This window comes from Mixophyes fleayi, chromosome 6 (assembly GCF_038048845.1).
Source record: "Mixophyes fleayi isolate aMixFle1 chromosome 6, aMixFle1.hap1, whole genome shotgun sequence".
Lineage (NCBI taxonomy): Eukaryota > Metazoa > Chordata > Amphibia > Anura > Limnodynastidae > Mixophyes > Mixophyes fleayi.
In genome coordinates this window covers 141439089-141511177 of record NC_134407.1, presented here as the reverse complement: position 1 = coordinate 141511177, position 72089 = coordinate 141439089, and the positions used below count along the sequence as shown (strand labels likewise).

General features: G+C 42.0%; 1 protein-coding gene across 2 annotated transcripts; it reads left to right on the top strand.

Annotated features, from left to right (window-relative positions):
* Positions 1 to 30387: 30387 nt before the first annotated feature.
* On the top strand, positions 30388 to 58460 carry PDYN (prodynorphin). Of its 2 annotated transcripts, XM_075176599.1 has the most exons (4): positions 30388 to 30605; positions 42395 to 42515; positions 49817 to 49962; positions 56269 to 58460. In XM_075176599.1, the coding sequence occupies exons 2-4, from the start codon at positions 42491 to 42493 to the stop codon at positions 56974 to 56976; spliced, it is 879 nt and encodes a 292-aa protein (XP_075032700.1). In that variant the 5' UTR covers positions 30388 to 30605; positions 42395 to 42490; the 3' UTR covers positions 56977 to 58460. The 2 variants fall into 2 exon arrangements, with proteins under 2 accessions (XP_075032700.1, XP_075032701.1); XM_075176600.1 differs by lacking the exon at positions 42395 to 42515 and having other exon boundaries at positions 30393 to 30605.
* The last annotated feature ends 13629 nt before the right edge of the window (positions 58461 to 72089 follow it).

Below are 72089 nucleotides of genomic sequence, written 5' to 3'. Positions count from 1 at the left end.
ATCACCTGTTAGTTAGCGATTCGCTTCTTCTTCTTCTGCTTGGGCAGTTGTGGGGCCCCCAGACGTGCAGTGACATGAGCGCTGCCTTTGGTTCAAGAAATGGAACTGCGACACTGGTCGCAACAGCAGCCCCTCCTCTCATCAAGCAATGTGTAACGGAGGACTGTAAGTGAAAGCTCTTTCTGAAGGGTCTGTGTGCTGACTCCAGAGGTGAGTCAACTTGCACATAACAAAACAGAGCTGTATATGTGTTTAATGATGTGTGTGTGCGGATAATATGAATATGGGGCCCTACTGTGTGACATAATGGGAACTGGGGCACTAGTTTGGCACAATATAATCTTGGGCCACTATTGTGTGGCATAGTATTAACTTGGGGCACTACTGTGGAGCATACTATGAACTTGGGGCACAATATGAACTTGGAGCACTACTGTGGGGCATAATATGAATTGGGGTACTACTGTGGCATAATATGAATTGGGGGTATTACTGTAGTAGAATATGAACTGGCGGCACTTGTTTGGCATAGTATGAATTGGCAGACATGCCCCTCCAGCGGTGAGCTGTGCTACAGAGCATCTTTCTCTAACGCTGGCTTTTGGAAGCTCCTGAGCGACATGACCCCAGATGAAATCTTACTCGCAGTCAAAAATGGCAGATGCACCATGCAGATGGGCAGCATCTCTTCAACCGGGTTGGTTCAGATGTTGGCAGGCACGAGTACATCCGTCAGAAGCTTAGAGAAATGGGCAGGCTACTACTGCAGGCCAGAAGAGCTACTCCTTTGGAGAGGATGGAAGACTTTACCATCCCATCGAACTTTCTGCATGTAGTAGACACTGTGAAGCTGGTAGCTGGCTATGACGTGGAGACAGGTACATTTAAAACACCCTCACTGGCACTCAAGCGCTGGCATGGCCTGCAAAAGAAAATAATGGAGGGCAGAAAACGCACACAACTTAAGGAATATATATGAGACAAGATCTCATCAGCTGCCTTGAAATCTCTCAAGGAGTCCAAGTGGAACAGCTCAGCTCTTACCTTTCACTGAAGATGTGAAAAAGATGCACTTGCACCATGAATGGAAGCAGCAATCCTACCAAAGTGGTCTATCCACCTAGCCTACACTTAACCACTAGGCACTGCCTTCAAAAGTCATCCTGGCACAGGTGATCTTGTTCAATCGAAGAGTGGAAGGGGAAGTTTCCAAAATGTTGCTGACTACCTTCTCCTCAAGAGATACTTCGGATCTCCACGAAGATGTGGCCGTAGTGCTTTCCGAGGTTGAGAGGAATCTCTGACCGTACTTCACTTGCATTGAAATCCGGGGAAAACAAGGGAGTAAAGTCCCCATCCTGCTGACACCAGCCATTCAAGGTGCAATGGAATTTCTCTCAGAGAAGCATGAAGAATGTGGAGTGGATAACTATAATGTCAGACCAGCAGCTTAGTCACACTTCAGAGGCTCCGATTGCATACGACTGTTTGCCCAAGAGTGTTTGCCGAAGAGGGGCCAAACATCCCCACACGATGTCTTCCACAATGCTTTGAAAGCACGTTTCCCCTCTCTCAAAGGTCCTCAACCTAAACGACACAGAACTGGATCAGTTAGCGGACCTTCTTGGGCACAAGATCAGGGTGCACCGGCAATGTTACCGCCTCCCAGAAGGTATCCTCCAACTCGCCAGGATTAGCAAACTGTTAATGGCTCTCGAGTGTGGCAGACTGGCTGAATTCAAAGGCAAGAATTTGGATGAGATGCACATTGATCCATATGGTAAGTTGGAAATCTTGTGTCTGATGTATGCTTTTGACTTTTACCTTGGTCATTTACATATCTGTTTCTTTTCAGAACTGGTCCAGCTACAGAACAACAGGGCGGATGATGACAGAGGGACAAGTACTCAAGCGTTCGGTCGCCACTTCCATATCAGAAGAGAGACATTGTAGGGACCAGTGTCCAGCCAAGGCTTCCACAGTCGGTGTAGCACACAGTTTCGTTAGGCAAAAGCACTACTCGTAATGGACCACTCTAATTCCTTTCAAATTGTAAAGCAGGGCGGAAAAAAACTTGGGACAGAGAGGAGATCCAAGCTGTGGAGAAGCATGTGATAACCGTTTATCCAAACATGCCGAGTGCCCGGCAAGCGTGACTGTGTTGCATGCCTCATGGTGATGAGCCATCAATACTGAAAAATAGGAACTGGTCGCTTCGTCGGTTCCCGCTATCTTCAAAAATGTTCCCGCAGTGCAGAACGGCTCTGGAGAAAGTCACGCACTCATGCTGACTTTCTCCACTTTGAGTTCATACTTGCCTCTAACAGTTCAGCCCTATCGCTCTCTAAACAATCTTTCTTTAAAGCTCTCATTTCTTCCCAATCCTCCAACCCCCGTCGGCTTTTTGCCACCTTCAACTCTCTCCTCTCCCACTCCCCCCCTCGCTCTCTGCTGTCGACTTTGCTACCCAATTCACCTCCAAGATTGAGTCTATACGTCATGACATCTCCCAGTAGTCCCTTCTTACCCCACCCTCTCCCCCCTCCATGCCCACTCTGTCCCCTTTCTCACCCTCCTCTGCTGCTATCTCCTTTCTCCCCTCCCCTCCTGCTAGCTCACCCTCCTTCTCTTCCTTCACTCTGGTATCTGCAGATGAAGTCCTTACCCTTCTCTCTTCCTCTCCCCCCTCCACTTGCACACAGGACCCAATCCCCTCCTACCTCCACCGCTCCCTCTCTCTTGAAGCCTGCTCCAAACTTTCACACCTCCTCAACCTATCCCTCTCCTCTGGAATCTTCCCCTCCTCTTTTAAACATGCACTTGTCTCCCCGATACTCAAGAAACCGTCCCTTGATCCCGCCTCTCTCTCTAATTACCGCCCTATTTCGCTTCTTCCTTTTGCCTCCAAACTCCTTGAACGGGTTGTCTACAACCGTCTCACCTCCTTTCTCTCCTCTCACTCACTCCTTGACCCGCTCCAATCTGGTTTTTGCCCCCTCCACTCCACTGAAACTGCCCTTACTAAGGACACTAATGACCTTCACCTCGCTAAATCCAATAGACACTACTCCCTTCTTATCCTTCTTGACCTCTCTGCTGCTTTCGATACCGTTGACCATGCACTCCTTTTGCAAACTCTCAAATCTATAGGACTATGTAACACTGTCCTCTCCTGGTTTTCCTCTTACCTCACCAACTGCTCCTTCTCAGTCTCTACTCATGATTCTACATCTCCCCCTCTTCCCCCACCTGTTGGCATTCCTCAAGGCTCCGTTCTTGGCCCCCTGCTTTTCTCCCTCTACAACTCCTCCCTTGGTGTCCTCATCCGCTCCTTTGGTCTCCAGTACCACCTCTATGCTGATGATACCCAAATTTATCTTTCATCCCCTGACCTCTCCCCTTCCCTTCTGTCTCGTGTCTCTTCCTGCCTCTCGGCCACCTCATCTTGTATCTCCCAACGCTTCCTTAAACTCAATATTTCCAAGACCGAGCTTATAGTATTCCCCCCTTCCAGGACTCTCCCACCTCCCGCCCTCTCTATTTCTGTTAATAACACTACCCTCATTTATGTCCCCCAAGTCCGTTGCCTTGGGGTCATCCTTGATTCCTCCCTCTCATTCAAGCATCACATTCTGTCCCTCTCAAAATCCTGCTACCTCCACCTTCGGAATATATCTAAGATATACGTCCCTTTATCACCACGGAAGCTACGAAAACCCTTGTTCACTCGCTTGTTATCTCTCGCCTTGACTACTGTAACCTCCTTCTCTCTGGCCTACCTGATTCTCGCCTTGACCCTCTTAAGTCTATCCTCAATGCTGCCGCCCGCCTCATTTTTCTCTCCTGCCACTCTGTCTATGCAGTCTCTCTCCAGCAGTCTCTACATTAGCTCCCCATACCCTACAGAATTAAATTTAAACTCCTCACCCTCACCTTTTAAAGCTCTTAGTCAATCTTCCCCTCCCTACATCTCCAATCTCATCTCTACCTACACTCCAACTCGCCCCCTCCGCTCTGCCTGTGACCGCCCCCTCACTACTTCACTGATCACCTCCTCTCACTCTATTCTTCAGGATTTTGCCCAGGTTGCTCCCCTGCTGTGGAACAATCGTCCACGTTCCATCAGGTTAGCATCTACTCTCAAAGACTTCAAGCGTGCCCTTAAGACTCATTTCTTTATTCAAGTCTATCAGTCCTCCTCCTAACTTCTTTGTCCTGGCTCTCTCCCCCAGTTAGTACGACCCTATTTGTGTCTCCCCCTTCCCTTTAGGATGTAAGCTCTCATGAGCAGGGCCATCTTTCCTTGTGTGCTCCTTCTACTTTTCCATTACCCTCTATACCTCTTGGCCTGCTTCGCTAGCCCTGTTTTCTTAAGCTTCGGCCTTCTTCTCGCTTATTTCTACCTTCCCTTTCACTATCTCTCCCAGAAATAATCTGATTTGCTTTACCCTGTCACCTGTGTTTGTATATATTTTTGTATCATGTTGTGTCTTGGTTCTCTGTTTTCTGTTTCCGGCGCTGCGGATCCTTTGTGGCGCCTTATAAGTGAAAGATAATATTAATAATAACTGGTTGTGGGTTAAATTCTTCATAAGGAACTGCATAACAGCTTTAAACAGGGATAAAACAGGGCTGTAACTTCCATGGCTAGGTGTCGGTGTATGCAGGCATGCGTGCAGTACTTTATGCAAAGTCAAAGTGTAAATGTCATATGGTAACTCTGGTGATAAACCGCTCCTACACATACTCATATGATTGTTCTGTTGACAGCGTATTAGGAACGGGGTGTACCTATGCACTATGCTCCTGACATGGATCCTCACAATGCAATAAAAACAAGCAAAATTTTTGTACCTGGGCCGACAACTCGCTACTTTCACCTCTGAGTAAACCAGTCTAACATTACCATCATATTAGAATAATGCTTTGGTATAAAATAATGGAGCCAGTTTAAAATAATAGGGGTTAGCTAGCAGCATAATAAAATGATTTGCATGTCACAAACTGCTCATTATCATTATAAACAGTTTCACTGCTGTTCCCGAAGAGTTAATTCTGACTATGTAGCTCCCACACAACTCTAAACTTGTTTCATTAGTGTCGCTTAGAGACTGCAGCATTGCTTTAGTGACCGCGGAGTCAATGAGAGCCAATCCTTTGGGGACCGGGCACCTTTTACTCCTTCTTCAACACTTTCCCAGAGGGCCCCCACCCTCCTGTCATTGGCATGCCAGGTAATACGTGACAAGAAGCGTGTGACTACAATCCTCTGAAATATATATATTTAGCTGCACTGAATGAATGAATCAGAACACTGTTTTAGAAGAACATTTCTAGAACAATAAAAGGACAGATGTAGATGGAATTGGTTTTATATATGTAGCAACAGGTTGCATGCAGACTAGAAGAAGCTGTAAAGCACAACTCTGTAATACAAGTCAGTAGGAGGAAGTTATAATGGCTATGTTTTCTGTATTTATGCACAGAACAGACCATTATATTCAGGGAACATAAGACAAATGTTTATATATTTTTTACATTTATCTGTATTGTAGAAATCACCAAATAAAGATTCCTTACTCCAGGTATTCTCAAGTAGTAGCTGTTTTATGTGCAGCATAAAACAGCACATCTCCAACATAAATAATCCATGGCTTCCTGACACACTATCTTAGACCACAATCCCTGACTATCGTCAGGCCGCTTGTCAGCATGGGAAGCCCCCGTCCGGCCGCTTGTCAGCATGGGAAGCCCCACACACCAGATCCCACAATCCTTTTTTACGCATACACACACCACAGCAATCACACCCATGTTGTACACCTGTGTGTCTGTGTGCTGTGGGAAATTTAACCCTGTCTGCAGGCTGTACCTGCAAACTCTCTGGGATTTTATCTTTCCCTATGCAGGAAAGGTTTGGAAAATAACCCTCTTTGCCACAGTATTTACATTTATATGTATTTTAATTATTCATTTATTGCCCTGTTCTCCATTTAAAATCATGGCTTAAATTGCCTAAGCCAATGCAATATGTAATGCCACTTGGGCATAAAAAAAGGTTAGAAAAGAAAGAGATCCTCTTAAAAATTATTTTTATCAGGAATGTAGGCATTAAGCAAGTGACAGTTAGGTACCAAATTAAATCTAGTTTTGGGATTATGAAACTACTAACATGAGATGAATAAACATATGGTTATGTATTTGTTGAAACCAACTTCCAGCAGATGGAGTAACATATAAAGAGCAACATATAAGTGTAAATATACAGCTATTGGACTTTCTATATTGTCATATCCTAAGCTTCCTATGAGACGATCTGTAAATCTCCAGAGAAGTTAGTAAACTAATCATTTGCTAATTATCAGAGCATAAATTATAAGGGAGTTCTGCAAAAGAGCAACTTTGAGGTTTTGAATGTACTGTGTACTCAATAATGATTTAATAACTGCATAGGGTAGCACAAACTATATCAATAATGGAATTATATATAGAGAAGAGCTATATGGGGTGGGCAGGGGCCACAAAAGGAGAATGTGGACATGTATCAGGGAGTAATATTTTATAAAGAGGTAAGAATTACAAAGCTTTTTGCTCAAAAAAAAAGTCTGCATTGATAGAACATCTTTATATTAACAATACAATGGGGGAAGATGGTTATCCTAATATTAGCTCAGTCCCCCGCACACACGCAAATATCGATTACAAATCAGCCACCCACCATCATCCCCACAGGAGTATCTGTGTGTCCCGTGGGTCTTTTACTGTATGTCATTTCCACCTGACAGCAGAAGTGTTTGAGTTACAAATTGGCCCATCACAGTCCCACACAGACAGCGATGACACAAGCACAGCTTTGATGCCAGACATGTACAAGGGGGAGCTGGGAATGTTACTGCAATCTCAGACTGCAATGTATCTTAGGGTTACTGCATCATAATGGCTTCCTCATCGTCAGACACACTGGAAAGATTGACAATAATCTCATGGAAATGGAATGTCTGGGAAGACAGTTTCTCTCATAATGGACAAACATTCACATCCAAACTGAGAAGGGCACTGGACCTCAAACCATTAAATGTGCCAGTTCTTAATCGATAGTATATCTGGTTTGTATTTGTTACAGTGCTCTGGATTGTAAGGTTATTTACAAAGCGTAAAATGGCAGCGGTGTGGTGCAAAATCCTCATTGCTATCATCACACATCTATATTTGCGCTCATACATTTATATTACGGTCAAAGTGCATAGGTTTGCGGAACAAGATGGCGATGTTTGCAGAAATGAGATAGGTGGGTGGATAAAGTATCAGTTTTAGGGGTATTTGCTACTGTGGGTGTCACGAGCCGCGGCGGTACTCACAGCCGCCGCGGCTCGCTTCCTGTGGGTCCTAACGTCCCGGCCGTCACCATGACGACCGGGACGTCATTTCCTTCCAACTCCCGACCGTTGCGCATGCGCTCTAGGGACAATCAGGCAGATTGAGCCTGTGGCTGAATTAGCAGGCATTAGCCTGCAGGTGTGGATTTCAGGGCTAAGCCCTGATTGGTCTTGCTAGGTGCTGGCAATTAGCCTACAAGTGTGGCCATGTCTAGGGGCAGGTTCTGATTGGTTGTAGGTTGTATTTAAGGCAATGAGGTCTGCTGCCTCATTGCCGGTTATAGCTTCTGTGCTCCAGTCTGCTGACCTGCTTGTTCCAGTTCCTGTTTCCTGTATCTACGTTTTGATTTCCCGTGTATGACCCTTGGCTTCGTATTTGACTTCGCTTGTGTTTCCTGTGACCCTGATCCTTGGCTCGTTTACCCGTTCTGCTACTTTGCCTGTGACCTCTGACCTCAGCTTGTTCATTGTTACTGTTACCTGCTGCCGACCTTTGACCTCTGCGTGGACCTGACTCTTCTTGCCTGGGTTCTCCCCAGCCGGTACACACTTCACGACCCTCTGTCAGTCTGCAGCCCAGTCTGTCCCCACCATCAGGGGCTCCAGTGAACACCTGACTGGCAGAGAAGACTCCGGGTTGTGCTGTGCCGGCTGGAGGGGTTCCTAACATTATAACCGGCCCACTCACGGAGACGAGGTTGGAATGGATGCAAGTGGATCCTCACCGTCTCCGGCACAAGCCCTAGCAGCCCATGTTGAGTCCTTATATCAGATGATCCAGGGATTGGCTGAGCGTCTGTCTGTTCAAGAAGAAGCCGCAAAAGTGTCACAACTCACTCCAAGTTCCGTCTGTGAACCTAAGATGAACTTGCCGGACCGCTTCTCTGGAAATAGGTCCCTGTTTCGGAATTTCAGGAAGAGCTGCAAGCTCTATTTCCGATTGAGACCCCGCTCCTCTGGGTCAGAGCATCAAAGAGTCGGGATTATCATTTCCCTTCTACAGGGTGACCCCCAGTCCTGGGCGTTTTCCTTGCCGCAGACCAGTCCTGCCATGCAGTCAGTAGACGCTTTCTTCGAGGCGTTAGGTCTATTATATGACGACCCGGACCGTATTGCCTCCGCTGAAGCTCATCTACAGGCCTTGAAACAAGTCCGGCGCTCGGCAGAGGAATACTGCGCTGAATTCCGTAGATGGTCACCTGATAGTGGATGGAATGATCCTGCCTTGCGGAGTCAGTTCCGTCTTGGCCTGTCGGAACAGGTCAAAGACTCTTTGGTGCAGTACCCATCTCCTACTTCTCTGGAGGATCTGATGCACCTCTCCATTAAAATCGACAGGAGATTTAAAGAGCGGAAAACCGAAAAGGAGACATCATCACATCTATCCGGCTTCATTCCTGTTCCCACGGATGGTGAGGAACCCATGCAATTGGGAGCATATCGTCTCTCCCCTGAGGAAAGAGACAAGAGAAGATCACAGGGCTTATGTCTCTATTGCGGCACAAAAGGCCACTTCTCCCGTTCCTGCCCGAATAAGCCGGGAAAAGAGCATGCCTAGGGGAAAGTTCACCTAGGTCTACAGATTGTCTCCCCAAAAAACGCCTTATTGATCCCTGCACAACTCACGTTTAGTGCTCGTTCAATGGACCTGTCCGCCTTCGTTGATAGTGGAGCTGCAGGCAACTTCCTGGACATCGGGTTCGCCCGCGCTGCTAAAATTCCAATGGTAGAACTCAAGTCCGCTTAGATGGAGGTCCGTTGCCTGGTGGCAAGATTTCCTGGGAGACCTCGCCACTACAATTAAAAATCGGAGCTCTCCATTCAGAGTCAATAACCTTCCTCCTTATCGATTGTTCATCAGTTCCCTTGATCTTGGGCCACCCATGGCTTTCCCGTCATAACCCTGTCATGGACTGGGTAAAAGGAGAAATTGTCCAGTGGAGCTCTTACTGTACACAGTCCTGCTTGTCACTGCCCCTGCGGGTGATTCAGTCTATTCCGGAGCAGCTTCCCTCACAATATCATGAGTTCTGGGATGTGTTCTCCAAGAAAGCTGCTGACACCTTACCACCTCACCGTGACTTCGGCTGTGCCATCAAGCTTATTCCTGGTTCCAAGTTGCCTAAGGGTCGCCTGTACTCTCTCTCTGTTCCCGAGACCAAATCCATGCAGGAATACATCGATGAAAATCTGGAGAAAGGCTTTATCAGGCCATCTAAATCTCGCGTAGGAGCAGGATGCTTCTTTGTCTCCAAAAAGGATGGAGGGCTAAGACCCTGTATAGATTACCGGGGATTGAATCTTATCACAATTAAGAACACCTATCCTCTCCCGCTCATTTCCGTACTTTTTGATCAATTGAGAGGGGCTACGGTCTTCACAAAAATCGACCTTCGTGGAGCGTATAATCTCATCCGTATCAAGGAAGGAGATGAGTGGAAGACGGCATTCAATTCGCACTCTGGCCACTACGAGTATCTGGTCATGCCGTTTGGTCTTAGCAATGCACCTGCAGTGTTCCAGGACTTGATCAATGAAGTTCTTTGGGAATTCCTTGGTTGTTTCGTGGTCGTCTATTTAGATGATATCCTCATCTATTCCAGATCTTTGCCCGCCCATCAGACTCACGTCAAACAAGTTCTACAGAAATTACGAGAGAACCACCTGTATGCTAAGCTGGAAAAGTGTGAGTTCGAGGTGCAGAGGGTATCCTTTTTAGGCTATGTAATCTCTTCTGAGGGATTCTCCATGGATCCAGCTAAGGTCCAGGCTATTTTGGATTGGGTGCAACCCAACAATCTTAAGGCGGTGCAGAGGTTCCTGGGCTTCTCCAATTATTATAGGAGATTCATTCACAACTTTGCTGACATTGTGGCTCCCATTGTCGCTCTGACCCATAAAGGAATGGATCCAACTAATTGGTCGTCCCAAGCAGTAGCCTCATTCAAAAGCCTGAAAAAGGCCTTTGTCTCCGCTCAGGTCCTTAGACATCCGGATCCAGCTAGGACATTTGTTCTTGAGGTCGACGCCTCTGACATCGGTGCCGGTGCCATCCTATCGCAGAAGGATCCTCATACTAATGGTCTGCACCCATGTGCTTATTTCTCCCGTCAGTTCTCTTCAGCGGAGGCCAACTATGATGTTGGTAATAGAGAACTATTGGCAATCAAATGGGCCTTCGAGGAGTGGCGGCATTGGTTGGAGGGTGCTTCACATCAGATCTCTGTCATTACCGATCACAAGAATTTACAATATATACAGTCAGCCAAACGTTTAAATCCCAGATAGGCCCGGTGGGCGTTATTCTTTACCCGGTTTAACTTCCTGATCACCTACCGACCAGGCTCCAAAAATGTCCGGGCAGATGCCCTTTCCAGAAGTTTCTCGGCACACCACATTCCAGTCACTATCCCAGAGCCGATTATTCCTCCTTCTGTAATCCATGCCGGGTTGACCCAAGATCTGAGTATCACATTTCAGAGATTCCAGAAATTAGCCCCTGATACTACTCCGGAGCGACGTCTCTTTGTTCCAGTCCATCTAAGGAAGGCGGTTATTGCAGAGGCGCATAACAGTAGGGTTGCGGGGCATCCTGGAATTTTCAAGACGTTAGAAATCCTTTCCCGTACAGTCTGGTGGCCATCTATGTCTGCTGACGTCAAGAGTCATGTCCTCTCATGTGAGGTTTGTGCCAGAAACAAAGTTCCTAGGATCCGCCCAGTAGGCCAGTTAGTTCCTTTGGCACCACCTGCAAAACCATGGACCCACTTGTCCATGGATTTTATAGTGGATCTACCACCTTCTGCAGGACACAATACCATTTGGGTCGTGGTAGACCGGTTCAGCAAGATGTCACATTTCGTTCCCTTACACAGACTGCCTACAGCTCGGGATTTGGCCGTCTTATTCATTCAACATATTTTCCGGCTCCATGGACTCCCTACTGACATAGTTTCCAATCGGGGTTCTCAGTTCATAGCGCAATTCTGGAGATCTTTCTGTACCCTTCTCGGAATCAAGGTTAGTTTATCATCCGCATATCACCCTCAGTCAAATGGGCAAACCGAAAGAGTTAACCAGTCCTTAGAAAAGTTTTTACGATGCTACACATCAGAGTTCCATGATAATTGGTCTTCCTTGTTACCCTGGGCGGAATTTGCCTGTAACAATTCCTGTCATTCATCTACTAAAACTTCTCCGTTTTTCTGCAATTATGGTTTTCACCCCAGATCTAACTCCTTGTATTCGCTTAACCCAGTTGGTGTCCAGGAGATCCGTTCCACTGCAAGAGATCTCAGAGTTATCTGGAGGAAAGTACAGGCATCTCTAAAACAAGCTTCATTTGTCGCAAAAAAAAATTCGGATCGCCACCGTACCATCTGCTCCTTCAAGGTGGGCCAGAGAGTGTGGCTATCTACAAAAAACATTAAACTCAGACAGCCTTGCAAAAAGTTGGGTCCCAAGTTCATCGGCCCGTTCCTTATCATCAAGCAGGTGAATTCTGTCGCATTTAGGTTAAGAATTCCGGGCTCGTTGAGAATTCCCAACACATTTCACTGTTCTCTATTGAAGCCGGTATTATATCCTACTCAAATCCAGTCTTCAAATTTGCCTGAGAGAAAATCAAACAGATCACCAAGATACGTTGTTCAGAAGATCTTGGATTACAAAAAGTGCAAGGTCAGGTGCACTTCCTAGTGCAGTGGAGGAATCGTGGGTTAGAAGAACGGTCTTGGATTCCACGGAGACAACTCGATGCTCCTAAACAGTTGAAGGAGTTCTTCAAAAAATTTCCAAGGAAACTGGGATGTCGGGGTTCCTTAACCCCTCCTCAAGGGGGGGTACTGTCACGAGCCGCGGCGGTACTCACAGCCGCCGCGGCTCGCTTCCTGTCGGTCCCAACGTCCCGGCCGTCACCATGACGACCGGGACGTCATTTCCTTCCAACTCCCGACCGTTGCCAAGGCAACGGTCGGACGCTTCCTCAGTGCCGTGTCCTGGCAGCCAGGCGCGCATGCGCTCTAGGGACAATCAGGCAGATTGAGCCTGTGGCTGAATTAGCAGGCATTAGCCTGCAGGTGTGGATTTCAGGGCTAAGCCCTGATTGGTCTTGCTAGGTGCTGGCAATTAGCCTACAAGTGTGGCCATGTCTAGGCGCAGGTTCTGATTGGTTGTGGGTTGTATTTAAGGCAATGAGGTCTGCTGCCTCATTGCCGGTTATAGCTTCTGTGCTCCAGTCTGCTGACCTGCTTGTTCCAGTTCCTGTTTCCTGTATCTACGTTTTGATTTCCCGTGTATGACCCTTGGCTTCGTATTTGACTTCGCTTGTGTTTCCTGTGACCCTGATCCTTGGCTCGTTTACCCGTTCTGCTACTTTGCCTGTGACCTCTGACCTCAGCTTGTTCATTGTTACTGTTACCTGCTGCCGACCTTTGACCTCTGCGTGGACCTGACTCTTCTTGCCTGGGTTCTCCCCAGCCGGTACACACTTCACGACCCTCTGTCAGTCTACAGCCCAGTCTGTCCCCACCATCAGGGGCTCCAGTGAACACCTGACTGGCAGAGTAGACTCCGGGTTGTGTTGTGCCGGCTGGAGGGGTTCCTAACAGTGGGGGGAGTGGTGACAGGTGCGCAGCCATTTCGACTTCACAAAAACACCCAAATTTTGCACAAGCTCAGAGCTGTCAGCTTATACTTCTAATGGGGCACATTTTACGCCTTCCAGTTGCACTTCAGAGAAGAACTGCATTTTTAGGCGCACTTTGTCCAATATAAAAAGACCTTCAAACACATTTCTAAGATGCTCGCTTTGATGATTTAAGTAATTAATTAACAAAAACCTAGTCTAACCGAAACCTATTATTTGAGGAGAAAAATTGATAAGATTTATGTAATGAAAGGGGTGGGTACAAAATATTAGAAGGATGGACTTTGATGTGACATTTACAATTTTTCTCACTGCACCTCTTCTGATTTTTCCACCTGCTCACAAACCGAGGTGTCTCCAAAAAGTAGGTGTGTATACTGAAATGTGTTGGGTGATCCAGATAGTTGCACTAGTAAAAACGTAAACCTATTTACCGTGGATATTCAGGGCCTCCTTCATTACCAAATCAAAAACGAACGTAATGTGCATTTTAAAAAATAAAAAACAAATGCACATGCATTAGATATACGCACGTCTATATTCAACAAGGAGTGGATGCAAAGATACGTCTGGTGATGAATAGGGATTTAGGTCAGCTTTGCTTTAACAGACAAGAGACTGCAGGATATATCCAATACATATGTGGAATATAAAGTCACAGAAGATCGCACATAAAACAAAATGAAAACTATTCAGTTAATGTTGCGTATTAATAATATAGTCATTAATGATAAAAAAAACAAAACATTTATTAGGATGTATTTAATGTCTACTGTACATAAAATACATTTTTACAGTTGCTACTGATTGCAAACACATGTTCTAACATGCATACTCAGCCATCAACACTAGTAACCGGCACTTAGACTAGACATGTAGCTGTTGCAAGTGATACAACTGAAAATCACGTAACCTGGAGATGCTCAAAGCTTGAATTGGACGCTGCTGTGTGCGCTCAAGTTTAGCACGCCCTTAATGTACATGACTATGTGCATACACCCATTCCCCTCTCCCGCTCCTGAAATGGTAGGCTGTAGTAAGTGTCCTATTGTGAGTGTTGCAGTGTGAAATACAGGAGCTAAGCGACATTTGGCTTAATCATGAGGTTGATTTATTACAGAGACAAAGAAGGGAACTTCACACAGTAATCAGACAGTAATTAACGTCATAGGAACCAGACCTACACACACAAGGATGACAGAGCAGACAGATTCCTAACACTCCCCCTTGTTTGAAACTGTCTCTAGCTATAACAAACTTTACTAATCCACATTTAAAGTTTTAACTAGACATAACATTTTAAAAATACGTACTAACTTCATACCTTTTTGTCTAGTAGTAAAATATACGATTACGATATGACATGACAATTGCACTTTAAATATATTCCAGGCCACATTTCTAAAAGAAAATGGTTATATTAGATGATGTAAGTCTTAGTTAGCAAATTAGTTAGCATGTCTGCAATATTTACTCACTTGCAATGTAATTTACATTAATCAGGTTGTTGACAACTAAGTTCATGATAAATTGGTTTTGGATTTCTATATGTTTGGACCGTTCATGGTGCTTTGTGATAAATTGATTGCACTTTTGTTGTCACAAGCAATCTTGACCACATCATTATCGTTGACTAAACCCAGCTCATGCAAGTTAGGGCCATATATTCTGCCTCAGTTACAAACAAGGCTACAGTGGGTTGTTTGCGACTTGCCCAACTGAGATGCCTCTGCCATCATAAACATATAGCCTATATAATGTTATGAGCGTCTTTTTTCTATCCAATAACGATTGTCCACTTCCAGTGATGTGGTTCCAAAGCACAATGTGATTTAATAGCAAAAAGTAGCAGAGTAACAATCCAAATAAAATAAGTACAGCCATTACTTAGCAGGCGTTCTGGATCCAGTATACAGCATTCAATCCAGAAGTCTGTGGTTAAAGTGACTGAATACTGGTCCCAAAGCTCCTGCTTATGTACAGTTAGTGATACAATGAAAACAATACAGATGATGTGGCTTGCTTCCATAGGTTCAGGCTTCAGGAAGGTCCAGTGTAAAGCTGGGTACACACTACACGGTTTTCGTCCAATAATCGGCTCAATCAGCCGACATACGACCGCTCGTTAAAAAGTCGGGTCAGTGTGTGTAGTGACACGATGGTCGAAAGTCTGCCCAAATGGACGATTGTCGCCTCATTTGGTTGGTCGTACCGTTTAATATTTTCGTTCCAATCTCGTTTCCGCTGTGTAGTGTGTATAAACTTCCGACCGATCCACGACAATCCTCCAATACTTCCTCAATAACATTTAATAACAAGCATTTCCACTAATTTACAGTGTATTCTGAACACCTCACAATATAGTTATTAGTCCAAAACGTTGCAACGAGGTATCTTTCTGGACTGCGTAGAGGAGTGGGTCACCACAATATATATAATAAGAAAACCATCAACTTGTATGATTCGCACCAATAAATGTACCTGGACTGCGTAGAGGAGTGGGTCACCACAATATATATTAAAAACCCTGAACTTGTATGATTCGCACCAATAAATGTACCTGGACTGCGTAGAGGAGTGGGTCACCACAATATATATTAAAAACCCTGAACTTGTATGATTCGCACCAATAAATGTACCTGGACTGCGTAGAGGAGTGGGTCACCACAATATATATTAAAAACCCTGAACTTGTATGATTCGCACCAATAAATGTATCTGGACTGCGTAGAGGAGTGGGCACTGGGCACCACAATAAAATATATAAAAAACCTTCAACAGGTCTGCATTACACTGCACATACGGCTGCTCCTCCATCCTCTCCATCATATACATGTTGGAGTTTTAGCGTGTGACAACCTCCTTTTTTTGATAATGTCAGTGCATTTTGAATATTTTTCAATTTGCCCCACACCACTGAATGTACTTTATCTATGATACGCATCTATCTATCTTGACTGCGTAGTGTGGTGGCCCCGGTACACAATTTGGTACCGAGGCCACAATATAATTAAAAAACCCTCCACGGGTCAGAATTCCACCAAAAAAGGGTATGGACTGCGTAGTGTGGTGGCCCCGGTACACAATTTGGTACCGAGGCCACAATATAATTAAAAAATTGGGCATCAACTGTCACCGTTGTTTAATATCTGATACACCTAAATATGGACTGCACAGTGGAGTGGCCCCGGTAGTAAATTTGGTGCCGGGGCCACAATACCTCCTCCAACTTCCAAGTGTAGTGTTTATAAAGACAGACAGCGTCGAAGTGTTATTAGTTGACTTTCTTAACCCTAAAATTGTCCCTGTTGCAAATATTCGTGCAATGGACAGTTACTTTTTTATTGAAAGACTCAAGCTTTCAAGTGTAGTGTTTATAAAATATAAACAACAATACAGTAGTTTTAGAGCACGTCAATACCTCTTGTTTTAAATTATGACAGGGCATTTTACTTTTGGTTTAATTTCTTGAATTTGTTTAAATTTGGTTTTACTTTTTGAACATGGCAAACGACTGTTGATTGGTCATATAATGCAAAAAAAAAAGTTCCAAGATGGAATTGTCCTTGGGCCCTCACACCCACCCTTATGTTGTTGAAATAGGACATGCACACTTTAACAAACCAATCATTTCAGCGACAGGGCCTACCAAACAACTTTGGCTGAAATGATTGGTTTGTTTGGGCCCCCACACCAAAAAAGCTATTCATCTCTCCCTGTACAGACTATACAGGCTCTACTGAGGCAAGATGTCGTCCTCATCCTCAACCTCTGATTCCTCTCCCCCTACAGTGTGTACTTCCTCCTCATCACACATTATCAATTCGTCCCCGCTGGACTCCACAACCACAGGTCCCTCTGTAGTATCTGGAGGGCAGTGCTGTACTTCATTGAGGAATTGATTATTCATTTTTATAAACATCATTTTTTCAACGTTGTGAGGAAGCAACCTCCTTCGCCGCTCACTGACCAGGTTCCCCGCTGCACTAAAAACTCTTTCCGAGTACACACTGGAGGGGGGACAACTCAGATAAAATAGAGCCAGTTTGTACAGGGGCTTCCAAACTGCCTTTTTTTCCTGCCAGTAACAATATGGACTGTCTGACATGTCTACTTGGATGGTGTCAGCAAAGTAATCATCCACAATTTTTTCTATTGTGACAGCATCCAATGCAGCGAGAGTAGACATGTCTGCAATGGTTGGCAGGTTCTTCAGTCCGGACCAGATGTTATCAGCATCCCCGCCAGTGCCTCTTTTGGGAAAACTGAGCTTTTTCCTCGCAGCCATAGATGTGGAAGAAAATGAGGGTGGAGCTGTTGGCATGTCACGGTCCTCTTCAGAGGACAATCTCCTGACCAGCAGGTCTTTGCACCGCTGTAGACTTGTGTCCGCCGGAAACAGAGACACAACATACGCTTTAAACCGAGGATCGAGCACGGTGGCCAGAATGTATTCCTCTGACTTTAAAAGAGTGACCACCCTCGGATCCTGGCAAAGCGTACGAAGGGCTACATCCACAAGAGCTACATGCTTGGTGTAATCGCAATGGCTTACCAGCTCCTCCCTCACTTTCTCCAGCTGCTTCTGCAACAGCCTGATCAGGGGAATGACCTGACTCAAGCTGGCAGTGTCGGAACTGACTTCTCGTGTGGCAAGTTCAAATGGCTGCAGAACCTTGCACAACACGGAAATCAGTCTCCACTGCGCTTGACTGAGGCGCATCCCCACTCCTTTGCCTATGTCGTAGGTGGCTGTGTAGGCCTGAATGGCCTTTTGCTGCTCCTCCATCCTCTGCAGCATATAGAGGGTGGAGTTCCAGCGCGTCACAACCTCTTGTTTGAGGTGATGGCAGGGCAGGTTCATGCTTTTTTGATGTGCCTCTAGTCTGCGGTAGGCACTGGCTGAATGCCGAAAGTGTCCAGCAATTTTGCGCGCCACCGCAAGCATCTCCTGCACACCCCTGTCACTCTTGAGGTAATGCTGCACCACCAAATTAATGGTGTGGGCAAAACATGGGACGTGCTGGAAATTGCCCATATTTAATGCCCGCACAATGTTACTGGCATTGTCTGACACCACAAATCCCCATGAGAGTCTAAGTGGGGTAAGCCACTGGGAGATAATTTCCCTCATTTTCTCTAATATGTTGTCAGCGTTGTGCCTCTTATTAAAGCCTGTAATACACAATGTTGCCTGCCTTTGCACGAGTAGCCATTTTGTAGTTGCTGCTACTGATGCAGCTGTTGCTGTTGCTGCGGAAGGGGATGCATCTACCCAGTGGGCTGTCACAGTCATATAGTCCTTCGTTTGCCCAGAACCACTTGTCCACATGTCCGTGGTTAAGTGGACAGTGGGTACAACCGCATTTTTTAGAGCACTGAGGACACTTGATCGTACTTCTCTGTACATTTTTGGTATCGCCTGCCTAGTGAAGTGGAATCTCGACGGGATTTGGTACCGGGGACACAATACCTCCATCAACCCTCTAAATTCCACTCCACTGATGGCGGACACCGGGCGCACGTCTAACACCAACATTGCAGTTACAGCCGCAGTTATACGCTTTGCAATAGGGTGACTACTATCGTATTTTGTGGTCATGGCAAACGACTGTTGGACGGTCAATTGTTTTGTGAAAGACTTAGCGGTCTTACGACTTCCTCTCTGGGAAGATGACCGACTAACAGCAGCAACAGCAGCAGTGGCAGTAGTAGGCGTACCGCTGCAGGATTCCTCGGATGAATCCCGTATTGAGGAGGACTCAGTCTGGCTGCTGACTTGGGCTGCAGGACTGAATCTGATGGAGATTGTGGAGGAAGTTGACGAGGAGGGTGTTGCTGGTGTGTATCCAACTGGACCACGGGATTTAGGTGTCCCTGTACCGATGAGGGTCCTAGCCCCAGTTCCTGAACTAACCACTGAACTATGAAGGTTATTCAGGTGACGTATAAGGGAGGATGTTCCTAGGTGGGCAAGATCCTTACCCCTGCTTATTTGAGCTTTACATAAGCTACATATGGCCATACATTGGTTGTCTGGATTTGGATAAAAATAACTCCAGACCGAAGAGGTGCATTTTTTGGTCTTCTGACCAGGCATGACGATGGGCTTTTTCATCCCATGGACATCAGCTGTTTCCCCCCCTGGTGCCTCATTTACAATAACCACATCACCATCCTCATCATCAAGTTCCTCCACAGCGCCAGCTACATCATCAATAGCCTCCTCCCGAGCCACCTCTTCCCGTACAGTGATGGGAAGGTCAGGCTTGACAACCACCAACAGCCTTGGACTCGCCTTGTGGATTTGTGATAATTTCTCTTTAGAAGGCAGAGTTGTTTGCTGTTTTGTTGCTGACAGCATAACTCTCTTCAATTTTTTGTAGGGGGGGGAGGAGGAGGAGGGCTAAGATCCGTGGGTAAAGCTGAACCACTAGTCATGAACACGGGCCAGGGCCTAAGCCGTTCCTTGCCACTCCGTGTCGTAAATGGCATATTGGCAACTTTACGTTTCTCCTCAGATGATTTTAAGTTTCTCTTTTTGCTACTTTTTCTTAACTTGGGCTTTTTGGATTTTACATGCCCGGTACTACGAGATTGGGCATCGGGCTTGGAAGACGACGTTGATGGCATTTCATCATCTATGTCATGACTAGTGGCAGCAGCTTCAGCATTAGGAGGAAGTGGGTCTTGATCTTTCCCTACTTTATCCTCCAAATTTTTGGTCTCCATTATATGTAGCACAAGATACTGCAGAATGTGTGAACTTGGTAATATTGCAGTACCAATGGACTTATACTGCTGGATTGGTTTTGCAAATTTGGTTATAATTATATATTTTTTTTTAATTTTTAATTACTTGGGAATAATGGGGAAATAACTATGCCCTTAGAAGCACAGAGCACAGGACACAGCACCACTGGACTGAACAGGACACGGCACAGGACCCAGCAGCACCACGGAACTCAGCAGGACAGAGCACAGGACACAGCACCACTGGACTGATACTGCAGAATGTGTGAACTTTGTAATATTGCAGTACCAATGGACTTATACTGCTGGATTGGTTTTGCAAATTTGGTTATAATTATATATATTTTTTTTAATTTTTAATTTTTAATTTTTTTTTACTTTTTTTTTATTTTTTAAAAACTTGGGAATAATGGGGAAATAACTATGCCCTTAGAAGCACAGAGCACAGGACACAGCACCACTGGACTGAACAGGACACGGCACAGGACCCAGCAGCACTACGGAACTCAGCAGGACAGAGCACAGGACACAGCACCACTGGACTGATACTGCAGAATGTGTGAACTTTGTAATATTGCAGTACCACTGGACTTTTACTGCTGAATGTGTGAACTTGGTAATATTGCAGTACCAATGGGCTTATACTGCAGGATTGGTTGTGCAAATTTTGTGATAATTAAAAAAAATTAAATTAGTTTTTGGTATTTTTTTAAATAACTTTTTTTTATTTTTTTAAACACAGGGGAATATTGGGGAAATAACTATGCCCTTAGAAGCACAGAGCACAGGACACAGCACCACTGGACTGAACAGAACACAGCACAGGACCCAGCAGCACCACTGACCTCAGAAGGACAGAGCACAGCACACAGCACCACTGGACTGATACTGCAGAACACAGCACAGCACAGCACAGCACAGCACAGAACTAAACAGCACAGCACAGAACTAAACAGCACAGCACGAGATCTACCAGGACAGAGGACCACCTAACACACCCTCCCTCTACCCTGATCAATGCCCGAGTGAAGATGGCGGCGACTAGCGGGGAATTTATAGGATCCGAGTATCGCGAGATCTGACAACGGGATTATGAGTCAGAGCCTCAGTTTCAGATTTGAATTTGGCGCCAATACCCGGATCTGTCTCGGATCCGACTCGGATCGGCAACGTTCGGGTGGGCTCGGATTTCAGAAATCCGAGTGCGCTCATCTCTAGTATAAAGGACGTGTGTTATTACCCTTTGGGCTAGATTTACTAAGCTGCGGGTTTAAAAAAGTGGGGATGCTGCCTATAGCAATCAATCAGATTCTAGCTTTCATTTATTTAGTACATTCTGCAAAATGACAGCTAGAATCTGATTGGTTGCTATAGGCAACATCCCCACTTTTTCAAACCCGCAGCTTAGTAAATCTAGCCCTTTGCGTCTATGTTGGCAATCATTTCTCATTTAACCTTTATAAAGTTTAAAAACTATTAAAGTTATAAAGTCATATTAACCTTTGTTAACTAATATTTGTAAAATACTCTGAATAAACCACACAGTGTTAATGCAACAGTTTTATTGCAGGTAAAAAAAAATACAATATAAAATTTATATAGTACAATATGACACGTGAAAAAAAAAATAGTATTACACTGAAAGGGTGCTACTGGTTTGTGGCACAACAGTTGCAAACAGCATATACATGTCATCAAAAGTATTATCAAGGTTTTTAATTTTTTTCTTGAGCTTGGCTTTTTTCTTCTTCCGAACTTTCATCGGATATGACGATGGTATCTATGAAGCAAGAAAATAAATTTTTTTTACCATTACACTTCTATTTCTGTAATAAAGTTAATAAAAGTTTTAATCCATCACCTGACATGTGCTCACCTTGCACACTGCTCGAGATCAGTTTGTGTTGTGGTCCCTCGGGCACATTTATTTTTTCTTGTTTTATAACAGGTGCTATTACATCAGTGGTATCTACAGTGGCCTTGTCACCGTTAATTCTTGCTTCTGACAAAACAATAATCATGCGTTTGCATTGGTTCATGTGACAGTAGAATGAAATACATAAAGTCCTTCAAACAGGTACACTACACGACTACACGGGCTACTCACTTTTTTTAATGTTTCTACGGATTCGCTCCAGTCTTCTTGCCTCTTTATTTTTAAGTTCCGACCACCTCTTCTAGACTTGGAATTTATTTATTTTCTTTCCAAGTTTTTCCTTCAGTAATCGCAGTAGTTTTTGCATTATCAATTCCTTTCTATTATTAACTTTTCTGTACTTTCGCTTTTGACAGTCGTAGTCGTACTGGTCCAGTACTTTTACCATCAGCTCCATCTCTTTTGGGCTCATTGACTTTGCTCTTTTACCTGCAGTACATTCTTCTTGAGCATCTCCATCCCCCACCTTAACTTTTCCAACATTTGTTGGCCCTTCCAGCACCTGCGTCTCCGTCTCCATTGCCTCAACCCCCACTAACACCTTCTCTTCATTCGCCATCTTCTCACGTTCCTCGGCGCCAGACAGGCTCCTCTATAATTTTATATACTCAGACATGGGCGTTTGTTTATGCTGCGTACCAATCAGTGATGATGCCCGCAGAGAATGGAGCATTGTGGGTGATGCGTATTCGTGTATAATAACCTGGTGTATGGATTTTTTTTTCAATAACTTTAACCCGTTCATAACCGTTACATACAAAGGGATTTTACGATTCTTCTGACCTGATCATTCGTTCACATATACGGCAAGTTCTTTCTGATTGGTGCATACATGTGTACTTGCATTGGTTTATTGTACAGCACAGATGGGGAAAAAAAAAAAAAGAAAATACTTACCTTGCGGTCCCGTCAGCTGGCGCTCCGGCTCGCTCCCTGGTCTCCTCCTCTGTGCGGTGCTCGCAGTGAATGTCGGGGGTGACATCATCACACCCGACATCCATTGCGTAGCGCAGCACAGAGGAGTCACCCGCGCAAACTATCAGCAGCAGTGAAAGATTATCCAGTATCTTATTGTTGTTACTCTGAATTTGGACTTTCTGCACCATGCAATTATGAACTAGCTGTGTTCTCTGTATGTATCTAATATAAATATTAAGAGATGATTGTATTTTTAATATTTTAAACCATTTTAAATGTGCAGTGCTGAGTAGGGTGAAATTATCACCCACTGTTACCCTCATCGGAGGTTGCTCCATGAGCCATTTTTCCCGCCACCTTATCTTTAAATCTCTGTAGATTTCTATTAGTCCTACTGATGCTACCTATATCGGTGACCATTTCAAACTGGTCAATAAAAAAAATGATTTATGGGTGCAGAAAGAGAGGAAAAAAAAGTTTTGGGCATTTAATTCCCCGAACCCCACTAAGGGGCAGATGCAGGTAAGTTAAATTGCAGCTGGTAATGGTGTGGGAGCTGGTGGGATCTTCTTTTTGGAGTTTTATGTAGGTTCTGATCAGTTGTGTTTCCAACGCGTTTCATCCATGGACTTCGTCAGGGATATGGCTGGTCTGTCAGTAAGTCAGTCTTCTTATACCTGTTTTCCTGTTTTTTTATCCAATAGGATAATGGGATGGGAGGGGGAATGGGAGTGGGGCGGGGATTGGGGGCGGTGGATGTATTTATGGTATGCTGTTATTATATATATAAAGCAACCTTATTGATTGTGTGCATTTTGGGGATAATATGTGCTAAGGGGGGGGCTGGTTTTAGTTACATATTATTGAATGGTATATACGTTAGTTGGTGTCTTAATTAGAGGTGTGTGTTGCGGGGAATAAAATGTTGGTATATTGATTGTGGGTGGCGGGGGGGTGGTTGGAGAGGGGTTATTATACGGTACTGATGATCCCCTTTTGTGTGCTTGGTGTGTTATTGGCAAATCGGGGGATGATGTGGTTAATTTAATGATTAAATTAGTCTATTCAGTAGTATAATTATGATGGGGAGGGATCCCTTGGGAGGTGAGGATTCAAGATGGGGCAAGAACGGGGATTGAGTGGGATGGAGCGGGTTATTTTGGAATTTAGATTTGGGGGAAGCAAATTAATAGGTGTTCAGTAGTGTGGTCATGTGGATGGTCAGGGTGAGGTTGCTAAGGTTGAATATACCTTCTGGTTTTATCTCTTCTTTTTCTGTGCGTTTCCTAGTTCTTCTTTTTGAGAGTAGTCCTCCTCTTTTTTCTCTTCTGAGTCTGTGGATACTGTTTTTCTTTTCGCGGCTGGTGTGTGGTTCGGTTGATATGGCGGGTCTGGTTGTTTTTGGAGAAACTCTAAAAAATGATCCAGTGATTCTTCTACTTCTTGATTTTGGTTCTGGCTTATGTGGGTAGTGATGTTCAAATCCTGGATTGTGTTCATTATTTTCTCTTGTTCTGAGTGTAGAGAGTTTTCGTGGGTTTTCTTTCCTTCCCTGTATTGCTGTGTCGCTAAGTGTTGGTATTGGGTGCCATACGTCAAACTTCTTGCATTCGGTGGTTGGTATGTTCTTCTCTGGCCGGTGTTTCTTGGTAATGTTGCAATGAGTAGTGGTCTTTGATTCCTTTGTGGTTTTCTGGAGAGGTAGGCGCTGTGTTGTGGTTGGGGGTCGTGTCGTTCTTGCGGTGTTTTGGGCTTGGTAATGTGGGGTTTTTCCATGTATTCCATGTACCTTAACAAGTAATAAGTTAAGATATCTCGCTTTATATATTTAATAACAGCATACCATAAATACATCCACCGCCCCCAATCCCCGCCCCACTCCTATCCCGCTATCCTATTGGATAAAAAACAGGAAAACAGGTATAAGAAGACTGACTTACTGACAGACCAGCCATATCCCTGACGAAGTCCACAGACGAAACGCGTTGGAAACACAGCTGATCACAACCCACATAGAACTCCAAAAAGAAGATCCAACCAGCTCCCACACCGAGAACGATATCGGAACATCTACCGCTCCACAGGAAGGAAAAATACATCCAGGACACAGAAGGGCACATAGGGAGATTACCACTCCGCAGTGGAACGCACAGGCTCCTGTGCATTCCACCTCAATACCGGAGGTTAGGCGTTTGGAACGTTCCAAACGTCACTGGGGAAAGCCGCTCGGCCGCAGCCACACTGACCGCTCGTCCAGCGCTACTGTCATCATCCGGAACTCAGCACCTACCCACCAACCAACGGACGACCTGCCCAGACCCACCACCTAAAGGACAGTATATCCCACAACTGCTCATTTAAGAGCTTTTGAGCAATAAACATCCGCGCTAACATACCACATTAAACATACACACAGCACCCAATCCCACTTAGTCCACTACACACGATTATACATCACCACCAAATAAATAAATAAACATTAAGAAACTGATAAAAATTTAAATAGATAACTCATCTCATTACCTGCACATTTCCAGACCGGGCAGAGCCCTGCTCTAGATAAATAACACACTACACTATCCACATACACCTATACCTAACAACACCCATACTGAAAGGTAAGAGCTTAACATTTGAGCTATAAACTATTAACCTCAGGGCAAAGCAGCCACAACTGTGGGCTATAAACACTGAGCTATATACAGGGCTATAAACCAACCTGCCTGTAATAACCCTCAGTGCTATATCATTATAGCACAATAACCACCACAACAGTATACACTGTATTAGAGCTATAGACAAAGCAAAAGAGCTATAGACCAAAAAACTGCAAAACTAGCTATAATCATCTGCCATATCAGCAACACAAAAAAATATTGGCTGTACCGTGTATACTGTTCTCTCCCACCCCTCCCCCCCTTCTTCTACACCCCTCTTTATTTCTATCCCAGGTTGCGCCACGGCAGAAACAACGAAACAACCAACAAGCACGGGAACTGGAACACCCGGATCATCCGTAACGGCAGCAACAACCCTCAAGACACACAAATCAAGCGCAGACGTCCTAGGTAAGCTCCCTAGAAAGAGTCTCTGCCACCTACTCCAAATAAATACTATTGCTTTTCACCAACCTTCATATACTGCTCACTGAGAACTTCGATGATAGCATCACAGTTGTCAGGTATTATCATGCCAAGAGCTTGAGGTGAAATAGCCGTGCTGTATTTAAGATCTGAAAGTGTTCTCCCTGTTGCCAAAAATCTTAGTGTTGCCACCAGTCTTTCCTCTGGCGGTATGGGTCTCCCTCCTTAATTGGGTGTTCTCCCTCTGGATGAGAGGGGTTACTAGTTGGAGCAGTTCCTGAAAAGTTGAATCATTCATACGAAGAAAATTCTTAAAGTCATCTGGGTTGTTGTTGTAGCAGGGGCATATGAGAGACCGTGTCTCTCCTCTTGAACCAATCTTTGCTCCAACAAGATCTACTCTTTCTCCTTCTTTCTCTTTGGTTCCGTACCTGCAGTCTTCTTGTCACAGCAAGCAGGAAAAGTGCAGTTGCTTGTTCTTGTACTACTGTAGCCATTGTAGGTTTACAAATAGGAATGAATGAAGAGACAGTTTAGCCTTCTGTTTTTATCCTGTTTTGGGAGTTAACTATAGCGAAAGCTCTGCCCCTTTATGCTAATGTCTTTGGTATTTCTTTACATTTCCCGCAAATGTCACTGCAGTGTGTACAAAATTAAAATCATTGCTCACGACAACATGGCTGTAAAAAGTCGCTAAAGGGACGTCCGCTCTTCCCTTTATCGTCCTAAACAAGGCTAGTGTGTATGCAGTCCATGGACCGAGCGATCAGACCATCGATCACATGTAAAATCGCTCGTCATAAAAAGTTGGTTGAAATTTCTGTAGTGTGTACCCAGCTTTATGCAGATCTTTAATTGGTGGATCAGGTACCTCTCCCTATTTAAGGCACCTGTGCTCTTTACATCGTTGCCTGATCTTGAGTCTCATTCCCTGTGAGTCTCTGAAGGTGTCTCCTGTGTCCTGCTCGTGTCTTCAGTTTCCTGCTGATTACCTGCTCTACTCATTGGTGGTTCCCATACCCGCTACTGACTCTGGTATCCTGCTCGTGTCCTCAGCTGTCTGTTGGATTTCCTGCTCTGCTCACCTGCGGTTCCCATACCCGCTTCAGCCGTTCAGCGCTCCTGCTGTGCCTGCATATCCTCATGGACAGGCTTCTCTACTCATCAGCGGTATGCTTACTTGTTATTGACTTTCAACTGTTACCTTGCATATCCGCTTAGGACAAGCTTCTCTACTCAGCAGCGGTATCCATACCCGCTATAGACTATTAGCTGATACGCTGCATATCCGCTTTGTACAACGGTATACATACCGCCATAGACTATTAGCTATAACGCTACATATCTGTTTGGAGCAAGTTCCTCTGTGCTCTCATTGTATTCATAAAATTATTGACTCTATTCATTCCTCCACTTATCCTCACCTGGACAAGTCCTCTCCTCCTCGCAGTGGTACAACTTGCTGTCCGCAGACCACTGACGCCTCCTCTACCTACCTGCACCTGGACAAGTCTTCTCATCACAGCAGTGGTACAACTTGCTGAACGCAGACCACTGACGCCTCCTCTACCTACCTGCACCTGGACAAGTCTTCCCTACACAGCGGTGGTACAACTTGCTGAACGCAGACCACTGACTTCCCCGCTACCTACCTGCACCTGGACAAGTATTCCCATCACAGCAGTGGTACAACTTGCTATCTGCAGACCACTGACTTTCCCATTACCTTCCTTCACCTGCTCACGTCCACCCTGCTCTCCGTGGTTGAAACCTACCTTCCACTATAGTTGCAAGTCGCTGACTCATCTACCAGTATAGCTGCAAGTCGCTGACTCATCTACCAGTATAGCTGCAAGTCACTGACTATCATCAATTCCATTGGTATCCTCTCTCCATCTGCTGTTATATACGTTCCACTATTCACCCTGCTGCCAGAGGACCGCTGTGCAAACTCCGCCCCTCTGGTAAGCATAGTCAACTGGTGAATCCTGGGCAGAACTCCTAGTGCCCGTGACAGTTTGTTCCCAATTGTAAAGCGCTACGGAATTTGCTCCCGCTATATAAATAAATGATGATGATGATGATGATGATGGATGTGTTCTGACAGAATGGTTCAATTTCAGCTACCTTATCTTCAGCAAATACAGCCTGGGCCTATAACTTGTAAGCAGAGGATTTATGGTAGGGATGCTGATGATAACACTGTGACCTTTGGTGAGTGGTGCAGTGTTAAATACAGGAGCTCAGTGACATGTGGCTTAAACATGAGGTTGATTTATTACACAGAGGAAGTATTAGTAGTCAGACAGTAATAAACATCACAGGAACCAGACCTACACACAGAGATAACAAAACACACAGTTTCTAACAATGTACACAGACTATTAGTCAAGTCGTTACTTTACTATCAGAAAATACATAAATTTGAAAATATTCTAGTGTATTATCAAATGAGATGATACTATTTATTAGATTAAAGCAAGGGTGGAAGTAGATGTTTTCTTCTGAGAACTAAACATATAGGGCCTTATTTAGAACTTAAGTCCAACTGGATATGGTAAATATCCACTCTTCCGTACTGTGCAGCAACGGGCAAATGCAGACAAATGTCAAGTTTTATGTAATTTGCACTTCCAGACTATTATGCCTAGGAAGGCAGATCAGGGGTGGGCATGTGCAAACAGAGTACAGTAGTGCATTAACGGCATGCACATGTAAGCAGTGGCGCACGCAGGGGGGGTTTCTGGGTCTATACTATACAGCAGTCGCGGCGCTGTCAAAGAAGCGTCCGCGGCGATGCTGTATTGTATGTGCGGGCGCATGCGCAGCAGCTCTCTCGCAGGTTTTGGTTTTTTTTCCCCCCTAACAATCCTGCGTGCGCCCCTGGTAAGTCCGACACGCCCCCTGAATATTAAGACTAATTAGACTGAGCCGCATCTCCAGATATGCATTTTAGAAGATGTATCTATTGTGGGTTCCTAAAGGCTAGTGTAAAGATAAGAGCTGTTGCAAATGACAGCACTAAAATAAGCTTTTTAATAAATCAGTAATGAGCACCAGTGCAATTGCCTGTGCTGGTGCCTCTACAAAAGAGGCAATCAGAACAAGGCTTTGCCAGGCTGGGCTGGTAATATTATGACAGGAAGACCCACAGCACAGGGGCCATAATGTGAAACCAACCCCAACCTGGGCAGTACAACATAATTCTCTGGGAAATCAGGTCCTCAAAAAGCACGGCAACCACACTGTTCTGAATAGCACAGCTCCACTTATGCTCTCACTACAATGCTTCTTACCTGTTCTGCAGAACCCCCCCCCCCCCACCTTGAGATGGCATGTCCAAATAATACCCACCCTTTGTATTGTTTCCCAGCTTTTGGGGCATCAATGTCACTACATTTTTCTTTTTCTCCTTACCATCTGTCTCCATCCATTTTTTCCCCTCCCTTGCTCTTATCCTTTTTACTCTATCACCTCCACCCACTCCCTGTGACCCTTCTCACTCCCTCTCCTCCTCTCACTTTCTCAGCTATTACCTTGTAAATCAGGAGTCTTTACATCCTCGCCTCTTTGTTATTTCCAAGGCAGTGTTCCTCAATAGCTCTCACTAAGAGAGAGAATTTATGAAAGATGCAGGTTTAAACAAAGACATGGGAAGAGATAGTTCCAAGGACCTGGGGATGATGGTCTGAAAAAAAAAAACATAAAGTGAAAGAGGTAAAAGTCTTGATGATAGAAACAGAATTTGGCAACAAAAAAGAAGCCATGTGGCTCTCCAGCTGTTTTGGAAATCCCATGATGAACTTTCTAGCAGAGGCAGCCATAGCACGCTGGGACTTATTGTTCCACAACAGCTGGGGAGTCACAGATTGACTGGCATGTTTCCTAAATCATACAGAAATATACATTTATTAGCCTTTTATGTAAGCCACATGTTTTTATGGTTGTTTTCAGTATTAGTTGTCACCCCTGAAGCTGGAAATCTATTCTATGTAATTATTACACGTAACAACGCCTTGCTGTCTTATTTAATTTGTCACTCACTTGAGATCAACACTTTTCCCAGACCTGAGGCAGGTGAATGAGGGTCCAACAGGAAGCCACACACAGTAACTGTAGTAATCATTATAATATTACAACGAGAGGGAGGATAAAAAATAAGCTGTGCACTGGATGCTATGGATCAATGTAGTGTTGTGCTCTGTTGCTGCATGTATGTTGCATCACTGTGGCAACACATACAAATGTTATGTTAAAGCAGGATCATTCTGCTGAGTGACAGAAGAGTGTAGTGAAAGAAAGAGATGGAGGGATATGTACGGATAATGCAGAGGAAGAGAGAACAAACAGGTACAGGGAGTAGAGGAACAGAGTTAAACAACATAAAATTAAATTAAGAATAGACTTGCTCTTATGTCTAGCACACAGACACCTACACACACACAAATGCAAACATTTGAAAAGGTAGAGTCTGTGGAGATCTCTGTCCTAGCACCTGATTCTCTCCTGGATTTTCTCATCTTTGACTTAAGGCAAGTGCTTTTTCCATATATGCACACTATTTAGTCTGTAAACTCTGCTATATTACTTGAACATTTTAAACAATGACCAAATCTGTTTCTGTTCCTCGGAAAAGGTGAGCCTGGCTGGAGGATATTACCCAGCACATGGATTGCAGGTTTTCACTGATTCCTAATAAGGGGCCACCAGCGGAGCCCCTCCCTATGCACCTCCCCTCACATAAGTAGTTCTAAAGAGTCTCATCGCTGATATCAGAGGCAGGAGAACCTGGACGTGACTGTGTGGAGTTAACATCACTCTGTGTCCTGCCTGAACCCACAAAAGGACGGAGGGTCCCCTACTATCATTAGACTGCATCATCCTAAAAAGAGGTAACCATAAGGGTAATGCACCACTAAATTTAAATTTTTAAGAGGACAGAAAGACCTTATATCACACATAACATAAAGCATGCACACTGCACCTCTACATAGTTACCTTCATTATAACCAGACAGAAACACACCCCAAAATTACAAAACACTATTAGCTGCAATATAGTACACAGCAACAAAACTCACAAAATCAGTAACCACATAACACCCCTAAGTTATAGCACACAATCTGCAGTCATATAGTTGCAGCACCCAAACTTATATAGCCCACAATTTATAGCCACATAGCACCCCAATATATAGATCAATATAAGTGTATGAGGAGTGGATCCTTTCAAATAGACTAAAAGAGACAACAGCACATAATAAGCATCAAAAAAAGACTGTTTCCCAAAATCTGCAGCAGGAAACTACCCTAAAAAGACGTGAGGAGTACACAACACAGCTGTCTCGGAGGTAAATCTGCCTGCTTAACACTGTCTTGGGTTAAGGTTTTATAGCTGACACATCTGTATTGGATCACATAGTAATGTAATTCCTCTGTTTTCTGCAACTTGTCTGACTAAAGCATAAGAGGCAGACACTCTATTTACATGGGAAAGAGGGCATTGCACTTGCTTAAATGACACGGTTGAGGCACAGCTATGCACAGTACATTGTACCCTGTAAGGAAACTTGTACCATTCACTACATTATGATACCTCAATTACTTTTTTGCTTAATAACTTGCAGACTTTTAGTTCACCAACATTTCTAAAGATCTACATTGATCATGTTTTGTTATCCATAAACAGATACATACTGATATACTGGTTCTGCACAACAACTCATAATTGGAAACCTGGAAAAAAAAACCATGACTGCATTTATTTTACACCTTAAGCTATACACGTTGAGATATTTAGGAAATATTGTTTCTGCAGATTTTGTTTTACATGAACCGTTTCCACTCATACCCCTTACGACACCACTTGCTATGTATTAAGTAATGGCAGTCCATTATGTATATTGCTAGCAGCCTGGATTTACATGGGGACTAAAGCAGTAACAGCCATTGTCACTAGCCTCAAATTTTTCTCATCCACATTATCTGTGATAATACCGCTTCAACGTCACGTCTGCAAAACAAAATACAAACCCCATCAGAGAGCAAGAGATCTACAGACTGTCAGTCTTGTGCTGTTTTTCAGTAAAACTGAAAATCTAGAAGCCTGTTAATGTACCCCTCACCCCACCCCAGGTCAGCTGTAATGACGTGAGTGACACTGTGTCTGAGAGGACAGGGAGATGTGAGTTATTAACTTCATTTAAGGCAATTTTTCACCCCATTACAATTCCCAGGAGGGAAATGCTTAATGACCTGAATCTTCATTCAGTCACATAATAGATGAATAATGAGGTATGAGGGAAAAAAATGACAGAAATATGAGAATTGAGTTAATGTCAGACAAAGAAGGATGCTATACGCAGACCCACTAGAGTCGTATACCCCACCAAAAGTATCACAGGCGAGAGCAGACTACAGTTGCTTTAATAGTATTGGCATTTTCCTAAATCATACAGAAATATACAGGTATAAGGCACCTTCTAAAAAAGATCAGCTCAAGTTGCTACTTATTAGATTACAAGCTTTGTGGGGCAGGAAATAGTGCCCCAAAATTATCTGCACAACTTATTGTGCAATCTAAGCACTGTTTAATATTGACACTAGGAACTACAGCCACCATCACATCACAATGGCAACCATAGTGGGAGGTGTAGTTAGCTGCAATATTCTTACCACTGCATCAGAAGCTCTGCTATGTCCTTATTTCACAACACCCCAATTTCAGTAGTTTTATTGAAGAACAGAATCCTGCAACCGGAGGATAGTACCCAGGGTCACTTCTCTGTAATAACTCTGACCTCCTACACAGTTTTCTATTTTCCAAGTCATTGATTTGCACAAAATAGCAATAAAGACAAATAAAACACAAAAGAGTATAATTCTATAATAATTCCAGACTAGAATTGGCAAATGAACATTTTTATACATTGCATCTTAAGCCAATTTACAAGGAGCTAGAGTAAAACATTAGAAAAGCAGATATATTTAGAACAGTAAAATAACAACTGATCTTCCAGAAAGAAGCATAAAAGAAAAAGCAACAATTTCAATGTAATATGTATGAAAAATGCACAGGTGATTGGAAAAGATTGTTTATTAAAGTGCAGGCAGATATTTAGGATATTCAAAGACATGCCTGTAGGTTATAGGAGGATGGATACATTGTTACAGACAATTCAGATGATATACTTAAGGCTTGAAAGAAGGACAGTTGTTATCTATCTATCTATCTATCCACATATATACACACACACACACACACACACACACACACACACACACATATATGGATAGGTAGATAGTACGTGTGTGTGATAAATGTGCATTGTTGTAGACATGGAAGATAATCACATTGTTGAATTAAATGAACAACAATATATTGTTACAAACAAGTCTGTTGTTCTATATATGTATTAAAGTTGAATACAGAAAATGTGTCCTAGAGATAGGGTTAAATATGGGTAGATACTTTGTTAAGGACAAGTCAGTCATTCTAGATATAGTGTGTGCTGGAGGAGTTTGGACACATTTTGCAGACCGGTCATATGTCCAAGATATCAATTAAACGAGAAATTATAGCTTTTATTATCTATGGGACAAATGTTGTACATATGGATTAAAGGAAGATGTACACAGTGTTACAGACACTTAAGATGTTCTAGGTATGTATTAAAAGAGGATGGACACATTGATACAGACAAGTCAAGTGATCTCTGCATTTGATAAAGGCACGATAAATACATTATTACAGAAGGGTCAGGTGTTTGCTTATATTAAGCGATAATGGATAGATTAGTAAAGAAATCTAGAACTTACATATGTGTAAAAATGCATCCATAATTCTCTTAATTCATTACTAGAACTAGTGCCTTCAGCACTTTGTTTATACGTTATAGAGCTCGGCAGACTTCCTCCATCCCACACAGCAGGAGAGCCATGAAGTGTAGAGGAGGCTGGATGGGACAGACCTCGGTACTATGACAGTTTGACATGCCTCAAGTCAAGTTGAGCTGTCAGACTGCACTGTGCTTGCTTCCGGCCCGGCATCCACAATATGACACAGCTCACCTGCTATGTGTGCTGGAGGAAACCGGTCCAGGAGAGTGCAGAGCAAGCTGAATGAAATGCTCTTTTTCAGGGTTATTTATTTACTACATAGTGCACATATCAAACAAACAACATTATAGGAGGTGACACATTGACACATCTGATTTATATATATTATTAAAATACCTTATCTGTCTGTAACAATGTATCCATTATTTTTGAATAATTCTCTAGAACATGTGACGTGTCTGTAAACTAATTTTTGTAGGTATGAATAAAGACCTAATGGATACATTGTCACAGACAGAGAACAAGGATGGGGAATGGGAACACTGATACCACAGTGAGTTAAATGACAGATTCATCCATTGAGAGGGTACTCTATAACGCAAGAAAGAAAATAAGAAAGAAGATAAAAGTTAAAAGTGCTGGAAAAATGCATTGGTTTTTTTCACTGATTTTTTTTTTTTTTTTAAATGTGGTGAAAGAAGTGGTTTGCTGCCCTCTTGTATAACAGTGTTCTCAGCAAGCACCTATTAAACGTGATATTTTGCTGATCTGCATTGCCCCTCCCAAAATTCAACTCTATTCAAATATTATTATTAGAATCTCCCAACTGCGTGGGGCCCATATATAGTCAACTAGAAGGAAAACCCATGTGCCGCTGCTGCGCACCGCCAAAGGGGTGTGGCCATACCATTGGAGGTGTGGCTGTGTGTCATTGGGGGCATGCCTAGGAGGTGAAAAGCAAGGAATAATTTAATATATCCTCATTAGAGAATACAATTATTTGGTGCTACAGGTCTAGGGACGGAGCCCTGTAGCACTGTCATTACAGAAATGCCCAGCAGCTTTACTCACATATGCTCCATGTATCCAGGAGCTTTACACACACATGTACCCTCTGCCCACATGCATTATTTACACATGCCCCCCACTATGCCCAGCAGCTTTACTCACACATGTCCCATCTACCCAGCAGCTTTACTCACACATGCCACCTCTGCCCACATACATGCCCCCTCTACTAAGCAGCTTTACACACACATGCTCCCTCTGCCCACATGCTTTACACACACATACCCACTCTGCCCACATTCTTTACACACACATACCCACACTGCCTACATGCTTTACACACACATACCCACTCTGCCCACATGCTTTACACACACATACCCACACTGCCTACATGCTTTACACACACATACCCACTCTGCCAAGCAGCTTTACACACACATACCAGCTCTGCCCACATGCTTCACACACATACCCACTCTGCCCACATGCTTTACACACACATACCAACTCTGCCAAGTAGCTTTACACAAACATACCAACATGCTTTACAGACACATGCCCTCTCTGCCAAGCAGCTTTAAACACTCATACCCACTCTGACCACGTGCTTTACCCACACATACCCACTCTGACCACATGCTTTACCCACACATACCCATTCTGCCCACATGCTTTACACACACATACCCACTCTGCCGACATGCTTTACACACACATGCCCTCTCTGCCAAGCAGCTTTACACACACATACACCCTCTGTCTAGCAACTTTATACACACATGTCCCTCTATGCCAAGCAGTTTTAATAACACTTGTCCTCCTCTGCATAGCAGCTTTAATCACACATGCCCCTCTCTGACCAGCACGTTTAGTCACACATGCCCCTCACTGCCCAGCACCTTTAGTCACACATGCCCCCTCTGCCCAGCAGTTATAGTCACACACCCCCACACCTTCCCCCCCACCTTCCCAGGAAACAAAAAAACAGGAGAATAAAAAAATAAAATTAGTAGCAGAAAGAAAAAATCTTGCTAGTCTGCAGTACAGGCCTGGGCCCCCTGGCATACCCGGGCCCCAGTAATCAGTATCCCCCCTTTCGGCACCCCTGGTGAGAACTGTAAACACACACAACGGCTGATGTACAGTTTGACGTAGGTCAGGTTTTTTCTTTAGTAAAATGTGTATTGCGCATACACACCAAAAGATCACACACACATATTTCCCTATTATTTATCTGTGGTTTCACAGATTGAACTACTGGTGTAACCTAACCACCAGACACTCACCGACTGCGAGTGCCAACTGTGCACCAGTTGTAGGAGAATAGTCCATGCCATCACAAGGATCCTTCACCGGCACCTGGAACTGCTTACTTCTGGGTGTTCTGTATAGCTTCTGTAGCATCTCTTTGCTGGTGACTGTAACTGGTTCCTCCTGACCGCTTACTTTGGATCAGGACTGTAGGACAGCAAGCAGAGTGTTGACTCAGAGTGGATCAATACAGGACAGCCAGGGAATACATTAGAGGGTTAGCTCACATCTGTAGGTCACAGGAATACAGCAGAAAACAAGCATTATGCAGGATCTTGCAAGAATAGTATATTGTTCATATTTAGTCCTTACAAGGACTGTATCATTTGACTATGTGGTAGTGATTATCATCCAGTTAATAAATTAACTGCCTGATAAATGCTTCCAGACTAAATTCTGTTATTTCTGAGGTTTATGCCCGGTAAATCCACCATTTCAAATTTACACCGTCTTTATACTCACGTCCAGTTGCCCCACCCGGCTGAGGACAGGGCAGTGGTGGCATCTTTGGATTCTGCCAAGGCCTTTGACTCGGTCGAGTGGGAATACTTATGGAACGTTTTACTCAGATTTGGGTTGGGGACTGAGTTTATTAAGTGGATTTAGCTACTGTATTCAGCTCCAGCGGCAAGAGACTCAGTAAATGGAAACACTTCCCCTTGTTTTGGATTGGGGCGAGGGTCCAGGCAAGGTTGCCCCTTGTCTCCAGCACTATTTGCGCTGGCCATAGAACCCCTGGCCTGTTTAATTAGAGATCATCCTCAAATTGTAGGGCTTCCATTTGGGAAGGCACAGGATACTATAGCTCTATATGCTGACGACATGTTACTATTCCTGTCAGACTCTGATGCCTCCCTTGACCACCTTTTAGAGGTGGTTAATAAGTTTGGATACTTTTCTGGGTCTATTGATTAACTGGGACAAATCTTATTTATTCCTGCTTAATGGTGTGATCCCCCTTGATGACGGGCATAGGCATTCCCTTAAATGGACCAAATGTTTTAAATATTTGGGTGTCTGGATATCCAAATTTTCAAGTGAGTTTGTGTCCCTCAACATTAACCCGGTTATAGAATACTTTAAAATGAAATCTCATACATGGAAGAGACTCCTCCTCATGGTCACGGGCAGGATCAATTTATTTAAAATGGTTGTACAACCCAAGTTTTTATACATTCTCCAACACTCCCCAATATATCTCCCAAGGGCGATATTCCATAAGATAGGCTCATCTCTTTGTTTGTGAGGAGAGGGTAGGGGCCGTATCCGGTTGGCTACACTATGTAGGTCTAAGGCTGATGGAGGGTTAGCCCTTCCAAACCTGCGTTTATACTATTATGCAGCACAACTTTCTCACTTTATTAGCTGGGTGGGAAACCAAGTTCCTATAGATTTGTTGGGTTTTCTTGGTGAGTAGGTGGAGTCCTATGATTCTGGTAAATGCGCTTTTTTTTGCCCTTGGGGATTCTGTTTATGGGGAAATGTCTGAGTCAGGTGGCCCCAATAGTTAAACAGGCCTTGGAGATTTGGCGTATTTCACACAATATATTGGCAGGTCAAGGTTATGGCCCTTCTACCCCTTTGTGGCATAATCCCTCCTTCCTTGAACTTAATAAACTGAGAGAATACAATATATGGTGGAGATACAATATTGTGAATATTGGGCAGTTGTATCAGTCTGGTTCTCTGAAAACATTTGCGCAACTGTCGCAGGAAAAGGGAATTCCTAACTCTGCATTTTATTGTTACCTTCAACTAAGACGCTCTCTTAAAACAGTTTCCTGCCTCCCCTCCATTAATTCAACCATCTCCTCTCAAGAGTCTTCTTCAAAGAGTGGGTACGAGAAACACTATATCCCAACTCTACTCAAACCTTAATTATTCACTTGCCCCGAATGACTTAGACTCTCTGAAAGCCAAATGGCAAGTGGATCTAGGCCCTCTATTGGACGAGGAGTGGTCTCATATGCTTAAGTGTCTCCGCAGCGCCACATCCTGCCTTCGCAACCAACAAATACATTTATATGTGCTGCACAGGGTACATCTTACCCCAGTTAGTTTGCAGTGTATGGGCCAAAGAAGTGACTCTTCTTGTCCAAAATGTTGCTCACCGTCTGCTGATTTCTGGCATATGGTATGGCACTGCCAGGTTGTAAATACCTTTTGGTCAGAAGTTTTGGAATGTGTTCTTAATACTGTTCCCCTTGCCCCCCCCCCTTCCTCCCCATGAATCCCAAATGTTGTCTATATGGTATTTCTTTAGAAGACTTAACAAATAAGTATATAGCTGCACGTTTTCAATTTAATGACGCTTGCCATGGTGGTGATTTCTAGGGTGAGGCAGGCGCCTGACCAACCTGAGGGTGCTGGTTAATGTCACTGTACAACATGAAAGATACATGTACACATGTAGAAATGCTACATCAAAATATCATAAAATATGGTCCAGGTGGTACATGTCCAGATATCGAGCTTGTTCCAATGACTCGGTATCTTCTGATTAATTCACTTGCTGGAGGTTGGGGAGAGAGGATCCCTTTGGAAGACCCGTTCCATGTAGAGGTTTGCAATTTTGCTGGTACTCTCTAATGTTCAATTTCTTATGTACCTTTTGCTGCATCTTGGTAATACTAAAAAGCTATTTGTGGTGAGCCAGATAATTGCATTCTTCTTTAATGCTGTCATATATATTATGGAAAACAGATTAATTTGGTGTTAATGTGAATACTGCGTCATAAATTGTTGATTTGTGATCTACCAATTGTAATTGAGCAGCATTATGCATCAAAGATGTCATGTTTGTGTATTTGTTTTTTTGTATAATTTATTTTTGTTTTGTATGAGTTTAAAAAAAAAATAAACGTGAACAATAAGCCATTTCTTTTCATCTTAGTGTGAGGGAAAGTGGACCCAGTGACACGTCCGTATGCAGATTTAATTATATCTTACACTTACTATTTATTCTTTAAGCACTAGTAAGGGGGTGAGAAATGGACAAGCATAGGCTGAGTACCATAAAGTTGTCTTCTCGGAAATTGCCTGTGGTAGACCTGGATGCAGATGCATATACACCTGTCAGGAGGCGTATCTCTTGCAGGGCTGGTGCAAAATAGAAGTGTAAAATGATTGTGGTGACAATCAGCAGCATTAGCTACCTTCTTCTGATTGGCTGATTGTGTCCTGACCCCTCCCACTACTTAATTCATTAGTGTGGTTTCTATATTATATGATGTTGCATCAGTCTATTCGCATTAATTAAACAATATTTCCATTTGGTCTGCGTCAAGAAAGTAGATTCCTATTTGATTCTTAAAGGAAATCAACATAGTTGTATTAAATTGAATTTAATTTGAACTTTTATTTTGTATTTTTATCTACATTCAATTATATTATACATGGACTTTTGCATTGTAACAAAAGCAGGCATTTAGCTGGCAATATGCAGAGAAAGCAGGGAAGTAGAGTAAAACATTGGCACAGTTATGTACCTAGGTGGAGATTAAACCAGGTAAAAACATATGTGTTGTAAAAGTTGGTTTACTTACAAGATTTAAAAAGCTGCTTCCTCTCAGCAAACACAGGGTGTATCTGAAAGTCTAAATAGAGCCAGGGATGGGCGTGTCCTTTTTAAAGAAAAGGTGGGTGTGTCACCTGTCCATCAAGCTAGGCCTGTGGGAGGAGTGTCAGGTATAAAACCCTGCTTGTTTCATTGTTCAGGGAGATCAACGCTGGGCTAGCTGGCTGATCTGGACAGAGAGCTGGACTATGTATAGTAAGCGTTGAGGGTCTCCATAATTGCTGTGCAAGTATACGGTGTCAAAACATTATTACCATCCTGACAATAAAGAACCATAAAAAGGAAGAAGTTGTACGCGTGTGCTTCACCAGTAGCGGGCTCTTGCCACAGCATTTATTAATAACACTGTCCAGACCTTATTTTCTCTTATGTATATGACACCTCATTACAGTATTGTGTGCAAATAGGGTAATGTAATTTTTGCATTTACTACTACTAACATTGTCAAGCCACATTTCTACACTATTGTGTTGTGTAAGCATACAGACGTGTTACTCCTGAGATAAACCTTGCATATATGCTGGTGTTGTAGAGCTGGACGCATCGAGATGCATTCAAACGAGCATATGCAGGGTAATGTGCTTTTTCATGCAAATGTGTCCAACGCTATATGAGCCCCACAATCTGTATCTCTGCTTCTTCCCTCTCTGCCTGCTGTGTTTTTGTCTTGTTTTGTATCTCTCAAGGACATGTTTGAGCAGATGTCTTTCTGTTTATTTTATATGAAAAACAGCCGATTTAAGGAAAAGAAAACAGGAATGAGAAAAATGTTCACTCTTACAACAAATATATGTGTAACTGTATCTGTAAGGAATGCACTTGGAGGGGCATAGTACAGGAAAGGAGTGCAGCTGTCAGGAATCCCAATTTTCAAAGCACTTTAGTACCTGTTGCATGTGACCAGCAGAGTAATTAGTTCCATCTTTTTCTCTACAAGACATGAAAGGTAATTTGCAAGTGCAAAACATATGCATTTATAGCTGCAACGCCCACATCCCAGTTTTGGGAACTGCCCCTGGATTAGCTCCTACTTTTGGAAGATTGCATATTTCACTAGAAATGTGTATGGTGGCAGGGCCACCATTGGAAATTGTAGGACCTACTACAAATGAAACAGACAGGACCCCCTTTTCTCCTTGACCAACCCGCCTTCCTCGGTCTGGTGGACACAGTGGTGTTGCATGGAGCCACGATACTCGGAGCAACAATATGCACCCCAGACCTCCCCACATGCCCATCAGTCCTCCCTACATATCTCCCCGCATGCCTCACAGACCTCTCCACATGCCCTTTACATGCCCCACAGACCTCCCAACATGCCCTTCACAACTCCCCACATGCCCCACAGACCTCCCAACATGCCCTTTACACCTCCCCACATGCTTCACAGACCTACCAACATGCCGTTCACACCTCCCCACATGCCCCACAGCCCTCCCAACGTGCCCTTCACACCTTCCCCCATGCATCACAGACCTCCCAACATGTCCTTCACATCTCCCCACATACATCCCAATGTGTCGAGAGAGAGAGAGAGAGAGGCTGGTGCTTTGATAAATACAGCATAAATATTGAGAAAGAGAGATATGTCATGTATAGTATATTGCACGGACATTGGGGAAGGTTTTACTAGTATTGGCAACAGCCCAGAGACTGCCTTTGTACAGTGGAAGTATCCTGGTGACCTGGTTAACATCCTGTGTTTCTGCTATGTTGGGCACTTTCAAAATAGCCCCACCAGACCCTGCATAACATTAATACCAAACCTACATATTATAAACCCCACCCCCACCCCATAGCATTAATCACCCCATGTCACTTACCTATCTTCCAAAGCACATGGAGTCAGCCATGTATAGAAAGGGGAGAGGTGAAACAGATAGGCTAGATAAGGGGAAGTAGAAGCAGAGGGGAAGACTGGGATGGGAGAAGAGAGGTGTAGGACAGGAAACAGATGGGAGTGGTGGGAATAGTGGTGGCCGGTTCCCAGGGAGGAGCCAGCCACCAGGAAGTACAGCAATGATGGGACTGGTCCCTGATAATGCTGCACAGCCCCTGCTACATTTTCAAACATGGGGCCCCACTAAGAATGAGTGAGGACATCAACAGATCATTGAAGAAAAACAGCAAAACCCTGGCCTCGGATAGCGTTTCCTGTGATCGGTCTGGGCCCCATAAACTGGTGCTTCATTTATTCCCCCCCTGATGGCATTCTACATGGTCGACAGTGTGAAAATGTCACTTCAACGTCTAAGTGACTAACACTTTGGGACCCTCCCCCCATCATTAATTACAACTATTAAATTTTTCTCCTTTTCACTGATTGGTTTATCCATATTTATGTCTTAAATTAAGCAAGGGAAGCACAGTGACACTGTTGTTAGCATTGCTGCATTAGTTTGATTTCAACCAGGGTCCTATCTGTGTGATGTTTCTATGTTGTTTCTATGTTTGCGTGGGTTTCCTCTGGGCAGTCTGGTTTCCTCCAACAATCCAAAATCATTGTGGTAGGATATTTGGCTTCTGACAAAATGAGCTCTAGTGTATGTGTGTGTCATATGGGAAATTAGATTGTAAGCTCTAATGGGCCAGGGACTGAAGTGGATGACTACATATTCTGTGTACAGCACAATTGCTTGCAGGAAATACATGTCACTGCAGTGGCTTCTGCTCCTAGTGAAGGCTTTTTAGACAGGCAAATTTTTGTTAGTGACAGGCTATGGTAAGTTAAAGGGGCCACGAGATTACAGTTACGTTTTGGCAATAAGGTTATGGGTAGGTTACGGTTGCATCCAGTGACATGACGGCTGTGAGTGGAGGTCCAGTTAATTTTAAGTAATTGCTCACTACTAGTAACTTGTTTCCCTTTACATAATGTCCTACATTCTAACTTAGAATCGAGCTTCACACCATGACCTTTAATTTTGAACTTGGTCTTTTTCAGAAAGATATCTCCGTTCAGAATTCTTTTTAACCATTCTCCAAAGCACATACTTTGTTTGGCTTCATCTAGGAAAATCTCAGCACTTTTATCACACCAATGATTTTCACGACCCCTGCCTCACGTACGTGAGTTGCACTTTGAGATGTTACCGCTAGAGGTTAAGTAGAGCAGCATGGTTCCATGGGCAACCGAGTAGACTTTGTCATGTTTCCACTGATATCATGTTTCCACTAATATAGTGGTAGAAAAGTGATAAACATCCAAGCCTACAACGGTAAAGCAGATTTCTGCATTGTATGATCCCCAATGACACTGTTGACAATGATTCACTGTTCAACATCAATTGAGACTTATTATAATAGATATTGCTTATATAAATGGCATGGAGATTCCTCTAGATATTGGCATGACAACCTAAACAACTCCTCCTTTTTTTTAAGAAATATATAAAATAATAATGCAAAGGGGAGGGAAGCGCAGTGGCGATTTTTAAAGGGGGGGGGGGGGCGTCGATTTTTAAAGGGGGGGGGCGTCGATTTTTAAAGGGGGGGGGCGTCAATTTTCACACGGGGGGGGGGGGGGGCGGCGATTTTCACACTGTGCCTAGGGCGCCAAGGACCCTAGCACCGGCGCTGTATATCTCTGTTATATATTAGTGCCTTTTTAGAGTATGGAATGTTCTAACTATAAATAATAGATATGTTTATGCTATTCATATAATCAAAAAGTGTTTTGGTAGAAAAAATATACCAGTGGTAGTCAGCATATTGATGCTGACTACCCCAACACTACATATCCCGACTCTGAGACACCGATGGGGGCCCACCCTGACCAGCTTTCAGGACGACTTCTGACTAAAGTGAGTGGAACTCATGCCGATGCGTGAAGATCCCGGCGTCAGCTGATGACGTCAGCCATAACCGTAGTGCAGTCATCGGTGCTCTGAAGGGTACCCCCTACAGAGCACCGATGACTGCGTCGCGGTTATGGCTGGACGTAATATTAGTTGATGTTAAACTTTTTGTATTTTTTAATTAATTCCCTACATTGTGTTTCAGTCACTGCCCCATTGGAGCTTACAAAAAGTCAATAAACCTAAAAGTATGCTTTTGAACTTTGGGAGGAAACCAAATCACCCAGAGGAAACCCATGAAAACACAGGGAGAACATACAAACTTCACACAGATAGGGCCCTGGTCAGAATCAAACTCATGACCCCAGCGCTATGAGGCAGAAATGCTAACCACTCTACCAAAGGAACACCCCTGGGCAACATATTCTTAGACTAGAGCAGTGGTTCCAAACCTTTTCAGTTCGCGGTACCCTTAAGGTCTCCATAATTTTTTCAAGGCACTCCTCCAAAATAATTACTGAGCAGTCTCGTTTTATAAGTAGTTGGGTCAAAATAACATAAGAAGTATTTAGGTCAGGACAGAAATACTTAATAGTTGTTTGCAAAAAAAAGGAAAAAAATATTTTCATATTTGTTTTTCAATTATATTTCTGTAAAAGAACAATTTACAGCTATCATTAAGAGCAATAAGATCAAACAAAATAAAACAACAATATGTACAAAAACCATCACACTGAGCACCTGCACGCTCACACTGTGCCCCTGCACGCTCACACTGCCCCTCTGTTCCTTTACTTGCCTTACTTGGCCTTATTTCTTCATTTTCTTCTGTATTCTATCTTCCAACTCCTCTCTCCGTGGCTCCTCACTGAATATATCGGACGTGATGATGTCACGACCCCCATTCAGTGAGAAGGAAACAGGGAGGATTGAGGAGGGTGAAGCCGGATTGTTAAGTATTTTATTTTTGCTCTGGCAGCGGCACCTCTCTAACAGCGCCTCAACACCCCAGGAAGCCTAGGCACACACTGTACAGTAGGGGAAACAGTACATACAAGGTAGACAAAATAAATGCAGACATAAAAACAAAGGGTATGAAGGACCCTTCTCATAAGAGAGCTTACATTCCAAGTGGAAGAGGGCATAGCTGAAACAAGAGGAGCGAGTGTGGCTCAGAGTGTAGATAGGCACAGTTGTGAGGGTACATTAGTGTGAATAGTGTTATTAGGGATAAGGTCACATCTATAAAAGATATGGGTTTTCAATGAGCGTCTAAAGATTTAAAGGCTGTGGGAAAGCCTGATTGAGCGTGGTAGAGAATTTCATAAGTGGGGAGCAGCACGGGAGAAGTCTTGTAGGCGGGAGTGAGAGGTGGTTACCAGAGACGAGACAAGTTTCTGCCCCTCTGACACAACGAGATCCAGGAGGACGCTGACAGTTGGGTGCAGAGGGTCCAGCAGCCAAGCAGAGATGGTAAAAGCAATTACAACTGAGCTCAGTGTCTAGCTGAACAGATGTTGAAACAGCAATGATAGTTGAGGTCTGTGGGTTCCACAGCTGAGCAGAGATGGTAGTTCTATAGATCCTAAAACAACCTTGTTTTTCAGTATGACGTCGATCCTCAGCGCTGCTGTGACGTTTGCCAACAGTATTCAGAAATATCCAAAGCGTCATATTTGTGAGAATAAGGAAAAGTGGGAGCTGGGCAAAGAGCTGAACCAGTGTACAGCTCACTCCAACTGCCATCCGCATGTCACAAGTCAATGGTGCTTCCTCTTATGTTCTTAATGACAAAATAGCTCAACAGCATGTTTGAGCTATCAAGTCATTCAGAACCAGGTATTAAAACTGTCCTATCCTGTCTTCTGTATGACGGTTTTAACCAAACTGCCAGCGATTGGACAAAACAGTCATCAGTTTAGCTGTTTTCAATCCGCCACACATCACCAGCTATTTTAAATCGCAGCCTCAAACCATCCTTTAGTAAATTTAAAGCTGCCACCAAACTCGATTCTTGGTAAATCTAGCATTAAGTGTTATTTTATTCAGTCTCTGTTGCACAGATCTGAACATAATCTGTTACTGTGACCACACTGAATGCAAGTGGCTTTCCCATAAGAAATACCAGTTTACTTTCATCTCCAATCTATGTGGTTAAACTAAGCACGTTTTCCTTATATGTAAGCACTAAAGCTGCATGCAGAGGAATGGGTAGTATACTGTCCTGTCTTGCATCTTTTAGATACTTACACATGCACAAAAGTTTAGCATGCTGTGTCCAATAAATGTGTGGAGCACAATAATATGCATCACTCACACTCATTCTTGATACTTATGGACTACTGCATTTGAACTGCTTTTAGAATATGATCCCCTATTTCTTTATGATAAGTATTAAAATAATAAAAATGATCTTTCAGTCTAATAATAATAATAATAATATTATTATATAATATTGCACTTCATTAAATGAATTATATTATTTGGTGATATCCGTGGGTCAGAAAATTATCTAAATATATGACGACAGTGTAACTTACCTCTGATCTTGTATCTCCAATGTTTCCTGGAGAACTCTATAAACCGGTGTCTGATAATAGCTCTTCTGTATTATTAGCAGCTCAAGTATTTGTCCTGTGGACGTCAAGTACTCTCACTGACTAGGACTCTGAAGTAGATCATTATTCATCAAGTGCCACTACTCTCTAATGCTTAAAATATAAGATGTTATTATTAGCATGTAATTCTGTAAATGCTGTACTTAATGTGCTAGGAAATTAGCAAGCTGCTCTTATGAGGCATTACCGATCTCTCTGTGATTTTTTTACTCTACTCCCTTAGTTGAGATATCCATTATGGATAACTGTTTCAAAATAAGTGATGTAACACAAAGTGGACGCTGAATGTGCTTTTTGAATGAATTTGGACTGTACTTGCCAACTTTGAGAATCTCCAATCTGTGACATCCTGAAGGGGAGGTTAAGTGGTAAGTGCGGGGGGAATTACAGAGTGACCCCGCAAACCGTGTTATTATAGACTCACCCCTATGGTGAGATGTCACAATCATGTAATTATGCAAACAGGGTTGGAATCAAAATGACATGACACAATTTATTGGGAAGTGCGTCATTGAGGCCCCTGTCCTGCCCACTTCACTATGACAGTGGCACAGTGGCGTAGTGGCGTAGTGGTTAGCACGTCTGCCTCACAGCATTGGGGGTCATGAGTTCAATTCCCGACCATGGCCTTATCTGTGTGGAGTTTGTATGTTCTCCCTGTGTCTGCGTGGGTTTCCTCCAGGTGCTCCGGTTTCCTCCCACACTCCAAAAACATACTGGTAGGTTAATTGGCTGCAATAAAAAAAAAAATAAAAAAAAAAATTGACCCTAGTCTCTCCCTCTCTGTCTGTCTGTGTGTGTGAGTGTGTGTCTATAGTAGGGAATTTAGACTGTGAGCTCCAATGGGGCAGGGACTGATGTGAATGAGTTCTCTGTACAGCGCTGCGGAATTAGTGGCGCTATATAAATAAATGATGATGATGATGATGATGATGAAGTGGATGAGAAAAAGGCCTGCTCTCCCAGAGGTCCTGAAGAATTCAGGAGTATACTAGTCATTCAAGGGAGAACTACCCGAAATTAGGGAGTCTTCTGGCTGTAAAAAATGAACGGCCCCCCCTCTAGGAATAACCAGCTCAGTGCTGAAAGCACTGCACTTCCTACCCCCGTGGGCTGTGGGTAGTAGGGCAATATCAGCGAGAACAAAGTAAAAAAAAAAAAAACTGATGCCATTTTGTTTTGTGGAACTACAAGTCCCAGCCAGCCCTGGCTGCCCTAAACAGTGTGGGCATTCTGATGCTTGTATAACTAGCACCAGCATACCATTGGCAGCCAGGGCACACTGCCACAACATTTTTAAAAAAATAATAAAACCCCAATAAATACACTAATTTATACCACATAAATTTATTACAAATAACAAAACCCACAATATACTTAACGATCTGAATTCATCCTCTTTTGTTAGCAGCTTTTAATCCAAATGTGTTTAAAAACCATGTACCAAATAATTTGTAATTCCAAATGTCCATGATTGAAAATGTCCCAAATAATTATAGATCCAAATGTCCATGCTTGTAAATATCTTCTGTTCTTCTGGCCATCTAGTTGCTTGCAGTCTTCTTATCTTCAGGCAACTAGGGCCCCCATATTTGTAAATCCAAATCCGGACCACGCTTGAATAAAATAAAAAACCCACTTTACAAATGACACAACATCTGCTTGTACAGTGTACAAACAGCCCAACGCTAATGAGCAGAATCCAGCCGCGAGGTCTATTTACAGACTATGGGGATTTCCCACTCTGTCATGGGTATGTCACATGTTTCAAAATATCTGTTACTTGATCAAAATCCTTGTTATATTACTTTTTAAGACTACAACCATTATGTGGAATCCCCTCTCTCGTAAAACAAGACTTTTCCCTAATTACCAAACCTTCAAGTGTTTCCCTAAAAAGACACCTCATCGCAACATTATAAAATTTTAGAAACACCTTAAGCTCACTAGGCTGTTCTACCTGATTACCACCTCTCTACACAGTTCACACAAAATTTACATTTATTCTCCTTTTATACGTAAACAACCTATTGACCCCTAAATCAACATAGCTGTTTGACTGGATAAATTTAGCAGTAGTAGTAGTTTTTTCCTACTGCAATCTGCTTGGACCGATATTCACTACGTAGCAATTAACTTCATACGTTAACCTCATGCTATTTTTTTGTGGCCAATGGAAAGCAGGACAGATACAGCGGGGACTGCCCTCCCCCCCTATATCTGTCTAGTTGTGAAGGTCGTGAGTATCTCAATCCCCAGTACCACAACTGCAGTGAGACACTGAATCAGAATGAATGAGCTGTACTCTCATTGGCTGCCAGTCTGTACTTCTCCAGAGCTTATAGTCTCATAAGTGAGACATGATGAAAGTCTCATATTATGAGAATAAGTTCTGCTGCCTCAGGGCCAAATTAAGAGTCGAATGGGCCCGGAGCTGAAAATTATGAAGTGCATATTGTAAGCAACACTGTGTCCCCATCAAGGATGTACCTAACTCATTCTAGTAACCGATATAAAATACAGAGATCATCCTAGTGACCTCTGTACAATGCCGAGATCATCCTAGTGACAACCATACAACGCAGTGAGCATCCTGATGACATACAATACAAAGAGCATTCTAGTGACCAATATAAAATACAGAAAGCATTCTAGTGACCTCTATACAATGCAGAGAGCATCCTAGTGACCACCATACAATGCAGAGAGCATGCTAGAGACTGAAATACAATGCAGAGAGCATCCAAGTTACCAACATACAATGCAGAGACCAGTGCACCGTCACAAAGGCATCCTCTGCTCATACTACACTTTACATATTTCCTCCACCCCCTCCACCATTGGAGGAACACACAGAATATATACAGTGGATATGGTTTGTATAGACATACAGTTACTTACCTGCCAGAGATACTGGAATCCAGCTGCCTTTTCTCTGTGCTTCAACCGCATGTCATCACCTCCCCCATTTCTCTATTACCATGGATCAGTCCGAAGGTGCTCACCAGGCCCAGTTACCCTTCTTCTTCCTCCTCCTTCATCCTCTTCCTTCTTCCCGAATCACAGTTCAGCTGGGGCGGTACATGCACTGCACCTCCCCGGCACTTGGTAACTACGTGTGTGAACACACATTCCTTTAGTGCTCAGTCTCACATAACTAACCCTCAGCATCAAAGGAGTGTTCTGTGCCCTTACTGAGTGCCAGGGAGGAACAGTGCATGTACCACACCAGCTGAACTGTAACTGAGCCCCTGTGGCAGGAAGCTGGTCTGCTGCCCCTGTAATAAAGTGGCATGAAAAGGGGCCAGCCACCATGAAGGAGACCGATCGGGGCCAAAGTTGGCTTATTAATGACTTCAATCTGCCCCTGTGCCTATTTATGATGCACAGCCTGAGGCTGTACCTCCAGCCTGCCCCATTGTTAATCTGACCCTACTCTGTCTGGGAGAGTCCCCCACCACAGGACAGGGAAGTAATATGCAGAAAAGTGATGCAACAGTCGTGAGGGGGAAATGTGTTATTTCTTTATTACTATTATTATTACTTCTATGTCTTTTTGTTAATACTCAGTCTTGTTTGATTACTGTGTTTGTTCCCAATTGCAAAGTTCTACAATGCTTGTGCTATATAAATAAACTATAATAATAATAATAATAATAAAAAATATATAGGTATCTTGTGTTCTCATACTTTGGAACATAAAAATGTTTACTTATTTATGATTGTTACTAATAGCTCCTCATTAGCCAATCTTTTGTTTAGTAAAGTCTTGATGTTTACCATAATAGAGTTTAACCAATAGCTAAATGTTTCTCAACAATAGGCTAAGAGCATATACACCACTTGATCAATGAAACAATTTGTGAATTTTGTATTTTCAGCGATGTATTTGGAAACAGGAGTCTTACCATCAGTAATAATAGATTTGTTTCCTTGTCTGTGTCACTACAGAACATCGTTTTAACAAAATGGGTTTGCTGGTTCTGATAATGCTGCTGAGTCTCTCTGCTCCACAAGCCACCTGTGCGGACTGTGTGTCCTGGTGCTTCTCCTGTGCCCTGCAGATCCAATTAGCCAACACTCACTTCAATCCTCTGGTATGTTTCTATGGTTAAGAGCAAGGTACAAATAAGAGGATGTTTGAGACTGGTGTGCTGAATTAGTGATTGTCTGTTTTTCTGTGTCACCAATTTTGTTGTGGGCTGGAATAGAACAATCTGTGCTTATATTGTGGGTAGCAGTGACCTATCCATTTGTGTGATTATCTTAAAAAATACAGTTTGGCATGTGACAGAGACAGTGTCATAATGTGAGGAGGGGAATGGAGGTACACAGGAAGCCACAGTCTGATAGTTAGATAGTTGAAGGAGCAGGTTCTCCAACAACTCAAAGTAGTGATGAAGGCCTTATATAAGCCTTACATAATTTTAACTTCAAGTACTGTTTTAAAATGAATAGGAAAAGAATGGATTATTGATCGTTAATTCCTTTTCTTGAGAGACTCCATGGCAGCCATAACTATAGGTAGCTTCCTTTCTCTGTTTAGACAGGTAACAAAAAACACACCCTGGATGGTATATAAGGTAGCTACTCCTCTTCCTCTGTGTCTTTGAGTGACTTTCCAAGCTTACTTCTGAAAAATATAAACACAAAAATACAAACACGGGTAGGAAATTGGGCTGCCATGGAGTATCTCAATGTAATGAACTGTAAAAAATATTTTATTTTCTACTTTGGACTCCTTTGCATCCATAACTATGGAATGTACCAAAGTATATACAATATGGAGGGCCCATAATAAACAAAACAGCCAGAAATGCTGCAAATGCAAGATTTATTTGGAAGCTGAACTAAGAACATCTTTACCAAACTCAGCATCCAAGGTGGATAGGATATCCAGCAGCACGGTGGCTAAGTGGTTAGCACTTCTGCCTCTCAGCACTGGGGTCATGAGTTCAATTCCCGACCATGGCCCTATCTGTGTGGAGTTTGTATGTTCTCCCCGTGTTTGTGTGGGTTTCCTTTGGGTGCTCCGGTTTCCTCCCACACTCCAAAAACATACTAGTAGACTAATAGGCTGCTATCAAAATTGACCCTAGTCTCCGTCTGTCTGTGTGTGTATGTTAGAGAATTTAGACTGTAAGCTCCAATGGGGCAGGGACTGTACAGTGCTGCGGAATCAGTGGTGCTATATAAATAAATGATGATGATAATTACTAGTGAAAGTATGAATAGATGACCACCCAGCTGCTTTGCGCCAATGAGACCTAAGCCTTGGTTGCCAAAAATGTTGCCACTGCTTGAGTTTAGTGGGTCTTGAGGATCTCTGGCATCTTGCAACCACTACTCTTGTAGACCTGTTTAATTGTGTCTCTGATGCAATTGGAGATAGTTTACTTAGAGGGAGCATGCTCTCTTCTGGGCCCAATTATCAGCACCAGGAGCTGTTTGGTCTTTCTAATTCCTTCTGTTCTAGACAGATATATGGAAATTGCTCTCACTAGATCTAATTTTCATCTTTTGGATGTGAATAAAATTATTGCAGCACCACTTCCTGATTAATGTGGAATCTAGAACCACCTTCAGCAGTTTTCTGGATTGGCTGTGAGAATCACTTTATCCAAATAGATATTGAGAAAAGGGTCTTTGCACCATAAGCTTGTAACTTTCCCACTCTGTGAGCAGATGTAATTGCTATCAATAAAAATTTCAATGTCATCCATTTCAAGGAGACTTTCATCAGAGGTTCAAAAGGATCATACATTAAAGTGTTTAGAATTAAATTTAAGTCCCATGTGGCCATAAAAGCTCTTATGGATGGACGAATCCTCTTTATAGCCTGGAAGAATCTCATAATCAAATCTTGTGACGCTAACTTGGTGTCCAAGAATATGTTCCAAGATGACACTGTACCTTAATAATGGAAACTGCAAAGCCTTTGCTGAACTTATCCTGGAGGAAGTCCAGGATCTGCAGAATGTTGGCTTTTACTAGGTTGAATCTGGTTCCACAACAGAAAACAAACTTCTTCCAGATAATGTAATAGATATCTGAAGAATTCTTTCTTGCATGTAATAAGATATTGATTACCTGATCTGATGCTCCTTTTGCTCTGAGCTGATTCCACCCAATTTCCATGTCACCAAAGATCTGGATGCAGAATTGGATCCTGGGACAATAGACCTGGACAAAGAGGTTCTCTGAACACTTCCCAGGACACTCAAAGCCACAGTCAGTGAAGTCAGAATGGAAGGATTGCTATAACTTCTGCCTTTTACTTTCAAAACTCACTTGCATGTGATCAGTGGAAACAGAAGGAAGACATACTGCATTCTGCCCATGGACTATTCAGAACATCTGTCTCTTCTGCTTTTGGAGCCCTGTTTTAAGTGAAAAATCTGTAATTCTATGTATTTGTCACCATGATATCCACTTTAGGAAGCCCATACCTTTCCAATTGTAGCTGGAAGAACTCCTGGTGGAGAGACCACTCTCCCTGATGAATTTGTATTTGGCTGAGGTAATCTGCTACTACATTTTGTGCTCCTGCTATATCTATATAATGCTGAAAGTGCTGAAATCAGATTCTTCTCTGCCCAAGAGATGGTTTTCGTCACTTCCATCAACAAGGCTTGACTTTTGGTTCCCCCTTGCTGATATATGACGACTACCAATGTTCTGTTGTCTGAAAATATTCTGAGATATTTTCCATATGCTCTAATTTCCAAGATGTTTAAAGGAAGACTTGTCTTGATTTGAGACCACTTATATTGCATTACTTGCCCTTGAAGGTGAGCCCCACAACTTCTTGTTCCAGCAGAGACATCCATTTTGTTCTTAAGTTTGGGTTGTCTGGTGGTTCTTGACATGGCATTGACCAGAGAATCTCTGACCATTGATCAGAGATCTTGGGTATACCATCTTGCCCACATAATTATTCCTATGATGGTTTAGGACATCCCCACCAATCTCAGACCTTTCTTTATTAAAACTCGCTTCTGAACCTGCAGCTGGCAAGGTAGGAACTGGATCTTTATACACTTTTGCTGTGAAAATAACTAGCTGAATGCCCAGGAATTTAATCTTTTGTTATGGAATAAGATAACTTTTTATTTTGTTCAAAATCCTGATTCAAAAAACGTATTACTTCAGCAGTCTTGTAACTAACACTGATTTCCGAATTCCCCACAACAAGAATGTCATCCAAAAAAGGCCATATTTTGACCACTTTTCTCCTCAGTTCCACTATAAATGAGACAAGCACCTTGGTAATTATCCTCAGAGATGTTTCAGCACAAAGTGCAGGCAAGTGAACTGGAAGTGGTGGTCCAGTACACAAAAACTGATTAACTTCCTGTGATGTACAGCCACAGGAATATAAAAATAGGTATCCTGAAAATCTAATCCTGTGAGAAAGACCCCTTCACTTATGGACATAAGGATGGTATTCACAGACTCCATAAAATAATGCCTGGTATGGACAAACTTGTTGAGCCTTTTCAAATTTATGATTGTGAGAAAGGCCCCTGATATTTTTCTAAGCAGGAAGAGTCTGGAGTAAAATATTGGCCTTCTTGATCTGCTGGATCAAGAGAGATTGCATGAGACTGTATCGATGTCTGCTGACTGTCTCATATTGCTACTGATTGTGCCCTGGTAGATGGAACTTTGGACTGAACAAACAGGTTTGTATTAGGATAGCAATGAAATACTATTTTGTGCCCATTTCTTACACTATTCAGCACCCACAGATCTGTGATAGTGGGACCATATCTGTGCATTATGTGCTGTTCTGCTAGCTATAGTTATTATTGGGGGGCTGATTTAGGTAACAGGCATTGCCAAGTTCTCTGATTTGACCTTCCTTCTTTGTTCTTAAAAACACAAAAGGATTGCTTAACAGAAGTCTGCATATTTTGTTTCCCATAATGCCTCCCTGGCTTATAGCTCCTCACATCTCTACTGCTGATTAGCCAAATAAGGGTATTTAGACCTTCTATCCTGAGCTAAGCAGTTAGACCTAGACCCAAAGGACCTTTGTATAAAAGTGTCCAATATATCTCCAAATGGAAGAACTCCTGCAAATGGAGGATTAGCCAGGCTTTTTTTTTTATTGAGGATCTGCTGCACAATGGCGCAGCCAAAGGGATCTTCTAGCTACCGCCGTTAAAGCCGTTGTCCTGGCTGAGAAAACAATGTATCCTGAGAAGGTTTCCTACATAATTTCAATGATTTTCAACATATGCTGTCTACTTGATTTCTCTTGGACCTCTCTATAAAGTGTCTCACCCCATAATTTAAGCGCTCTAGCCACTGAGGCCAAAGTCACTCCAGACTTTAGTGCAATCCTAGAAGAAACATGAGACTTCTTAAAACCACTCTTCATCTTACTATCCATAGGGATGTAAAAGTACCACCATCCTCTATAGGAATTGTAGTTCTAGAAGAAAGACTTGCCACTGAAGCATCAACCTTAGGTGATACACTCCATTTCTGGACCTCACCATCAAAAGGGTACATATAATCCAGTCTGCCTAAGTTAGCTTGATATTTATGCACCTTCGTCCATTCCTTTAATACCATATCCTTTATTAATTGATGGAATGGAAAAATTCTACCTTTCATGTTATATTCAAAGATGGATTTTTGAATTTCTATGGAAAGTTGCTCTAAATCCATACCTATATATTTATATGTGTGCTTTAATACACTTTACACTTTTTCCAGATTAAACATTCTGAGTGACTCATTGATTTACCCAGAAGTATTACTAGAGGTATCCTCTCCATCTGCTGGAGAATCAGTCTGATTGCTCACACATGACTTCCAAATATATGCTTTAGACCTAGGCCTTTTTAACTCCTACAGGGCACACAAATCCTCCTTACTGACAAACTCCTCTCTCAACCACTCTATCCTTATATTGTTCTGGTGGCAGTTTTTTCCCTTTGCTTGAAAGTTGCATGCTGCACAAAACAATCCATCTACTTTTATTAAAGGCTATCACAGTCTTTACATATCTTTGTACCTCGTTGTCTTTCCTCTCTCCGGCTCCACAAGAGTACCAGAAAAGATTACTAACTATAAAAAAAAAAACATCATATATAGCAAGCCTATATTAAGGGGCTTACCTACTGCGGGTGTTTCAGCTGTTTGGTATTCGAATTAGGCTCCATCCATGAACAACTTGTAGCAGATTCAGCTTAACAAACCTTTTTCTTTTGCAGGGACAGCTCCAAGAAGCTCCTGTTCCTCCACCTCTATGGCTTATGGCCTCTGACGCAAACCACACGCATGCACTAACTACCGGCACTCACATTTGAGCTGCAAATTCAAAGTTACTGCAAACAGCACCGCTCCTAAGGTAGTGGTCTGATGTGCCCCAGGTAGCCAGCCCCTCTGCGGCTTGCAGCATTACTGCTGCGTCCCCGGGAACTCCAAGTAAGGTAAGCCACTACCTACAAAAAATAACAAAACACTACCTATACTAGAGACAGAAAAAGACACAAGGCAACAGGGTGAGCTAACTTCAACACCATCCGGGGTGTGTTTTTTGTTACCTGTCTGTACCTAACCAGGAAAAGGAAGCTGCCCATAGTTATGGCTGCCATGGAGTCCAAAGGAGAAGTATCAATGTTTTTGTTATTGTTAATTACATTCCTTGTAGCTCAACTCGCAGTTTAATTTATCAATGCCATAGACAAATGGGCATACAGAAATAAAACATCAAACTTTTAGGGTAGATGACTCTCTAATGCATATTGGGCTCAATAATTAATCGTCCAAGTACAAACGTTAAGATAAAAAGCAAGCACAGGCGATTTATCTTATACGATTAGTGCCACTACAAGGTCATACATGTGACAGTGTTCATAAAAAGCCCAGGTTTTCTGCAGAACTTGGATTTATGTTTTTTGATGTTTATTGTAAAATGCTTGCAGCATGAAACTTCTTGTGAATAGTTATACACATGGGGAGCTTGTTTATGTTCTGTTGATCATGGGTCCTCCTGTGTTCTAATGTAAAAATTCTCAAGAAGACTAATGGTACAGTTTAACATTCATCCCTGATGCACTACCCTGAGTTTGTTCACCGGATGTACAAGTGCCCGTGAGTATGTAAGATCACCAGTGGGTTGTCAGAATTTAAAAAAAGACACTGAAGACCTGCCAGTCAGGTACATGTGTGAGAAAAGGTAATAAATACAATTAAGGCTATTGCTTAAATAATGTATGTACTGATCCTGCTTTATTTTGAACTGTTGATATACTGTTCTGTTGCTTGATCCTGGAATCAACTTTGTTGTCAGTGAGATAAGATTTTCATTTGTCTTTCTGTACAGATGATGACAGTTACATTATTACAGATGGCAATTTTACTGACTATAATATACATTTGTACAGGTGTGCTCTTTACAGTGTGAAGGAACATTGTCATCTATAACAGAATGGGAGCGATGTGAGAGGATCCTGTCTCCTTTAGGAGCTGTTCTAGAAGTCTCCAAACGGGAGCAAGAAAGAGTACCGTTGTCCTCAGATCTGCCGGAAATGCTAGTCAAACGTTATGGAGGATTTATGAAAAAATTAGATAAGAATAAATTCTTCTTTAACTCCCCTAAGCGAGATAATAGCATCTACAAGGGAGAAACCAGCAAGACATATGGTGGTGTCCTGAAGAAGTATGGAGAGAGGGACCTCCTGGAGATACCCGACTCAGAACAGGAATCTGTGGTCAATGAGGAATCAGAGGAGCAAGACAAGGCATGGAGTGCAAGAGATGAGAGAAAGCGTTATGGAGGGTTCCTACGCAAATACCCCAAGAGGAGCCTGGAGAATTTACAGGGGATGGAGTTAGAGAGAAGGATGCTGCTGAGCCCAGAGATGGAGCCAGGACAGGGGGTAGAGGAGGTGGAGACAGAACAGGGGGTAGAGACAGAACATGGGGTGGCTGATCTTCAAAAACGCTATGGGGGATTTATGCGCAGGATCCGGCCCAAACTAAAGTGGGACAATCAGAAACGATATGGGGGATTCCTCCAGCGTCAGTTTAAGATTAGTGCAAGGTCAGAAGAAGAGCCCAGCACCTTTTCAGGGGAGTTGTCTGACCTTTAGGAAACTTTAGTGTCTGCAGAAGGTGGCAAGGAGGTGGTGGAATGATCAGAGGCAACTCAAAAACCTAAACATCATCATCATCATTTATTTATATAGCGCCACTGATTCCGCAGCGCTGTACAGAGAACTCAATCACATCAGTCCCTGCCCCATTGGAGCTTACAGTCTGAATTCCCTAACATACACACAGACAGACAGAGAGAGAGAGAGACTAGGGTCAATTTTGATAGCAGCCAATTAACCTACTAGTATGTTTTTGGAGTGTGGGAGGAAACTGGAGCACCCGGAGAAAACCCACGCAAACACAGGGAGAACATACAAACTCCACACAGATAATTCATTCTTTTATGTTTAGTCTTTGATTCAGCCATCCCTGAGACCAAAAATATTCTTGATGGGAACAGTCGCATCACACAGCCTGAAGATGTTGCAGTATACAATTGCAGTCTATGATGAAGCTATACCTCATAGATAGCAAAAAACATACAACACCATCTGCAGACTATGAGAAGCTGCTGCACTCTGCCAATGAATTTCAGCATAACACAGGTTTTTCAATTACCTTGAATGTATGGTACATTATAGTATGTACAATCAACAAATGTACAAACAGTACAAATGATACACCACAAAGTTTCTATGGAAATATTTAGTTATACATAAGTAGCATAATTTAGTGCTTCATATATTGGGAGGGAGCCACCATCCCTTAGAGATATCAAAATAATACATTTAACAGAAAAGAAAAAAGTATCAGAAAAGAAAAAAAAATTGGTTTTTTTTTTAAAAAAAAAAAGCTTTCTGTCCTAAAAACTAGGGCATCATAATAATTTGCATAAAGAGATATCATTCACGAACCTTTAACTAAATTTAGTTTTTGTCCCTGGAAAATTGAGGAAATTGTAGAGGACAGGATAGGAGAGTTAGTGCTGAATGAGAATGTTTATTTATTTTTTAATCCCATTCCATTGAAAGATTTGTTCTTTTGGGTTTAGTGAATAGTTTGAGAAAATATATCTGATGAACAACCTCCCCTTTGAGACCTGGGGGTAAATGTATCAACATGCGGGTTCTTCAACACCCGCGTGTTCAGCGATTAAATTTCAAGCGGCGCTGCATTGTAAAGGGAAGTTTCCCTTTACAATGCAGCGCCGCTTGAAATTTAATCGCCGAACGCGCGGGTGATGAAGAACCTGCATGTTCATACATTTACCCCCTGGTCTAATATCCCATTGGCTCACCTTTCCACTGCCTCCCATCCACCTAGTCTTCTCCCCTTTACTTATATTCTCTTTTTTCTCTGATGGATGAAAATGTACAGCTGTTTTTTTGCTGTCATATTACCGCTATATAAATATAAGAAGCCACCTAATTTTCTCCATATCCTTCGTACAGTTCATGAATAAAAGCTGTTACTGTTTTTGTACCCAATAAGCAATTTCTGCATTCTGCAAATAAATTCAAATACACATTTCTCAACCCAACTGCTTGTTGCTAAATATGTGAAGAAATAAATGAATTTCTGCTCTTAATAAACTAATTTTTGTGTCCAATAATTTGTTGTCAGTGAACTTCTGTAACCTGCCATTTACTGAGGAATCGTAATTTCTTGAACTGAATGGATTAATGATGCAGGGATGGAGGCACAGGTATACAATCATGCAAAACTAAGTCTGGCAAAATAGAAAATATGTTCTGTAGGTAATAACTGCACTGAAACCCTTTATAATCTCATCCACTTGTGTTAAACCCCTGAGAGATAGTTGTGCCACTGTCATGGATTGTGATCGTGCTGTAGTCAGGGGCGGATTGGGAACTTAAAGTGGCCCTGGAAAAATTACTGAAGTGGCCATATGTGGGCGGGACTAAATCAACTGTAGGTGGGGCCAATACAAAAGTAGGAGGGATTTAGAACTACTGGAATTTGGTTGTAGTACTATTTAGGAAACTCTAGATGTCATGACTTAATACATAGTGGGTCATCTCTAAAGCAATGCAGGGCAAAAGCTGCCAGTCCTGTGCTATAAAAATACATGAACCCTTTTACATTATCTGTGACTGGTTTATCCCTCTGTGCTCCAACTTGTTTAGTTGCCTACTAACACATGCTTCCAAAAGTCCCTTCAAAGAAACATATCTGACTTTGTTTATTAGGTGTAACTATTATGAAACATGTTGGCACAATCATATTTCATCAGTCTGCCAGAGCAGCATATGAGGACCTCAAGCACAATTGCATCTTTCCCTGACATCATGAAATGCAAGCTACAAGTCTAATCTCTCTCTATATATAATGTATAAATATGTGTACTGTGTGTTTCAAAAATGCATTAAAAATAATCCTTATATTAAATGGCTGTCCAGGTGCGATCAACACAAAGGTGAAAAAAAATCTGCAAGAAATCACTTCTTTTGTAACGATTGTGTATGAGCACTAAATGTGCCCAGTGATTGGAGGTGGTTTGAATTATCAGTGTAGGGAGGGTTGCCAGACAATGGCATAAGTAAAGGGGAAAGCTATTCCAAGGGTATGCTAGTGATATAGTAAGTACAAAGGAGGAAGGATTAATTATATTATCAGTGCTATGGGGGCTGGTCATATGTACAACAAAGTGATCTGAGAATGGTAGAAGGCAGGCAATGGAATCAAAGCAAGAACCACTAAAGTATCACTAGAGCTGGAATAAGGCTCTGGGGGGCCCAGGGCACTTAAGACAGGGAGGTTATCATTTTAGATACATTTTAGACAAATACACAAGCAATGGCAGACTGCTCTCTCCTACATGTTCTTGTCACGTTCACCACCTGTGGCTGCTGGTGTCTTTAGCTCAATTGCTGCTTGTCTGGATCCTGGAATGCTGGAGTCCCTATTTGGAAAAAATAATGGGTACATGAAATTTTCAAAACGCCATCCAGCCCCGGCATTAAATTAATAGCTCACACATTTAATACTTAGGCCTCCTTCCAGCTCAAACATTAAAATAATAATACTCACATTTAATAAATAGACCTATTTTCCTCCAAAAATTAATAATATTTACATTTAATATTATTTCCCGCAACCATCCCCGGCATTAAATAATTCATATTCACATTAATTAAATAACCCTCCTCCCAAAGCTCAGCCCCACATTAAATTAATAACCTACTTCCCTCCCAAGTACTATTAAGACAGCCCCCCTCCCTTCCCCATATCACACATTAGATTAAGAACGCCCCATTCCCTCGCACATTAAAGCAACATACCACCCTCCGCACACATTATAGCAGCCTTCCTTTTCCCTCACACATTATAGCTGGCTTATTACTCCTGTCCTTCTCGCTTTATAGCAGCCCCCACTTTCCCTCACACATTATAGCAGCTCCACCCTTTCCCTCACACATTATAGCAGCCCCCCTCCCTTTAGTTTTGTATGTGCAGCCCCCCCCCTCCCCATAGCTTTGCATATGCTGCCCCCTGCAGAACCTAGACTAAGCTGCTACAATCTTATATTGTCCCTGATAAAGTTATCTTAAAATGATCTTAAAGTGGAGACAGGAGAAAATGTATATAGCTTGACATCTCAATAGCATTACAACATTCAACATTCCAGCAAAAATATATATTAAAAAATTAGCCATGGTACCAAATAGGTAAGCCCAGACTCATTTTTTACCATAAAACATTTCGGATAAATTGAATGAATTTGATTGCTCGGTTATTTAATATGTGGAGTACGATGCTTCATTTTAGCAAATGTCTGTGATTGACAGACATTAAATTGATTATTTAATAAAATGGTTCGATTTGCACAACTGAGCTGTAACCTATTGCAGCAAATTCACTGGAGCTCAGTCAGTGGCCACCGGGTCACCATCAGCACTTTTGTGCTCCCCCTGTGGCCTGAGACATGAAGAAAACGAGTGCTTCAGCACAAAAGTATTTTTTTACCTCCTTCTCCTACGTGACTTGAGGTGGGAAAGGGAAGAGGCAGTAGTAGTTTTGCTTGAGCGTTTATAATTATCCCTCATCATTTGGGCAGATGCTTGATATGGGCCTGTAGTATCCAAGTGACAATATAACCCTCACATCATGTCAAGTGACATGAGACTCTAAGTGCTGCTGCGGCCATGCCAAAATACTCAAGAAGCTTGACTGAGAGTAAGAGGCAGGAGAAGGTGGCAGAAGTATAATATGGTTAATGTAACTGCTGGCTTATTACTCTGCATTGCTGGCACTTTATTGTGCATTGTTACTACCTGAGAATATTTGTCATTACTAATAGTACTGGCATTTTACTTATCTGTAAACTCATCTACTGATGGTGTTTAATTAGGAGTTACTCCTAGGGGTGGTGTATTACAGGCCATTAATTACAGCTATTTGTGGCATAATACTAGGTACTTCTCCTGCCTTATATATTACTGGGCAATACAGGTACTGTTAGCATAGTGGAAGTTCCTGATACTGTCTGGATCACACTCACTTACCTTTAGGTGTAGTGATCAGCATCACTCCTTGCTCACATCAGACAGGAAGTAAAGTGAACACTTCCTGTCTCTGAGCACTCAGATAGCAACAAGCAGCCTCACGATTTCCACTTCTTTTGATCTCCCCCACCCCCGTCCGCGTTTTTTTTTTTTAGTTTAAAAAGTGGCCTCGTTAGGGCACCAGCCTACCGGGAAACTTCCTGGTAAGGCCTATTGCCAATCCGCCCCTGGCTGTAGTAAAAGAAAAACTACATCTCCCAAGAGACTTTGGGCATGCTCAGAATAAAAAAAGAACAAAAAACAAAAACAAAAGCAGTTGTGATAATTGGTCAGTGAGGGAAGTGACAGTTGGAGCTGTGAGGAGAGTGAGAGTGATGGTGGTCAGTAGAACATCCTAATAAATGTATTGCATAGCAAAAAAAATATATTTAAACTGTTTAATCACTAATGCCTATATTATTAACAGGTGACATTAATTTATTTTTTTCTGTGCATTCTTATGCAAATTTATATTCCACATAGGTATTGAATGTGTTCTGCAGTGTCTTGTGTAGAAGAGCTGAGCAGACCTACACCTGAATTCATCAGCGCAGGTATCTTCAGATCTGCTCCTTGTTGAATTCGGGCGTGCGCTTGCCTGTATTAAGTGCGTTTTAAAACAAACGCAGATTGTGCTCAGTATGAATGTCTTGATGAATCAGGCCGTGTATCTCTACAACTATTCCCTGAGAGAAAATATTTGTTGAAACATTTATATACACAGATTATTATATCAGTTCCCCTCTCACTGAGATAATAACCCAGCTAAAACAAAAACATTATTCAATAAACCACATAAGAGGAACTTTGGAATATATTCTGTTAATTGATTTCGGACAATATACTTGAGCTTATTTAACTAAGTGAAAGATTAGAGTAAATTGGAAAGAATTCAGATATTACAGACTGAGTTGGACCATAGGTACAGATCTCAACACAGTTCATGATAGCTGCAGACGCTTATTTGAAAAGGAAACTGTCATTTCTTCTTTTTTTTTAAACAAATCATTATTTTTTTTATTTCATTTTTTCGATCTTAACAATAATAAAAAAAAACTAAAACAAAACATACAAATTAAATCCCCTCCACCACCAGGAAACTCATTTATTAATACCTCAGTAACTACAGCAGTGTGATGGGGTTAGATTCCAGCAAGTGTAACGAATATGTTAATGTATTAAACTCATATAATATTAAAAATAATATAAATGGAATTTCCTTACAGTGCTTCACAAACAATTGCTGCAGATATATTCACCAAAGACTAAACACCCAAGTCACAATATAAAGCAAAAATAAAATAAATTATAGATAGGTGAATACTTCTCCGCTGTAGTCACACTACAATACATAAAAAAAGGACTATATAAATAAATAAATACATAAATAACTGTGTAAAAAAAATATTTTAATTCAATAAAAATACTTAAATTCAGAGATGTTGACACACGTGGGTTCTTCTTTTAATCTCCGAAGGATACCATATAAAGAAAAGAAAATGACAATAGTGCAATTCTATATGGTAAAGTACTTCTTTTAGAAGATAGTAGGATAAGATAGAACCATCAACTGGAAAGAATAGTAAGCTGTATCTTCCAAATAAGACTTCCACCAACCGGCTGTGTATCCAAATGTGCATAAATGATGTCCAAATAAACACCACTCCACAAAATGAGGGTGCCCCCTAAGAGGCCCTACTTACAAACTATTTTCTTTAGTCTTAGCACATCAGATAAACTCTGTTCCTTCGCGGTGTCACAGCAAAACCACCATATAATAGAAAACAGAAGAAAAATCTAAGGTACTATACATAAAAACTTTAATAAATAAAAATGCAGTACATAGTTACTTCTACAGTAAAGGAGGAAACAAATAGCATGTCAGATGTACAAGTGCCGGAATATAATGCTACAGGTCCTCACAGATGGCAATCACCTACAGGTAGGCGTCCTTTTGAAAGTGTTACACACTTGTCACCGTCGCGTTTTGATCCTATACACCGGATCTTTCTCAAGGTAGTGTTTCACCTCTTTAGTCGTATCCTTTTATAGTCACTCAAAGTCACATGTGGGGCAGCACATTGGCCTAGTGGTTAGCACCTCTGCCTCACAGCACTGGGGTCATGAGTTCAATTCCCGACCATGGTCTTATCTGTGTGGAGTTTGTATGTTCTCCCTGTGTTTGTGTGGGTTTTCTCCGGATGCTCCGGTTTCCTCCCACACTCCAAAAACATACAGGTAGGTTAATTGGCTGCTATCAAAATTGACACTAATCTCTCCCTCTCTCCCTCTCTGTCTGTGTGTGAGTGTGTGTCTATATTAGGGGATTTAGACTGTAAGCTCCAGTAGGGCAGGGACTGATGTGAATGGGTTCTCTGTACAGAGCTGTGGAATTAGTGGCGCTATATAAATAAATGATGATGATGATGATGATAAATGAATAAAAACCCCATTTATAAAAAATCATTCAATATAACAAAACACCAAATAGAATATGGACACACATGTCCCGATCAACACATGTCAATATATAACTGAATTAAACCCCACTTAAAGGTATGTTTGGTATCGTGTAGACGGAGCCAAGGCTCATTTTCAAAATATTTTAACAATGGCACTTCCGCATATAGCGGAACCACGCCTCACTCTGAGACGCGTCTAATTGTATATACATAAAGTTACACTTCAGTTTCAGTAGATGAAAAAGAGGCTAAATAATGATTCTGCCAAAACGAAATGAATATAATAGCAAACCTAGGTAAGTATCATACATATTTCTTTAATAATCTAAAAGATGTATTGGATCTAATAGTAGTTATAAATACTTACCTTGTGGCAAAGCCCCTTTACAATAAACGACAATCCATATGTAAAAATAACAACTAAGATAGAAACATTTCAACATGCCCCGATCAATACATATCAATGAAGGGTAGGTTAGACACCACTTGAAAATATAGGTAATATCGTGTACACAGAGTCAAACTTCGTTTTCAAAACATTCTAACAATAATGTTTCTGCATATAGCAGAGCCAAGCCTCACTCTAAAATACATATAGTTGTGTGTAAATAAAACAACTCAATTTAAATAAATAGCAAATTAAGCTCTAAGTTATTATTTTGCCAAATCGGATTAAATATCTAATAATATACCAAGGTAAGTATAATAAAATTCTTAGACAATCTATAAAAATATATTAAGTGTGATAGTAACTCTAACTTCTTGCGTTGTGGCAAAATCAAACCTATGATCCAACATCTTTAGATGCTTATTAATAATTCAAACATATTCAAAAAACATCAAGTTTATAACAAGGTACAATTAAGGTACAATTAATATGTATAATAATATAACATAGCTCTTGGTGAAATGTTTATCAAAGATTGTTCAGAGAAAATTGGGACACCTGAAACATTTGCATAGTTCACAATATGAGACTGCCATGTTCTCAACATATCTGTTCTAAAGATTCTTGAGATTCACAGCACATACATGGCACTTGTGTACCATGTCTTTACAGTAGCAGATAACTGACACAGCAACAATGGTACCCAGCTGGGGCCTAAAAACTTGGGGAACCCAAGTTGTCCAATCCAAGCTTATGACAAACATAGGTGACAGCTGTCACCTCCGCAGTCACCCAACACAGACGGGGATCCAGGTTTCCTCTGCCTAATTTCCAGTGCTACAATAGGTAATATGCGCTTTGTCTGGCAGTTCTAATTCATCCTGCTCTTTAAGCATCTCTCCACAGAGGTTTGCAAAGCATAGCACTGGATGAACCCTGAACCCTACGGGACACTGCTTACTGGACTCCTATTCAGAGCAGATAATTGTGTCTGACAGTGGAATTACTGCGCTATGTGGCAAGGTGGTTTGCAGTGGAGTCTCTGTGTAATGAGGTTGGTAGTGGGGAATCTCTGGGTAATGGGGATGCAATATGTGAAATGGGGTGTCTGTGCAATGAGTCTGGCAACAGGGGCTTATAAAATGGATTCTACGTGGAATGTGGTTAGCAAAGGGGGTCTGTGCAATGAGACAAACAATGGAGGATTTCTGTGTAATATATCTAGCTCCAAAGGTGTCACTGTGGTATGTCGCTGGCAATAACAATTTGTAAAACTGAGTCAAGTGGAATTTAGCTAGCACAGGGATCTGTGCAATAAAGTTGGCAATTGGGGTCTAGCAACGATAGTTTGTACAATGAGGTCTCTGTGTGTCTCTGTGTAATGGGTAAAATCACGATTGTACTGAGACGTCTTAAAAAGCTTTCAGTTACCTCCATCACTATCTTGGTATGTAATCTATGTCAACCCCCTTCACAGTATAAACTCCTACCTTCTCATTCATACTCTGCAACTTCTTAAGAACATCCTATATAAATACAGACCATCTTCCCCATCTCTCATAGTATCCAAGCTTTTCACATTCTACACATGTTACATTAACATTCTACCCATTCAGAAACAAGGTTAAACATATAGAAATTCCTTACCTGAGAATGATTATTTATTCTCTGTTTCCCAGGAAACAAACTAGAAAACATCTCTCTAAGAGTCAAGTATGGCATGTAAATGCAGACAAGCTGTATAACACACAAGTACTAATAGACAGGAGCCAGGCTATGGTTCTCTACCAAGTAATTGCTTCCATGGGTCTCTATCTGCATCTACTGTTCTATTTGTGCACTAAATGTTGAATGAAATGCTGAAGCACAGCACATAATGTCACTCAAATGTGCCCATTTGACCACCATACACAAACACACAGGTGCATAATTGATCAAGTTTTTGGAAAGCAAGAGCCTCTGTTTAGTCACTTTATATGACTGTATATTGGAGGAACTACAGGGAATGGGCAGCTACAGGGCCCAGAGGTGAGGGAGAAGTCATCCCGACTCCTCTCAAGACACCCACTCTGCATATGACTGACATGCCTAGATTTTTGCCAGAGCACATGGGTTTGCAGCGCTAGTTGGTGACTTTGCGGAGGAGCTGAAGAGCAAGAAGGTTGCTTGTTAAGTACAAGTTGGCGCTCTGGTGTGCCTAATTTTGCAGACTAGTGCCAAAATTAGATTTCATAATGGGGTGTGAGATTATTGAAGTGAGATAACAGGCGGAGAAAGCATATTTTTAGAGACATTTCTTGTTTTAAGAAAGGGCACTCCACATAAATGCTTGAATTCTTGACCAGCTATAAGCTTCTAGAGATCAAAGGGTATATTTTCTGGTATATTTAGTGGAGATGTTGCCTGTAGCAACCAATCAGATTCTAGCTATCATTTTGTAGAATGTCCTAAATAAATGATAGCTAGAATATGATTGGTTGCTATAGGTAAAATCTCCACTTTTTCAAACCCGCAGTTCAGTAAATATACCCCCCCCCCCCCAAGTCTTGTCCTATACTTGTAATTGGACACACATAGCACCTTTTTTTGTACTTCTGTGGAGAAATGCATTTCTAGGTGGACTTTGCCCAATGTAAAACAAAGCTTCAGACATGATAAAGGAAGTCCCAATGTACCCTCATTTCCATGGTTAATTTAAGCCATACATGAGGCTAAGCCAGACAATACTTTAGAATAAAAACCTGATAAGTTTAATTTAATGAAAGGATGGTTCTAAAGTGGTAAAAGGTTGGACTTTAAGGTGACACTTATACAGTACACTTTAAAGTGCACTTGTGCAAAACCAAGACATTTGTGGTGTGCATACAGTCACGCTTCATAAATGACCACTCCCCCACATATACCCTTTTTAACCCATATATTGCCCACCTAAATCCATGTCGGGTCCTCTTCTTTCTTGCAGCTTTCAATCCAGTGGATTGAAACAAAACCCCATGTACGACGACAGTCTTCTGTCAGCTTATACTGAATACAGAGCGAATGGTCAGACCGTGGGAAAGCTGCTCTGTATTAGTTACTAGCAATGAGCTACATTGAGACAATCATGGCCTTACAATTGCCTTGTTCACACTTTCTAAATGCTAAACATTAAAAAGTTTGTAACTGCATTTATACTTCACAAGCATTTTCGCCCCACACACCCACAATTACTTATTTTCTTCACACTTCACTATGAGTATTAAGCCCGTTATAGAAAGCCAATATTACTGAACTTAGTTTTAAATATTTTTTTGCTCTAACATGGTTAGAGTCTTTGGATAGAACAGATTAAAGGGAAATCCACTAAAGTGTAGTTCACTGAAACTGAAGATTTTCTGCTATTATTTTGCTGGATGTCATATCGCTAGATTTACTAGAGGTCAAACTACTTAAAAAATGCTGATTTTCAAATTACCACTTTAGACATTGCCTTCCTGTTTTGTTTTGTTTTACTTGCAAGAATACAAAGAGTGAGATTTATCAAGCTGTCATGTGACAAACCCTATGAGAAAAAAAAAAGATAGTTGTGAGAGGGAAGATATCAGGGGCAATAATAATTTATGTTGGGGCAATTCTTATTATTTCAATATAAGTGCCAGAATGCACTTGCGGCCATGTGCATGTAGAACTTTTGCATTGTTACACGTTTTTGCCCACATTACAGATTGATTTCTTGCCAAACACATGATGGCATGGTTGGAGTAACTCCACGTTTGGGGGTTTGATTGCCACTATTGCACTATTTTTGTTTTATTAATAATATGTTAACTGGCAGGGCAGAGAAGATTTGACATAATCGTATAGGTAGCTTCATGATAACCCTTGGAATCTGAAATTCACTATGAATTTCAATAATAATGAACTCAAACACATGTTCATGACATTACCATGAAGCTGAATGTGGGTAAAACTCTACTTAGTACCCAAAGGTGTCAACCTAGATTTGTTCAGAGGAGTTTCTTTGGTATAGTTTCTCTGGCTTTTGTTCTTTGGAACAGAAAGTCCATGATATGTGGTATAGGTTTAAACTACGTGGTTATGAGGACAATAATTTAAGGGTTACCCTTGAAAGAGCAAGATCAATTGACAAGCATGTATTAATTCAAATAGAAGGTAATCTTAAAAATGGTAAACCCTGACAAAAACATGGAACAAATATTTTTCAGCAATGAATTAAATTCATGATTAAAGCACTGAATTTCATCAGTGAAAATTGTAAAGAAAAATCTCCCAATTCTAACAAGTTATTCCTATTTGGAAAACATATCTTAGCAAAATTGTTTGTTTGTACCCAGATGATCAGTGAGCTTGTGCAACATTCATTCTCCTAATAATTTTGTAGAGGATGGTGATGTCCAAACCACTAGGTTGGCTCGGTCTGTGATGTTCAAATATGGTTCCATTAGCTCCTTACCTTGCAAACTTGTAAAAAAATAACTCTAAATTAATTGTAAGTGGATATCAAAGGAGTATGAAATTAGGCAACACCTTACTTGTCACCCTAATGTTGTACCTAATTCATTGTACGTGTGGAGTCCAATACGTTGGGCAAACTACAAGGAAATTAAATGGAAAAGATGAGGAAACATGTTTTTTTTTAATTACTAAACATGATTTAACCACTTTAGTATCACAACATTTTGTTCAAATTCATCATTGCAATACTGATAATGTTTCCTTTTTAGTAGCAAAACAGGTAAAGTTGAATAGCGGAGGTAATTTAAATCATTTTTACAAAATTACGTTCTTGTTTTTCAGACTACAATCATGTAATCTTGGTTTACATTTTGAGTGTAATTTAACCTTTACATTACTTTATTTTTATTTTTTTTTAAAATAAACAATTTTATTGGTTTTAGTCAAGGTACAAAAATGAGAACCAATAGTAAATCCACAGGTGCTGTAGTGCAGTGGTTATTAATAAGAAGACAATATCAATGAACAAAAAATAGTGCTTAACTAGATGTGAGAGACCTAGTTACACCATGGGGTAAGGTTATACCAAGGTTTTTTAGAGGGAAGACGAACAATGGAGAGGGGAAAAGAAACGGGGAGGGGATTATTTGCCAATTGTGGGAGTGGAGGGGAGATGGTAAGCAGCAATGACTCTGAAGTGTTATGGAGGCAGCTGGGGAAATTGTAGCAAATGGGAGTATGTTGCAGTTAAGGAAGGGGTAGCTCCGTAGTGATCTGTCCAACGCGACCAGACCACCCGGAATGTAGTTGGGGTGTTACTTTATTTTTCAATATTGTTATCTTCAACTTCCTTACCTACAGTTTTACATACATTATTACATACTGTATATCATACATCATGTATACTTATTATTTTGCATACCCAAAGATGGTAAATATGCCTTTAAGGCAATTATATAAATATGGGGTGATTGTGGTCAGAAGCATGCAAATAACTGAGTGTCTAGCTGCCTTGTCCTTCCCTCCACGTCGGTCAATGACCTCACACACTTGCCATTGAATATACAGTGCAATTGTTGGTCAAATTAATAAACAAATAACAGTTTGGCCAATAGAAGGTGGATCTGTCACCTGTACACAGTGGGAGCATACATTTTGCTTGTAATCAATAACACTGCTTAATATTCATGAGGTACTGGGTCCTAGTGAATTGATAGGCGGCATCCTTGTGAATATTAATTCAACCCACAAAATAGTTGCCCCCACTGTGCGGAGGTGACAGGACCACTTTTAGGAGACCAGTGACATAGACTAATACAGTGGGTAACATGACATATTAAAGCAGAAGAATGAATACTGTGACTCTCAGGCTGTTGAGATGTTTGGTTTCACAAACGTTGAAATCCAAGAGGTAAATGTATGAAACTGCGCATTTTGCACGTCACAGCGACTTTGCAGGGGGAATTTAAAGCAGCAATGGCTTTTAAAGGCATGTTTTGCCTTTAATGTGCGCTGTTGCAAACTTTGTCTACATTTTTCAATTCTGCTTTAAATTTCCCCTTCAAAGTTGCCGATATTCGGTGACTTGCAAAATGCGCAGTTTCATAGATATACCCCCAAGTCTACCTTAAATTTTCCCACTGACCTGTCCAAAAGGGGCAGGTTAGAGGGTAGTTAGAGAGTGTTATATTAATAGAAAAATAATGTTATCTAGTTGCCACAACAAAAATTAATAATTTATGAATAATAATTAAATAAATAATAAATACTAAATAATAAATATTTGCTTGGCTTATTAAGCAATTACCCCCACAAAGGTGGGAGGGCATCTAAATATATGAAGGTTCCTCCCCTTGAATTTCAGTAGCATATCTTGCTATTGGAAAAAACAAAATCTCCCTCTTTCATTTGCGCACAGAATCAGGAACATTATTGTGGATAACCAGCAATCTACATGGAACACTGTGATCTACATGTGTCTGGTCCATCATAATGTATTGTAACAGGTATGTCCTAGGTGTGTTACAAATTGATTGCACGTTCACTCACTCTTGATGTTGCGGCGACTCCATCAGGGTCAATCTTAATCTTACTGCTCATAGCAGGTAACAGATGAACACCTCAGCCACCAGGTTGACTCAAGAGAACCCTTGCTTGCCTTGTCCAAAACACAGATGACCACAATGGATCTAAATGATGTAGCATGTTTATTGTGAGGCTGTAAAAGATAATTGTGTAAGATCAAGTTGAGAATAGAATCAATTGCTCAGAAAAACAGGGATAAGAGAGAATAACAATCCTGTACAAGATAAATCAATCTAAATCAACTCGCATTCAGAATTATGAGTCACAATAACAAAAAAAATTGTATATTAATTATGCAATAACAACCAATAACAACCTAATGCTATGATTAATACTGGTAAATCCCTAGTGGTATATTTAATGAATAAAATATCAAATCACACACACACTTCTAACAGTTTAACTTTATCTACACAGTATGGGGGTGATTTAGACATACACTTAAATTTGCAAACCTGCTCCTGCACTAATAAACACACACGCTAGTTGCATTACACTTAGATGCATATCATCACTAAAAGCAGACATAGAAATAGCACCTACTTAACTCTCACCTACTTAACGTCTACTTAACGCTCACAAAAATCGTCTTCATATAGCAAAACCTTGATCTGTGTTGAAATTAGCAAAAATGTTCAGAAAATATATTTTATGTGGTATCTGGTTCACCACATGCGATCTATCCAAGTGTCTCCTCATTATTCTGGCACTTGTGTGGTGACGTGGGTACCCTGTTCCACATCTAGTGGCACTGTCCGAAACTGCTTCCTTTCTGGGACTCTATGCGCCACCTCATCTTTAACATCAATCAAGTTTTTCTTCCTGCCTCTCTGTCATACTCTCTACTACCTTGTCCCCTGCCCAACGTTTCTAACCACACGCAAAAACTTATTACGCAGATACCAAGTGCAATGAGATGTCAACTCGCCCTATTTTGGAAAAATCCAGAGCCACCAACCCTTCCCATCATTATTAATTGAATCTGGCAAGTTTATCAAATAGAATACATTACAAGAATATTGTGCCACACCCTTACCTCTTTCACTCGCATCTGGACTGGGTATCATGGCTCTCCTCCGCTCCTGGCGCTCTGATCTCTGGCCCCCAATATCAGTCAGTATCTCTCTCATATTGAATCCTCATACCTCTAAATACCTTAGTAAACAGCGACTTTCCCCTATCTTTCCTCTATTTCGCTATCCTTCCTTTCCTCC

Bases quoted from the DNA above. Each gene is read 5' to 3' on its own strand.
- PDYN (XM_075176599.1), top strand. From the start codon at position 42,491: ATGATTTTCACGACCCCTGCCTCAC. The intron at 42,516-49,816 runs GTACGTGAGTTG...GTGTCACTACAG, and splicing joins TTTCACGACCCCTGCCTCAC to AACATCGTTTTAACAAAATG. The intron at 49,963-56,268 runs GTATGTTTCTAT...ACATTTGTACAG, and splicing joins ACACTCACTTCAATCCTCTG to GTGTGCTCTTTACAGTGTGA.